This window comes from Elaeis guineensis, chromosome 11 (assembly GCF_000442705.2).
Source record: "Elaeis guineensis isolate ETL-2024a chromosome 11, EG11, whole genome shotgun sequence".
Taxonomy (NCBI): domain Eukaryota; kingdom Viridiplantae; phylum Streptophyta; class Magnoliopsida; order Arecales; family Arecaceae; genus Elaeis; species Elaeis guineensis.
Window position 1 is genome coordinate 118,090,612 of NC_026003.2, and position 69,627 is coordinate 118,160,238.

The following is a 69,627-nucleotide window of genomic DNA, read 5'->3' on the forward strand; positions in this document are numbered from 1 at the left end:
TTGCCTCTCTGCCGAAAAATTGTATCACAGAGGCAGAAAAATCTAATCAGTGATATTTGATTGATATGCACATTCCATTCAGCTTCTGAGCATTGTACGAGCTAAGATCAAGGAATTAAAGGTTGGGGAGAGTACGTACACTGCAACAGTTTTGTTGGCTGGGATTCCAAATGTCGGCAAATCAGCCATCACCAATTCCATGCATCAAATTGGCAGAATAAGTGCTGCAGGTATCCACCTTGACTTTGTTAGATTGACGTAACGATGTTTGCTAAATTCAACCTACTTTTTGTTATATTTTTGATGCGTATCTCATTCTGTTATTTTTAATTTCAAGACAAGGGAAAATTGAAGCATGCTGTAGTGAGCCCACAACCTGGGGAGACAAAAGATATTAGCAGTTACAAGGTAATGGCTTCTGTTGGTCCAATCTATTTTTATTATCATATATCTTACATTAAACATCACTTGTGCACGTCAATTATTGAAGTCCATGAAGAAATGAATATAAAGCAATGTTTTAGATTTCTTCTATCAAAATGCTAATTGCTATTGAATTCTTTGTTATTGCATGTATTAATTTCTGGATTTATGTTTTTGAGATTTTCTGTTTCTAATCTTATGTCTAGAGAAATTCTGACTATAGAGGTTAGCTCAAATAAAATTTGGATCTAGCACCAAGTAGTGCTGGTAATTCATTGTATTTTGTTGGTGGGTTGCCCTCTTTTTTACTTAAAAAAGAAACTTCTTGTTTTTGGCAAAGAATAAATTCTTGAAACCCATATCTCCAAGACATTATAGTTTGTTCCTTATGAAAATGAAACATAGTATCTATCCCGTGAAGATTTTATATTTTTCTTCATTGGCTTTTAGCTAGGTGTTTTGACAACCTATTCAAAAGCTCATAGGTCATATAGAAAGGAAAGATCAATAACTTAGGTTTAGTTGATGGGTTAAAATGGTATATCCTTTTTGTTAAGGCTTTATCCAAAGTTATAATTTACTTGACATACATGCCAAATATTTTAATCTGGGTTTTAAGGTACCACGAAACACTTTATATCACCAATCTCATGGAAGATTATCTATATGAACATTTCAATGTCACCGACATCAAAGGAATGAATCATTAACCTGATATATCCTAATGTTGTCAATGATTCCTAAGTAGCTAAGTTTGAGATTATGTGGAGTTTTCCCTATGAAAATTGCATCTTCAAGTGCCCTTGACAGTGGACCGTAAGCATCTAGATCTAGCCAAATTGTGTAGCAGACAAGGATTCAGATCCCAACAGGACATTCTGTGGGATACTGGGATGGGGTACTATCCCATTTGTCGGGATAGGGCTGTCTTGCTAGCGTCCCAGTATTTTGATCGGGACATCTTGGGACATTCCCTGTCCAAAGTGTCGGGACGAGGCGGAATAGTGGCACATCCCATTCCATGAAAAAATCAGGATAGCCCCATCTCACAAGATTCAAAACCCCTAAAATTAGTGTTTTTTTTCTCTTTCTATAACTTCTAACAACAACTGGTTTGATTTGAAGCTAATGAATTTGACCTTGAGAAGTAATTATGAATATCCAGAATTGGAGTTCTTCACTCAACAGTCACAGGCGTTTTAGCAAGTATATTCGTACCATCTTTTACAATTCTATTTCACATTGGTGCAATGCAATAAGAGAACCTACTGATTGACAATTTGTTTATGCAGCCTGTGCTGAATATACCATTCAAGTTTAATTTCTAATGGACTTAAAAAACCGAGCCCTGCCTTTCGGATCTAAATGATGAACTTTTCATTCCTTAGGAAAGGTTTCTTCAGAATTTTTTTTGCATGAGGCTTGTTGACAATATTTTATTTAGATGTTCTAATCAAAATGATTGATCACTTTGTCACCTGATGATATGTTAAATGGAGATTAAATCTCCTTGACGATTCAAACAAGAACTAGAGCTAGGTGCACCCGTTTTGTGTACATGAAAAAGTTCTACTGCCACGTGGTGTGAGAAAATTAGGGTAACTTGTGGAAAGTGGTGCTTTAAACAATGGGTAGTTGAACAGGGAATTGTCAAGCCAGCATTACATGGGACCAAGAAATTTTTTGTTGCACTAATGGTGCCTCTAGAGCATTTTTCTTTTAAAACAATCAACTTCTAATTTTTTGTGCAATATGCAAACAAAACTACTTGTTTTTCAACCCCAGAAACTTTCAAAACATGGACTATCCAACCTAAAGTACACTACTTAGTTCCTATCTCAACTGAAATAAATTCTGAAGAATATTTCTTTTATACTTTTAGCACAAACTACATTACTTAACTTCCTAGCTTTGTCGAAATAAACTTAATGGATAATTTTTTGATATTTCTGTAATGATCATTTATTGAATAAAAGATGAATATGATGAGGTCATAATATTTGATTCCAATCCCCCCACGGCCATGCACATAAAAATCCTAGTACCTTCCCCTGCACCATGGCCCATGGGGGCAAGCTAGGGTGTGGCCATTGCTGTGCAGCAGGTGTGGTGGTGGGTTTTCAGGTGCTAGGGATAGGAGCAAGCAAGAGAAAGCTGAAGAGAGAAAAGAGTATGAGAGAGAAGGGAGGCGGTTGCATTATAATTTATAATGGTGTCATGTGGGGGTACAGGCCCATTAGTACAAGTCTATTGGAAAGGCTAGGGTTGTATTACACTGTATAATGACCATAAATGAATTATTTATGTTATTTTATATGATATTGTATTATATTAAATGTTTAGTGTTTGGGTATAGCTGACATGATCTTATACTAATCTCGTATCTTATTTGAGCCTGAAAATTCAACCCTTGCTGACCTGAAGTCCAACTTTCTTATAACACCAAGAATAGGCCGATAAGGCCTCTGTTGGGCTCCATCATCGGTCCTATTTATCTTGCACTCTTATCCATCCAATTATTACTTTTCTGTAACCACTTGTTCGAGCTGAGATAGTATATAAGCAAACTTCATGGTTGCATCAAAATTCATGCATCATTTACAGCAAACATTCCCTGTCAGCATAGATTCCTGAAAATAGCTTGCATAAGCATCAGATCAATTGTTGGTTCCTTGTGCACCAAAATGAAAAGGCAGATCTTGCTGAATTAGTCCAGCAATTGATATAAATGGAGGGTGAGCCTTAGTGCAATGATAAAGTTGCTCTATTGTGACTTCGGTGTTCGGGGTTCAAAACACGCAAAGAGCCTCTCTACATGGGGGTTAGGCTGCATAGGTTTGATCCTCCTTAAACCCTATAGTTGCAGGAGCCTCATGCACTAGGCCGCCCTTTCTTTTATTAATGTAATTACATAAAGGAAAAAATACAGTGAAAATAAGTATTCTAAAGTTAAAACTGCTATGCTATTTATGCCATCGCATGACCGACATTTTTCTCTGCCCTTTCAAATATATCATGTTTCAGATTGCCAGCCATCCCAACATATATATATTGGACACTCCAGGTGTTCTATCCCCAAAAATTTCTGATGATGACTCAGCTTCCAAACTAGCTTTGACAGGTAACAAGCTGCCTATACATTCTATATGGCTTGCCATGTGTTATTTGACCGATGCATATTTGTCCCTTTCCTGTACCTTGCAGGAACTATTAAGGACTCGTTGGTAGAAGAATGCAAGCTTGCTCGATATTTTCTTGCTGTCCTTAACTCGTCAGAAGAATACAAACATTGGGAAAACCTTAAAGATGCAGTAGATGACACATTATCCTTAAATAGTAGAGAAAAACTCATGGCAGATTGTCATACCAACCAGAAAAGGAGAAGGCAATACTCTTCAGATCACACCCAGGTGAGAGGATTCCAAGGATACTTGGACCACATCTTTGAAAGAGGAAAAAATAGAGAGATTAATTAGTGCAGACTATCACAACAAATTCTTAATGAATGCTGATGGCTATTGCCACATCTTTTACCTCAATAAAAGAATATCACAATAAATTAGTAAACATTGGTCTTCTTATGTTTCATGAGTAAGTTGGTATGTACTTTTGTTTCATAAAATAGAATAAGAATCAATAAGTGAGAAGATTCCATTAAATTCAAAGAATATGCATATAAAATAAACAAGTGAGTATTATTATGCGATGATTTTGCCACGTTTTTCCCCATACATGGATAAGTTACAGTTGCTTAAAGCCATGCGCAGGACTTCATTGTAAAGGATGTTCGTGTGACCCTATTCAAGACTATGTCATCATTTAGTAACTACATGGAAAAAGAAAATGAAATGGAAAGGCTGATTGAATCTCAGTTTATGGCCTTACAAGAAGTTTTCCGAGTGTCACTGGAATCAAGTGAGGATAGATATAAAGCAGTTGCTGCAAAGTTACTCAACCTATTCCGGACTGGAAGACTTGGCCGATACACCTTGGATCTTGTTCCAAGTAATATGCAGGAACTTATTTAGTGAAAATATACCTGCGTGCTTCAGAGGAAAGGTGGTGTCGTTTTAGATTGAGCTAGCAGGATAGACATCTAACTTTCAAGGGCAGCAGTTGCTGGGTCAGGAGCGGACATGCAGGCTTGTTGTAGAGATCCTTGCAATCCTGAAATAAGCCGGAGAAGTAAGATGCGACTCTTATAATTATTGCTTTGTGTCACATCTATTTGCAAATTTACCCATTATATAATTGCTTAACTTTAAATACAATAAAATATTTATGCAGGCTATCATACTATGTATATTTAGGTATCTTTCTGGTATTTTAATGACATTTCCTTAGGTTATTGCACAGGTGAGAATTCTTAATTGGATTTCTGTTATTTTTGTTTTATATTGATTTCTATTGCACCATATTTTTAGTGAGTCATTTCCAAGGAAGGTGATACCGTCTTGAACTGTCTGGTTTGGGGCATACCAAACTGTACTGGGGGCAGACCTATACGGTTTTGCCCCTCAGTTTGAAAAATCCGGCAATGGAGGGGGAGAGGGAGAACAAGAGAGGGGAAGAGAGAGAGAGAGAGGATAGGAGGAAGGGAGAGGGAGGAAAGCAGGGAGACAGCTCAGATTGATAGATGACATACCCTATTGTTCAGATAACATAATACTAAAGCCTTCTTCAAGCTAGCTGGAGAGCTTCAAAGAGCATCAGTGTGAAATTGAGCAAACAATTGCTCTATTCACCGTTAGATTAAGTTTTGTTGCATTGCCTCCTCTTTGCACATTTCAACTGTTACAGACAGGGCTGCTTACATTACCAAAAATGGGGGTTGCTGAGTTTCATGGACTCACAGCCTAGAAATGCTTAAGCTATTGGGTGGAGAAGAGGCCAAGCTTATAACCTCATGTGGTGCCCCCTTAGCCAATATGGGACTACAATGTTCTCCCCTACCCAACCTTTGGCAACCTCGTCACAGGTTGGGTCTTACTCGAGAGAAGGGCTGCCCATGGCCTGGGTCCTATGCCACACTTGTATCCCTGGTGAGGGACCAACATGATTGATAAGGGCTATGGCACACAGTGGGCCTGCTTCCTATACCATCTATCACAAACTCACAGCACAAAAAGCTTAAGCTATTGAGTGGAGGACTGTCGCCAAGCTTATCAACCCATGTGAGACTATAACGTTAGGCTTATGCAGTTCACTGGCCAACCTACTCAGGGCCAATCTCCTTAGCTGTCTTCTTAGTGTTGGCTACCTAGTGGGCAACCAAGTGACTAAGGTTGAATAGGTTTCTACCTTTTTCTGTTATGGTTTGGATATCAGACTTGGACTGGATACATGATGTGTCAGGTGGCCACCTCATATACCATCTGTCTCATCTGGTGCGCAAATAAAGTTACAACTTTGCTGGTCCATCTAACTAAAACAATTCACAAATTGTTCACAATAAGGTCTGATTCAGAAATCTAGCAAGAAAAGTGTATCTACCTTCACCTGCAAGCCAATTGATTGGATTTCATGATTTGGTAGTCTGCAGCTTCAAGCCTAGCTCTTACGAGAGTCTTGCTGAAACAACCAGGGGTGAAAGTGGATGGGATAATATCTGTCCGGATCCATTTTCATATCCAAATATTTATAGATGTGGATACAAATCTGAGCATTGGACTAATATATGTATCCGTGGCTATATCTGTCAAAGAAAAACGGATAGGATACAGATAGATAATTGTCCAATCTTTATCCACATCCTATTTAATCTTACATACTACTCATGAACTTTATTAATGTGGTATGTATTTAGTTTATCTTCCACTTAGTGATATCTTTGATTTGGCGGTCACAAAGTTTAACTATCTGACTTGTATCTGTATTTTCAATATCCAATTTGTGTCTTTGTTAATACATGAATTGTATCTACTTAAACAAATATTGAGATCTTGTAGGCTGGGTCTAATGAGATAAATCTTGACTTGTGATTTTTGTCCAAAAAGTGATACCAATTAGCTGCTATGTAATGCTGTCTTGACATTATGTGGTAAGAAATGGTAATAGACCCTTTTGTTTAACTAAACTTGTCCACACAGATTTCAAAACAAGTTCCCCAAACAGTGTAGCAATGGTACTAAAATGGATGTCACTGTTTACTGGAATGGAAAATTTGGCATCTGAGGTAGGTGGTTTGAAGCTTAACTTCATGAATGTTACCACAGAATATACATATCTGAGGAAAGATTAGCAATTATTGAATTGAGTAAGACCATGAGAGAAGTTTTGGAATTGAGTCAGCTAATGACTAAATTAAATGATTAATATTTAAGAAGAAACTAACCTCTACTAATTACACTGTTAATACCCACGCATTTTTTGTAAATCCAAAGAAGTGCAGTAAGTACTTTCTGTAGCTGAGTGACAACATAACCCAATCTGACTGATGTAATTAATTGTGGACAAGGTGACATAGACTGAAAAATACAATATGCAACAATATAACCATAATGAGATCAATGCTGATATTCTCATTCTCCACTGTGCAGGACATCACATGGCTCAGAAAATCTCAGGCTTCCCCTGGTTAGGGTTTGGTTGTTTGCAGCTCATCTGAATTATAGCATCTTCTTTTCCAGCATAAGACATTAACTACAATGCAATCAAGACTAGTCTTCCTATGACTCTGCTGATTGGGATGCTACATGCATCTGCATATCTCTATCGCTCTCATTACACTTATCTTTGCAGCTCAGCTCAATTGCAATGTCATCTTCCCCAGAGAACTCCTTGAAATTTGCAGCCCTTCCCAATTCTTCCACCTCCTCAATAACAAGCTCTAGCCTTGCTACCATCTCCACTAGCAATGAAGCAAATGCTGCAAATGGGAGCGCCTCTGAGAACTCAAGGCTGGTGATCATTATCTGACTCAATGTTGGCCTCAAGACCTTCCTCTCAGCTGACTCTGTTGACTTGTCTGCTACCCTTTTGCTCCGCCTTTCTAATATTGATGAGATATCAGTTTTGACTGATGGTAAGGCAACCTCAGATGATGCAAACTTATCAGGTCTGCAGTCCACTAGCATGTTGGTGTTTGCAGAGGCATTATTGGAGCCTAGGAACAGGCGTGGTTGGGATTTAATGGCAGAATTAAGGTCTTGCAAAGCCTCATGAAGATGTTTGGAGAGCACATCAGGAGAGCAATGTCTGCGGTTCCTTATGCTGCTAGCAAGTTCTGCAAGAACCTTGGACACTTCACCAGCTACTTGCATGCATGGGTGTCGAAATAGAGATCTTACTGATCGTGGAGTCTACAGCACACAGGCAACCATCTGATTAGTAAGTCTATGATGAGTGCTTCTTTCTAGAGCTTTAACTGGAGAAGATGGGGACTAAAAAAGTGTCAAATGATGAGGAGCGCAAATGTTGTTCATTGAGAAAATAAAACGTCAAGTAGGCGTACCTGAATTTCAGATTCCAAACATCCATGAAGAGCTACAGCTGTATACCCGAAATGTCTAAGAACAGCACCAAGCTTCACATATTGTTGCCATGGGTACCTGTAACAGTGCCTTGAGTGCCTCCTAGGCTCCCAGCTTGCAAATGTTGCCTGACCAATGCTCATCATTGTCCCCAACATTATCATACAATTGATCCCTCAGAAACTAAAGGCTTCATACTATTTTAAAGATTTCTTTGAAGAATCATGGAATGCATTCAAATACTCTATAACTTACAAGGGTCTCATCAGTAGATTTGGAGTCCAGGACTGCTCTGTAGCCCTTGAACGAGTTTTCCTCGATAATTTTGTTGTCCTTGGCTTCTTCTTGGAAATACTCGCTCACACAAGCTGCAAGACTTAACTGGTAAATTTTGGTTGAATATTTGTAATACCAAGGCACCTTGGACTTAAAGTAGATCCACAAATGTTATTTAAATTGATGAGAGGTGTACCTTCAATTGATCTTGCCAACCCTTCAAGCTTATACACTGTAAAGCGGTGGAGATCTTCACCGGACCAATTTGGCAAAATCAAGAGGCTCATGAGAAGGCAGAGGCCACAGCCGATGGCAATGGTGTATAGACGGTCTCGTGCCAAATGTAATACATTGTGTATACGGAAACTTGACACCGTTATCAGATTGAAGGTTAGCAGGAAAATTACCACTCCATAGTCATAGTTCTTCTTTATGTATGGGATAAATCTCAAGTATGTGGCCAGAAATCCTAAAAAGTAAAAGAGATACTATTTTGTAAGGATATTGAAAACCTATATAACTCCAGGTAAGAAACAAGAAGAAAATCATTTCCCAATTTTTTCAGTAAGATATCTTAATTCTCTAGAGTGAAACCTAGTCATTGTATACCAACTTTAAATAAAATAGAATAAAATAAAATGCCACCTACCTATTAAAAAGACTGATATTCCTATAAAAACTGCACGAAAAATTCTGCCTGATTTTTCTGCCATAAATTCAATCAAGAATGCCAGTGATGCAGCACACAATGTCCCAAATCCTCTATTCAATCCCTTGCACAGTGTTGCACCTAATATAAGCAACATCAAAAAAAAAAAAAAAAAGGCCCTTAAAGTTTCGACACATGAAAGAAGTAAACATATATTTAAAGCCTTAGGTGTATTGCTTGTTAATCAGAAGGTTACAAACTCACCAGCAGTAAATTCGAGCACCACAACAACAGTTATGACAGCCCACATTGCATTCTCTCCAACTCCTTCAAATAATGGCTCCAAGAGATATAAGAAGGAAACCGATGTTAAAGCTACTCCTACCTTTACAGCATGAACAACTCGTCTGGTATCTTCTCTTCCCACCTTCAATGCATTTTGCCACAAGGAAATAGACAGGGTTGTGAATTTCTTCGTAAAATACACTATAAGGATCAAATGCTTGTCGCCTTTGCCTTCGTGAGAAATCTGGTTTGTTTCCATTGGAGGTCTGGATGGTGAAGGCGTCAATAGCAGCCCAAACCAAGCATTCTTAGTGCAAGATCTTGTGTTCCATATATATAGCAACTTCAAGACAATACGCTATAGGCTGCTCCTCTTGTAGTTGAGATTCTTGTGGAGGCCGGTGGGTACTTCACTCTCGGAGAAAGCTTAGTCATATGAGGATGAGTCTGACAGCCACAGCGATCCGGAAGTCTCCGGACTTCTCACGTATGAGGATGAACCAACTTTGGATGAGAAGTTACAACTCGCGTTCACATGCATCCTGCTGAATATAGTGAGAATCAGCATCAACATGCACATCCCTCTTCGGGGAGAGAACCAAGGTTAATTTTTCGGAGAAAAGAATAGTGTTTTGATAAAATAAAGGATAAAGAAATGAAAGTTCATATGGGATCTGGGATAAAGTGAAGCATCTGAAAGTTCATCCACTTTTGTGTGACATCTGAAGGTTTCCTCATCGTTCCACCACGACTTATACTCGGCATGTCTTTCGAAAAATGAATAGCGCTGTGGATTGAGTTGCATCCATTATTGTCGAACACGTCGAAGGTTGGATGAAGTATCAACATGACGGTTGCCCATGAATTTTATAAAATATTTTATATTCTGACTTTTTAAGTTGACTCATATTAGAATGGTGTGATTACTTCGTTTCTATCAAAAATAAATAAATAAATAAATAAATGGAACAACAAAAATAAGCTTTATATTGATAAAGTTGTTACCATCCATTAAACCATTTTAGGCAAATAATAAGATGTCGCAAGAAATTATGATGAGTCAGATCATGTGATAGAAATTATGATTTTCTTAGAGTATTTTAGAGAAATCTTATTAATTAACTTTTTGTAGAAAAAAAATAACAAAAATACTGGATTTTGGGCTCAGCTGAAGGCCGAGTATCGGCAAACTAGAAGAGAAGAACCTAAACTTTCCTTCGGCTTGGATGTATCTGGACAGCTAAAATTGGCCATGACTCACTCCTTGAGCGATCGTTGTGCGTGCTATGACTCCTGAGGTTGAGGATTTACAAGCCTTTTTAGTTTCAACTCTCGACAACTTGCATCTTTTTCTTTTGACTGCGCCGCCGAGGCGAAGCTTCACATGCATTGTACCAAAAAAAAAAAGGATTCACATGCGGGAGAAAGTGGTAGGCGGTCCTTCGCCTTCACCCGTGCTGGTCTCCAACGGCTTGGGTAGTTGGTTGAATCGTTCTGAGGCTCAGGGCTTGGCCACATAGCCTCGCTAGGTTTTCAAAAATTCATGGCATTGGTTAAATTGCTAGCTTTTTTTTTTTTTTTTTGCCTTAAAAAAACTGATCTAAAAAAGTGATATTGCCGATTTTCTTTTTTCTTTTTTTCTTTTTTTCTTTGCCGCTTCCTACTGTTCGTAATGATTAAAAATCTTCACAGTAGGAACACAAACACATCTAGGCTGCTTGTCCATCGTTTTGTTGGATTCGTCATCTCCACCGTAATAATTTAAAAATCCTAAGTTGCTCATCTGTGAGTTTGATTATAGACAAATTACATTCTTTAACAAATATATACTTCACTTCTTCCTCTTTGCATGGCAAATTGTGTTATATATTCATATATACGTACATGGATGCGTACATACAAATGTACATTGTATGTATATAGACACACTCCTTATTTTTGAACAATTGCCCATTTATTTTCTAAAGCACATTTCTGCAAAATAAATTCTTGTTTAAAATCTTGCCATCAAGGCAGACAAAGATGATGCTTATGCGCTTTTAAAATTCAGAAACCATGCCTTTTTTTCTTTAATTTGTTAGAAATATTCTTAGATCCTTTTGTAATCTTGCTTGGGCCAGCCCAAAATAGCCAGACGCCACATCAACCAACTCACTAGAGTATGTCTGCAAGATTGAAACCAGGGACCCACCAACGTGCAGGTTTTCTTTTGTGTAGTTCAACTCGATGGTTCCTAACCATTTGTGAAGCCAAGGAAAACGAACACCCACAATTACAGTTAGTCTGCTCGCGCTGTTGAGGATTTTGTTCATGGGCCCATCAACCTGACTGCTGACGTGGCTTGGTTAGATCCATGCAAAGATGCTTCGCGGTGACGATATGGCCCGTTAGTTTAATATCCACGCCCCGTCCATCTAATTATTGGATTGGTTATCCGTTGAACAAGTGGGTTAGGCTATTCCAACCAGTCTGTACACTTTCTTTTTCTTATTTCTTTAATTTTTTTTTCTTCCTTCTCCGATATTATGGGAGGGATACCAATCAATCCTTCATCTCATTGAGTGAAAGGAACAAAAGTAGTTATTATCAAAAAAAAAAAAAAAAAAGGAACAAAAGTAGTTGGCCGAACAGGCCAGAGAACAAGCATTCGTCTTATAAATTCTGAAAGAAGAAGCTCGCAAGATATGTAAGCTAACAATACGTGGCCAGAGTTTTCTTTTAAATTGAATTTGATTTAATAATAAGAAAGACTGGGATAAGGATAGTTATTCCTTCTGCAAATCTCAACTATCTATCTGGCTGATAATAATGCGTTGTTGCTTTAAATATCAAGTCAATTTACCAGTACTAGTGATATTGCGTCATTGTAGCATTAGCTTTGAAGCAAAATTGGACGAAACAGTAGACATGAAGTTCTAGCAAGTTCCGCAAGGGCCATTCTGGAGAGCTCTGGGAGGCCTCTTTGGGTAACAAAAGAGCTTTAGAAGGTTGAACCATCTCTTCTGTCCATTTTTGAGCAATTTGGGGCCCCCTTTTTTTTTTTTTTTTTTTTTTTTTGTCGGAAAGGACAAAATTAATTTTTAGCTTTGATAGTTGGAGACAATTTGGCTTGTCATTTATTTGTGACCATGCTAGAACTTGGAAGACAAATGAATATCGTATAACAAATGGAATGGATACATGGGCAAGTCCCTGGATTCTCCTCCCATCCCTCCTCTCATCTGTCTCTTGAGCCAAACTAATTCCTTAATGCTGCATGGGTATCAATAAATTAAAGCTTGTCTAGTATCAATTAATTTACCATCTTAAAAAAATGCTACGTGACATTTGCATATTAAAGCTTATCTAGTATGGGCTAAGAAAAGGATGGAAATGACTTTTTTTTTTTTTTGGATAGCTAAGGATACGCCATGGTTCAAGGGACAAAGGTCCTAGGCGCGTAATATCACACGCTCAACCCAATGGATATGCACCAAAACCGTGGGCCCCATGAGTTGGAGACCTTCAACCACAGGTTCGGTTATATCTTTTGCGCGAAAGAATGATTGATCTTCGCAATGTTGACCGTTGGATGCATCCCGCACAGATCTGAAAGCATCGGGTACACCCCAAGTCAAGCGGCTGCACAGATGGCGGAGCGACCATTGCGCTATCTAACGGTAGATTCGCTCGAAGGAAGGTGAATCCTCCTTTCGAGCCAAAGATACAACCCGTCTTTTAACCACATCCTCATCATCGCCGCCGTCGCTGGTGCCATCCCTTCAACTCAGCCCCACAAAACGCCCATTTCTCTCCTTGTTAACATCCATCGCTCTCTCTCTCTCTCTCTCTCTGACAAGTAGTAGCCATGGGAAATCTACACAAGCGAATACCACCAGCCGTTGTGGAGGCCATGGAGGAGATTGTGAGGGTGTACAGGTCCCTGCCTCCGAGGCCTTCCGTAGAAGAGGTGGAGGCGGCCGTGGCCGTGATCAAGAGCTCAATCGCCGAGGAGGAGCTCAGAATCGAGGAGGTGGGCAGGATGGAAAGGGCCCACGACCTCCCCGAAGTGCTCTTCTTGGTGTTGCAGGAGGTGAAGAAGAGCCTGGTCCAGCTCCAGAGCCATGAGCAGAGGAGGGAGTCCTTGTACGTGTTGGAGCTCGACAAGAGGTTCCAGGTGTTCGACGAGCTCATCCAGAGAGCATCCAAGCTGGTCTCCTCTGAGGAGAGTGATGGTGGCGCTGAGGACGAGCGGAAAAGGGCCAGTTTTGGTGTAGTCGTTCCTAAGATTGATAAGGCTTTGATCAAGGAGGACGAGGATGAGAAGAAGGGGGAGTTGGATGGTCCTAAAGGATTGGTTAATGTTCCCAGTGTTTCCCCTTTGAAATCTGAGGTCCCTTTTTCAGGTCAGATTGTAATTCCATTTAATTCTTGTTTTTACAAGGAAGGTTTGTTCTTTTCCTCTTGAGTCATGTTATTGATCTTGACGAACGATTGTTCCTCCCCTTCAATCAAAAAAATAAAGTAAGATTATTGGTTGTTAAAAGTTTGGTTTTTAAAGGGATTTCGGATGATCTCAATTTGGATTAAGGCATAGAGAAAAAAGGCCCAGGTGCAATCTTGAAGGTTTTCTGCTGGGTTTTTATCTTTATTTCTTTTTTACTTATCAAATTATTGCACCCGATTCTCTTCATGGTTTCATTGAATGTTTCTTTGTTTCTGACGTTTCTTGCAGCAAATGTTATGGAATCTTTGGGTAGGGTGGTAGATTGGGTGGTGCACCAAATGGCATATCTTGTTTACTATAGTTCTTCTGTATTCCAATAGGTTGGCTGTGTGTGTGTGTTTTAACTAAATATTTCATTGCCTAGTAGGTTGAGCATCTGAAAGATCGGATAGAGTAGTGGCCTTGCCGATACATTAGAACAAGCAAAAAAGAGATTTTTCTTTGCATAGGTTAGTTTTCATGTAGTACTACCTAATTAAACATTTCTTTCCTAAATTATTTTTCATGTGCCATTAAGACCCTTTTTGGCACAATCCGTTTTTAGAAGAACTCGAAGGTCAATGTGATGTGGACATGTCACTTCTTATGTTTATTGTATATTTTTATATAATGCTTATGGTCTCTTTGTCGCTGGGTAGGCATTAACGGTTATTAGATGTTATTCATTGGTGGTTTCATTGGATATGGTGAAGACTTGATACATATAATTGCTGATAATGATAACAGAAATAGTTAATGGGGTCAGTCCTGGAACAAAGAACATGTCCTGTTTGGAAAATTCAGTTCTTGTTCCATAGTATTCTATGAAACTATCAATTAACTATTTCATTGCTCAATGGTTTAACAATTCAAAGATTTTAGGTATATAGAAAAAAGAAATTTTCTTTTCATTCCTAAACATTCATGAACTAGTACCTCAGCAAACACAGATTATCAGCAATTTCATGTTTTACAAAAGCTATAATGAACACCTCTTCTTGGAAAATCCATCATCAGAAGAACTTATATGACAACAAAAATGCTCTCTTAGGTCTCTTTTGTATATGCATATAAAGTTTACGGCATGTTTTTTGCAGGGTAGGTGTCTACCGTTAGTGATTGCTGACGTTATCTTTTGTTTTTGGTTAGGCCAAGTTTTGATCAGTATGGTTTACTAATCTTGAGTATAAAAATAGTTAATGGAGTGTTCTTTCTCTCATTATTCACATTTGGCTTCAAACAGAGTTTGAGTCTGGGGTAGGTTTTAATGAAAACAAACATTATTTTCTTCTGTCATTCATCTAATGTTGGTGTATCATATTGGAATTTGGAAATCTCTGTAGTGTTCTTACAGTAGTCCTTTTTATGAATGCTAGCAGGTGGTGATGCAGATAAATTAACTCTTATCCAGGTGGCAAGCTTGATTGAGTTTACAGCGAAACATGGAACTGAAGTACTCAACCTTCGGGATAAGTTAATGGACCGAGTTGAGTGGCTTCCACTGTCACTGGGGAAGTTAAAGGACATCACTGAGCTGGATTTATCAGAGAACCGAATCATGGCACTCCCATCAACAATTGGTAGTCTAAGGTTCTTAACAAAGCTTGACATCCACTCGAACCAGGTGATAAATTTACCTGACTCATTTGGAGAACTATCCAGTCTAGTTGATCTCGACCTGCATGCAAACCAGTTGAAATCTCTGCCTGCTTTGTTTGGGAACCTTACAAGTCTAGCCAACTTAGACTTGAGTTCCAATCGGTTGTCTGTATTGCCTGAGACGTTTGGGAATCTAACAAAATTGAGAAGATTGAATGTTGAAACAAATGAGCTTGAAGAGCTTCCTTACACTATCGGATCGTGCACTTCTCTAGTTGAGCTAAGATTAGATTTCAATCAACTAAAAGCACTTCCTGAAGCGATTGGGAAGCTGGAATGCTTAGAAGTTCTGACATTGCACTACAACAGAATCAAAGGTTTGCCTACTACAATGGCTTCACTTTGCAGGTTGAAAGAACTTGCTGTTAGCTTCAATGAGCTTGAATCAATCCCTGAGAGCTTGTGCTTTCTCGCTGGTCTTGTAAAGTTGGATGTGGGAAGAAACTTCGCAGACTTGAGAACATTGCCAAGATCCATTGGAAATCTTCAGATGCTGCAAGAACTGGACATAGGCAACAACCAGATAAGAATATTACCTGAATCCTTTCAATTTCTGTCAAAGCTAAGAGTGTTCCATGCAGATGAGACTCCATTGGAAGTACCACCAAGAGAAGTGGTCAAGTTGGGAGCTCAGGTTCGTGAAATTGATCTCCATAATTTTGTTACCAATCAATGCTTTAGTAGCTGAAATATTCCTTATTTCTTTTTCCTGACATATCTATTTGTTTAACAGGCAGTTGTTAAGTACATGGCTGATTTAGTTGCATCAAACGACCCTAGTTCTCACCTAGCTGAAAGGAAGGGGTTTTGGTTTTGCTTGTTGTGCTGCCCTTGCAGCAAGAAGCACAATAAAGACAGAGACTTTGCAATAGCTTGAATCATTCATTCCATGCAAAATTTGTGCAGCATGCTTCCACAAGGTTCCTTTAATCTTTGTTTGTTTTGATGATCATCTGTAATCATTTGATATGACTTAAACAATTCCATGTTTTAAGCTTTGTAATTAACAGTTATTCATCGGAATGCCATCTTGCCTTTATCCAATCTTGTCGCACAAGCTTGTTTATATACTGTTAATTGGGATGTAATTTAGCAGCTGATTTTCTCTTTTTTAAGTCAATATTTCCTATCTATTATTTGGTCACTTTGGTGTATTTTGTGCTTCTCTTCTGTTGGTAGCTTATGAGTACTTTCTTGATAGGCATGCTCTTTAATTTTCCAGGGACCCCAGCTGATGAAGCTTCCAGCCAAATATGGTTTGGTTGCCTACCCACACTTGGTATGGGCATAGATGGTGATGTTTTGGCTTTCACTGGGATACCACTGAAGTAATCCATTTGGCCAGCTCAACTGGAGCAGGCTCCTTTCATGAATCAGGATAAGGTCTTTCTTTTTCAACATTTGGTAGGTTGGAGGTTACACAGAGACAAGGACACTGATTGAGCTGAAAGCTTGGCAAATGCAGGTAGCTAACTTGATGAAACCTTCTTTGCGTGTCTGGATGGCTGGTGGCTTTGCCTCTTATGTATGCTATAAAATACGGAAAATGCTCGGGTAATGTAGAAAAATTTTACGTGAGAAAAGTTGCATAACCGGAGCCTGAAGGGTAACTCTCCCGTTGTACCATTGCGTGGCAGCCTGTTGCTGAAATGCTATGAAATGCCGGTGAAATGGCCACTAAAAGAGTTATAGAAGAGCTGTGTAGCATTGCATTGTGAGATTGGAGTTACCCTAGCCATGTTCATGAGATACAGTTCACTGGTTAAGAATCAAGCCAAGAGAGAGCGGGTATGGAGAACGTCTTATGTCTATTGGACCATGGAGCATCACTCGAGAGTCAATATGTAGAGCCCGACTAACCCGAATGAAGGCTTTCATTTTTAATGTACATATAGTTTTGTCTAGCTTCTGCTGTCTCCACCGGTGGTTTCAAAATTTCCAATAACTAGATGGCAATGTTACACCAGAATAAATTCACTCGACTTTGTACTGCTGCGTCCTCGTTCTCTGGGGGAAGAAGCAGCCAAGACTTTGTCTGGATCTTTAATTGCTAAGAAAATGAGAGAAGGAAAAACAGGAATTTCCTGTCCAAGAAGGCATTGTGTTCTTCCGCAGCAAACATCCTTGAATTGTTCTTCATAACTTATCTGCCTCTCTAGATGTCCAGTTAAAATTACCGACTCTTTGGACCACTGGTGCTTCCACCCTACAACCACCCTCACATCTCATGGCATCACATATGGATGAACCATCTTTATTATGTTTATAGAAAAAGTTAGAATGCATTTGGCAGCATCAATTTCTTATAATTATAAATCGTTGCTTAAAAAAAATCGGTAGCTCACAAGGATCGGCCGCTGATATTTCCATCTGAAAGAGAGTTGAAATCCTGTCGGTCATACAGCACAATTCAAGAAGGCTACTCTGATCATAATGGGCGTCAAAAGACAACTTTCCCTATGAAAAACCAAGGAAAAGAAGCACCGGTTAATAAATTGGCCTGCCACTCTGGATGGTGAATGGAATTAGCAACTCGGACCACCTCACCTAGCATAAGTCGATGCATAAAACAAAATCCTTCAGCAAGACGTCTGTTCAATACTGTTGCCTGAATAAAACTCCCTGATGGACCACTACTGGTAGGCATAATAGATGTATGTTCATCATGGTCACATTATACAAGCCAGCCAGAGCAATACATTCTTAAGTGCTCGTGTACAAATATGATCAAGCACCAACGGTTCTCCAGCCTGATTATTTGAATTGTAATGAGCGATACAAGACTGATTCCTTATCTAGCTCCCCCTACATGCAGTCAAGGAGAAGGGTGAATACAACAACGGGACACGATAATATTTGAACTTTGGTTCTCCCCGACCAAAAATGCTATGCTAACATGGGTAAAGAAGCCAGAGGGCACATATTTGCCAGCATTGAAACTGATTTAATAAAACCCAGGTGTAATATAATCAACAACACCCATCAAAGGACTGCTACGACCAACAGTATTTGTGACTGAAGAGCCTAGGAATACCCACATGCTAGAATGTCGGTCGCTGAATGAATGATGGACACTGTTGGGTGTCCTTCCACATCTCCAGGTGTACCTCCATTAGTGATGCAGGAGTGCCGCAAGCAACATCCAAGACATGGGTTGTCAATGGAGGGTGAGTGCATTGACCGTTACCTGAAATTTCTTGGGGATTTATTGGCAGATGCCTTAGCAACAGCTGCAAGATGTGCTCCAATTATGCCAATACGATCTTTTCAGTCAAAAAATGAGATGTCGGGATGAAAATTAGAGCAGGTCAGTAACAATGTAAACGAATAAACTAAGCTATAAATTCTTGCTGAAGAAATTAGTTTGTTGGTCCAAACCAAATAGAACAGATCGAATATTGGTTATGCTCAGATGATTTGGTATTGCTGACACGTCATCAGCACAAACAAAAGGAAGCAACTAAACCTGCATAAATTATTTATGAATGCAGGCTTGCTTAAAAAATGGAATGCAGTGCAATTATCAAAGTAACAAAGAGATTAAAATGATCCAACTCATTTAAACAAAGCTTAGTTTAACTAACACAAAACAGTCTGAGTTTGAGGAACGATGAATTTGGAACTTGTTACCAAAATAGAACATTTTTACTTTTCCAGGACTAAACGTGGACTCTGCAAAAGCTTGAACTAAAAAAGACCCAAAAACCAAACAGAACATCAAAAGAAAGAAAGATCATAATTTACCTTAGAAGGATCAGCATATTGTAAAACAAAAACCAGAATTATGATAGCATACAGAATAATGCTAAAATTAACAACAAACTAGAATGCTGGCACAACCCTAAAAGGTCGGTACAAAGCGTTTCGGGAGATCCACAAATCCTAGCCGATTACATCTAACTAGACAAAATGGAATGCAGAAGGATTAGTAGAATTTTCAATTATAACTTTCAATCGATTCAAGGATTATTAGAATTCCTTGGAGTGCAATGATGTTTTGATTTATGAAAAGTGAAACCTACCTGTTTGGAAGCAATGCCTGCTCTTGTATTTAAAAGTCACCTAAACCACATATAGACGTAAAACTACATGTAACGCACAAAAGAATGACTGAAGAACGTTTAAACACAGTAGGAAAAACAACCTGACACTAAGATACAAAGTGTACATGCAGAAAAAGAATGTGAACAAAATAAGGTGTGTCATCATTACGGGCATGAACCATGCCACAATTCTTGTCTTCCTCCTTTCCACCATTCCTTCTATCTTCCCTTTCTCTCTAGTCACTGCAATACTATGTGACATAACAACAATAAGCAATCCCTTCCTTGTCCTTCTCAAGAGAGATGCCAATTAGCCAACCAACAGGCACAAAAGAGTAAGTGATGATGCATATCTTGGTTATAGGCACTATAAAGACTTCTCAATTGAACCCATGAGAAGGGCACCTCATTCGTAAGTGGATATCCCACCCAAAGGATGCCACATATAGTGATTCTCACCAAACTTCAGCATAAAACATGTTTATCCTTATCATCAAAATGGATCACATGAATTGATTCTTGAAAACATTGGAAGTCAATCATAGATATGTTTGATTCTAGTATCACAGGATGCAAGTTCATGGCCCTTCAAATATCATAATTAAAAACATAATGTCTTACTTCAAACTCAATTTCCTTTTTCTTTTTTTCCATCCACAACAATTATTTGCTTGCTTCTATAAATAATATACATTACAACTCTGCTATTTACAGACCCATTTACAAAGGTAATGATTCCTCAGAAACAATTTTCCTTGCACCAGTCAACCAGCCATGCTTCGGTTGCTTACCCTATTAATAAAGATTTAACACCTCCAAAACATAAGCACTGTTTGAATCTCCCTCAGATAATCCTAGAATTCATTATCCATGTTGACTCTCCTTCTCAACTCTCTATTTTTTCTTTAGTTGTTGTTGGGTATAAAATACCCACAGCCGAAACCCTCAACGGAATCGACATCAACTGCAGCTCCGCCCGGACTCCTACGGGAGCCGGGCTCCACCGCCGACAGCAAGTGCAGCTTCGCCCGGACTCCTACGGGAGCCGGGCTCCACCGCCGACAGCAAGTGCAGCTCCGCCCGGACTCCTACGAGAACCGGGCTCCCCCACCGACAGCAAGAGCAGCTCCGCCCGGACTCCTACGGGAGCCGGGCTCCGCCTCCGACATCAATTGCTGGTAAGCTCCGACCGGACTCCTACGGGAGCCGGACTTCACCTCTAACTTTGGTTGCAGCACAGCTCCGCCCGGACTCCTACGGGAGCCGGGCTCCGCCTCCAGCACCGACATCAGCACAGCTCCGACCGGGCTCTTAAGGGAGCCGGGCTACGTCCTCGACGCCAACGACTGCAGCCGCAAGCAGACTTCGCCCGAACTCCTACGAGAGCCGAGCTCCGCCCCCAACGTCAGCCCCGAGGGGGTTCCGCCCGGACTCCCCCAGAAGTCGGGCTCCACCCACGACCCTGCTCCACTTCTTGTGGCGGACTCCGCGCAGTTCCATCGTTCCCTGACAGGCCGCAGTAGCCATCGCCGCCCTGCTCCACTTCTTGTGGCAGATTCCACACAGCTCCACTATCCTCTGGCAGGCCACAGTGGCGGTCACGAACCTGCTCCACCTCCTGCGATGGATACCATGCGATTCTCCTATCCGCTGACAACGGACGCTGCTCCACCCCTCATAACAGATTCCACGTGGCGGGCCGAGGTGATGGCCACGTGTCCACTCCACTATCTTCCGCAATCAATTTTCCTGACCATGGGCGGCCCACTGCCAGACGGTTACAAACATCGCCATCAATCCGTTGCCTCCTCCGTCTATAAAAGGGGGATCCAGATACGTTATTCTCTAAGCTCCTTTTCCCTATCTCAAAACTCTGCTAAATTCTCCGTTCGAGCACTCCATTCTTGTTGAGGCAGAGAACTGACTTGAGCGTCGGAGGGTCTTGTCGGAGCAACCCTACCTCCGGTTTAGACTTCCCTTGCAAGTCCCGGCGGCGACCGCGGCTTCCCCGACTCCAGCTTCTCCGGCGCTAGCGGATTTTTGCACCAACAGGATTGGCGCTAGAAGGAGGGGCGTGTGTCTTCGCAGCACCCTTGTTCTTGAAGGAGTGTTCAACGGAGCTGCCTCCGACCGTCTCTCCGTCATCCACTCCTAATCCTCCCCCGCGAGATCGACACTCGATGCCTCCGCGCAGGGCGTCCACCCGGCGGTCCACGACCTCCGCGGCCAGATCTCAGGCTCCGGCCTCCCCTCCCGTCTCTCAGCCAGCTCCTCCTCCCCCTCCGGCGACGGCGGTCGGCGCGGAGCAGTTTGACTTGCTGGCGCAGCAGGTCAAAGGCCTCGTCGAGGCCGTACAGGCAATGCAGCAGCAGCCACCGCAGGCGTCGGCGCATCCGGAGGGGGCATCTCCGGAATGCCAGAGCCCGGCGGTGGGGCGGGCCACCTGGGCTAGCCGCCCCGTCCTTCCCGGGAAGGCGAATCCGAGGGTAGAGAGCCCTCAATCGGACCACGACTCCACTCCTGGGAGATCCCTGCCCCCGTTCTGCCAAAGGACCCTCGAGACGCGAAGTCGAAAGGACCTCCTGGACCGGAGGCTCCAGGAGATGAACCGGCGGATCGAAGAACTCCGCCACGCGCCTCCCGCTTACGGTGAGGATATCTGCACCGACCCTCCCTTCTCCCAAATGATTATGCAGGAACCGATCCCGCCGAATTTCAAGCTCCCCCAGTTTGAAAGCTACGACGGGACGTCGGACCCGGTGGATCATCTGGAGGCCTTCCGAACGATGATGCTGCTTCACGGTGCTCCCGACGCCATCTTGTGCCGGGCTTTCCCGTCTACTTTGAAGGGAGCAGCAAGGAACTGGTACTCGGCCCTGAAGCCGGGTACCATATTCTCCTTCGATCAAATGAGCCACCAATTCGTGGCCCATTTTGTCAGCAGCTGGCGCCCCCGGAAAGGTTCGGAGTCCCTCATCAACATCAAGCAGAGGGAAGGGGAGTCCATCCGGGCCTACGTCAACCGCTTCAACATCGCGGCGTTGGAGGTCCGGAACCTGGACCAGTCGGTTGCCATGGCCGCCCTGAAGGGTGGCCTTCAGAAGAATGACCTCTTGTACTCCCTGGAGAAGAAGTACCCCAGGGATTTTGCTGATTTACTGGCTCGGGCTGAAGGATACGCCCGAGCGGAAGAGGCCTTCAAAATGAAGGACGAGGAGACTGCGAGGGAGCGTCAGGCGGGAGATCCTAGTAAGCCCGCAGTCGAGAAGAGGCCAAAGGAAGCCCGGTCTCGCTCCCGATCCCCTCCTGGACATAGGCGCGCCCATACTCCCCCCAGGGCGCGCAGGTAGAGAAGCCCGGACAACAGGTTTCGGCGGGGTTCCCCGCCAGGGAAGTTCCGCAACTACGCCCCCCTCAACGCCTCGAAGGCCCAGGTACTGATGGAGGTCAGGGAGCTGCTCCCTAGGCTGGAGAGGATGCGCACGCACCCCGGGAAGCGCAACCCCAACAAGTTCTGCCTCTACCACCGCGACCACGGCCACGACACCGAAGAATGCATCCAGCTCCAGGACGAGATCGAGGAGCTCATCCGGCGAGGTCGACTCGACAGATTCATCCGCCGCAAGCCTGAGGGTAGAGGAGACCGGCCAAGAGCCCTCCCGCCGCCCGAACTGCAGAAAAGGGAGGAGCAGCCCGGGGACCGGCCTCCTATCGGGACCATCGACTCCATCGCTGGAGGGCCTCAAGAAGGAGCGGGAATACTGTAACTGTATCGCTTACTATTTCGCTTTGAATCTACCTTTCTTTTTAGCTAACATGCTCCTCCCACCTAGCGTGGATGTGTGACCGGATATGATTCCTCCAAAAACACGACCATGTCAGGAACAGGAGGAGAACCTCGTCCTGACATGAGCAAGGTCAAAGGCCCGGTTCTTTTAGACCGGATGGGGGGAGAGGCCTCACAACGCCCTAATATGCCCCCACAGCCTTGTTAGGGACAGGAGGAAAACCTCGCCCTAACATGAGCAAAGTCAAAGGCCCGGTTCTTTTAGACCGGATGGGGGGAGAGGCCTTACAACGCCCTAATGTGCCCCCACAGCCCTGTTAGGGACAGGAGGAGGACCTCGCCCTAACTTGAGCAAAGTCAAAGGCCCGGTTCTTTTAGACCGGATGGGGGGAGAGGCCTTGCAACGCCCTAATGTGCCCCCACAGCCATGTCAGGAACAGGAGGAGAACCTCGTCCTGACATGAGCAAAGTTGAAGGCCCAGTTCTTTTAGACTGGAGGGGGGAGAGGCCTTACAGCGCCCTAACGCGCCCCCACAGGCCAGGCTGATAACGAGAACCTCGCGCCGGCTCAAGCAAAATGGAAGACCCGGACTCCTACGGGAGCCGGGTTCCGTCGCCAAGGAAAGCTTCACCCGGACTCCTACGGGAGCCGGGTTCCGCCGCCAAGGTAAGCTTCACCCGGACTCCTACGGGAGCCGGGTTCTGCCGCCCAGGAAAGCTTCGCCCGGACTCCTACGGGAGCCGGGTTCCGCCGCCAAAGAAAGCTTCACCCGGACTCCTACGGGAGCCGGGTTCCGCCGCCAAGGTAAGCTTCGCCCGGACTCCTACGGGAGCCGGGTTCCGCCGCCAAAGAAAGCTTCACCCGGACTCCTATGGGAGCCGGGTTCCGCCGCCAAGGTAAGCTTCACCCGGACTCCTACGGGAACCGGGTTCCGCCGCCAGGGAAGCTTCGCCCGGACTCCTACGGGAGCCGGATTCCGCCGCCAGGGAAGCTTCGCCCGGACTCCTACGGGAGCCGGGCTCCGCCGCCAGGAAAGACTTCGCCCGGGCTCCTAAGAAAGCCGGGCTCCATCCGCTACTTCGCCAGCAAGGGTTAAAAATGGTGGCGAGGCTTGGCCGCATGACGAGATCAGATGGAAGGGAAGAGCCCCTTCCCACGACGACCTCTAAGCCAAACAGGCCAAACGACGAGAAAGGGTCAACGAACGACAATATCGGTGCTACGCGCGGACAAGGTAACACAAAGTGCTTTTTCTCCATTTCCGATATATGTACTACAGGGCCAGGACGGCCAGAGAAAGAGGGACAAAACGACAAGAAGAAAAAAGGGGCAGCTACAAAAAGGGGGTGACTACAAAAGAACTCTAAGGAGGTCCTGCTCCCTCTAACCTAGGGTGATCACCTCCATCCCTCAACCAGGACTGCCTCAGGCTCTCCACCGTTTCCTCTAGTCCTTCCTTCTTTTGCAGCATATCCTGGAGCGCCTGGCGAAGTCGCCGGCTCTCAGCCTCCGCTTCCCGATGCCACTTCCGCAAAACTTCGGACTCCGCCTCTGCGTCCGCGACGGCCTTCCGCTCAAACCCCAGTTGGATTTTTACTTGTTGAAGCTCGGCTGTCTTCTCCCCAAGGGAGACAGAAATCCCTTCGACAGTGCCTCTTAGGGCTTGGAGCTCTTCGGTATCTTGGGCGTTAGCGAGCTGCGCCCTAGTAACCAATTGCCTCTGGAGACGAACAACTTCGTCCGCCGCCCGACGGAATCTCCCTTTGTACTCTTCTACCTGCCGGCGCCAGCTGGCCCGCTGCACATCGTGGCTCATCTCAGCATCTTGAAGCTGCTTCTGGAGGTCGGAGACCTTTTGTGACCATATCTGCTCATCCTGCGCTGTGAGCCGGGATGAGTTCCCTTCCAACTGGCCGATCCTCCTCTTCGCAGCTGACAGCTCCACCTTAAGGGCGCTGATCCTGGCTTCTTGAGCCCAAGTTCGGTCGCTGGCGCTCTTCGTGCATTCCTCGAGCTCCTTTACGAAGTTCGCCTTCCTCCGGCTGTAGTCCATGATTGCCTTCACCTGAAGACTCCTGAAGTGGGCGGCCTCAGCGGCGGCCTCGGAATAGCATTTCTTCGCCTGGCGGAGCTCGCCCTCCGACTTCTTCAACTTCTTCGTCAGGTGGAGGACCTCCTTTTTTAGCCGTTGGATAGTTGACTTCAGCGGGACCCCCAGGGGCAAGGGGAGCGCTTCGGCAGGACACTGCCATCGGAAGAAGCAAACGTCAAAGACCAACTCATTACAAGGAGAAAGGCAGAAAAGAAGGAGCAGGGGGAAGGAAAGACCATCCACAATAAGAAGTTCGACTTTATTGATTAATTTTGAAGACAAGCGGAAAGGAAATATGACGACAAAAGAAAGATACAAGATCGGAGGTCTCAGACCTCGGGGGCAGGGGGTGGAGAGCTCGGCGCGGGGGGTGCGACTGCGGTAGCGGCGGACGAAGGGGCGGCCTCGTCGTCAGACTCCTCCAAAAAGCCGAGATCAAGGTCGGGGTATCTACTGGCCACCCTCTCTCGGCAGAGCTCGAACCCCTTGGTAAACGCCTCCAGGCCGAACTGGACGTTCAGCTCCCTCATCTCCGCAGAGGCCTTGAACTCCTCCACCGCAAGGATCCTGGCCTCCGAGACCAGAACCGGAGTTTGCTCGGCCAGATGGGCGACCTCGGCCTCCGCCTTCCTTGCCGACTCCTCCAAGCTTCGCCTCTCCTCCTCCCGGGCTCGTCTTTCCTCTTCCCGGTCTTGTCTCTCTCTCTCCAGGGCCTCCCGGAGGGCGGCCACCTCGGCCGTCTTCGCTTGAAGACGAACAACCTCGTCTTGGCAGCGCTCCTCCGCCCGAAGAAGGTCCCCTCTCATGCGGCCCGACGCCTCGACATAGGCGAAGAGCTGGTGCCCGATCTGCAAGGACAGATAGAGAATTACAACAAAGACCGAGCAACTGTGCAAATAAAAACCCGCTTACCTCAAGAAAGGACCCCAAAGTGTCCCAGGCCCGCTGCTCGGGATCGACGCGGTCGATCCTCTCCACGACGTCGGACAGAATGCAACCATCGAGCAGCCGCTGGATCAGAGCCTTGTCGTTGAAGGGGTTCTCCGATCCCCCCTCGGAGCAGACGGACTCGTCTACAGCGGCTCGGTGGCTGCTCACCCTGCGGGCCATCGATTTCCTCCTCCCCGCGGCGGGCGCCTCCGTGGGGCGGACCTCCGGAACGGGGGCTCCAGTCGGCGGGCTCCTTGGGGAAGCCCGGGGGGCCGCTGGCTCGGCATCCGAGGGAATGTCGATGGCCGGGGTCGCCTGGACAGGCGCGGCCAGGCTCGTCTCTTCTACCCTGGCCCTCTTCGCCGAACCGGAGGTCGTCGCGCCCTTCCTCTTCTGGGCTCTCATAGCCTTGGCGAGCATCCGCGTGGCTTCGGCGTCCATTGCTAAAAAAAAAAAAAAAAAAAAAAAAACAAACAACAACACAAAACAGGAGAAGAAAAGAAGAAAGAAGAAGCAGCACCGATCAGTCCAGAGTCAAAAAAAAAAAAAAAAAAAAAAGAAAGAGAGAGAAAGAGAAAAGAAAAGAAAGAGAGAGAAGAAGAAGGCAAGAAAAGAAAGATAAATACTTGTTGGATCCTGAGGGCTCAGGCCGATGTTGAAGAGAAGCTGCTCCCTCAGAAGGTTAGGAAGGGAAGGAGCGGGATAACTCAGAAGCTTCTGGGCAGCCTGGAGGTCGTCCTCTCCCAGGCTGGGAGCCCGGCGGACGGAATCCCTCAGGGACCCCCAAGGGGGCAGACCTAGTTCCAGGGTCGGGCAGTAGACGAAGAGAAATTTCTCCTTCCAGTTGTGAATCGAAGAAGGGGCGCCCTTCAGCAACCCCTTCTTACCGAACTGGGGGGAGAAGTACCACCAGTCCTTCGCTGAAGGATGGCGTTTGAAGGTATAGAAATGTCTGAACAAGGAGAGGGATGGCTGGACCTCGGCTATATGGCAGAGAGAGAGAAACCCTATCAAAAATCTAAAGGAATTCGGGACGACAGAGGCGAGAGAAATGTCTAAGAAACGAAAGAAGGCGGCAACAAAGACAGGAAGCGGAAGCCGGAGTCCGGCACGGAATGCCTCCTGGTACAAACAAAAGCGACCAGGAGGGGGAGCGCTGGCCCGGTCAGAGGGGCCAGGAAGCTCCAGGTCGTACTCGGAAGGAACCCCATACCGAGCCCTTATCAGGAGGAGTTCGTCCGGAGTCGACGAACACGGAATGGCGCCCGGTGCGAAAACCGGGCAAGGCCCTGCCCCGGACGCGGGTTCGTCCGCAGAAACGGGGGCCTGGGGGTTCGAAGCAGAAGAACTCCCAGAACTTACGGGGGCAGAAGAGTCGGAAGATATTTTTTTTGGGGGAAGAACCTAAAGGACCCTAGAAAGGCAAACCGAGAGGGGAACGAGACGCCGAAGGTCAACTCAGAAGAAGACACGAAAGAAATGAAAAGAGGAGAAGCCCCTAGGCGGTAAGAAGAAGGTTGGCACTAACCTATCTTGCTCTGGGGACCCGGGAGCGAGAAACGGAAGGCGCCTACGGCTCGAGAGGGCGTTCGCTAGAGCAGACTCTCGGGGAGATGACAGACGCCAGCAAAAAATCAGAAATGGAGTGGGACGCCTGAAGGGGGGAGGACAGGTTTAAATAGACCCTGGGATCCGGCGCCATAATGATCTCGAATCCCCCCAGGCCAGTCCGCATCCGACGCGTGTCCCACTCCCCGTGGCAGGCGGCTAAAGGCGGCTGGCGGTTGGCAGGGTCATAATTGCACCGTACCTGGGCCAGCGTACCTGCGGGATCTTCGAAGCGTCCCCTCGTACCGCTCCAATTCGAAAAGACTCCGGCACGCGCTCATTTAATGCCAAAATTTCTGGGAGCGGCAGGGCGCAGGGTTCGAAGGGACGGTTCCGGCTGTACCTCTGTGTACTTCCTTCGTTTGAATTTCAAACTCGGATGTAGGGGGACTGGTGTTGGGTATAAAATACCCACAGCCGAAACCCTCAACGGAATCGACATCAATTGCAGCTCCGCCCGGACTCCTACGGGAGCCGGGCTCCACCGCCGACAGCAAGTGCAGCTCCGCCCAGACTCCTACGGGAGCCGGGCTCCACCGCCGACAGCAAGTGCAGCTCCGCCCGGACTCCTACGGGAGCCGGGCTCCGCCTCCGACATCAATTGCTGGTAAGCTCCGACCGGACTCCTACGGGAGCCGGACTTCACCTCTAACTTTGGTTGCAGCACTGCTCCGCCCGGACTCCTACGGGAGCCGGGCTCCGCCTCCAGCACCGACATCAGCACAGCTCCGACCGGGCTCTTAAGGGAGCCGGGCTACGTCCTCGACGCCAACGACTGCAGCCGCAAGCAGACTTCGCCCGAACTCCTACGAGAGCCGAGCTCCGCCCCCAACGTCAGCCCCGAGGGGGTTCCGCCCGGACTCCCCCAGAAGTCGGGCTCCACCCACGACCCTGCTCCACTTCCTGTGGCGGACTCCGCGCAGTTCCATCGTTCCCTGACAGGCCGCAGTAGCCATCGCCACCCTGCTCCACTTCTTGTGGCAGATTCCGCACAGCTCCACTATCCTCTGGCAGGCCACAGTGGCGGCCACGAACCTGCTCCACCTCCTGCGACGGATACCATGCGATTCTCCTATCCGCTGACAACGGACGCTGCTCCACCCCTCATAACAGATTCCACGTGGCGGGCCGAGGTGATGGCCATGTGTCCACTCCACTATCTTCCGCAATCAATTCCCCTGACCATGGGCGGCCCACTGCCAGACGGTTACAAACATCGCCATCAATCCGTTGCCTCCTCCGTTTATAAAAGGAGGATCCAGATACGTTATTCTCTAAGCTCCTTTTCCCTATCTCAAAACTCTGCTAAATTCTCCGTTCGAGCACTCCATTCTTGTTGAGGCAGAGAACTGACTTGAGCGTCGGAGGGTCTTGCCGGAGCAACCCCACCTCCGGTTTAGACTTCCCTTGCAGGTCCCGGCGGCGACCGCGGCTTCCCCGACTCCAGCTTCTCCGGCGCTAGCGGATTTTTGCACCAACAGTTGTCAAACACATTTTAAATGTCCTCAACTGTGTCTTCTACACTTGAAATTCCTGTTGATAAATGAAACGGATATGATTTTATGTCTGAAAACCTTGCACCCTTAGCTTGTTGTATCACACGTGTAGCATGAGAAAAATCTACCAGTTTGTAAAATAGTAAAAATCTACCAAGCGATCCATGCATATCACACACTAGCAGAGTAGCAGGCGTTCCATACCTAAGAGATAAGAAATTTGGCATAGAGCTGCAGTGGGTAGGATGATCATAAAGAAACTACCAAATCATGGTATGGATCCCATGCATTTCATTCCAAACATGCCATACAAATAAACAAATATGTAACGAGTGCTAAAATAAAGCAAGGTAGTTAATATGATTTAATGAATATCTAATATCATGTTTAGTACCACTGAAATAAAAACACAGACAGCTTTAGAAGAAGACTAGACAAAGTAGCTGGAGTCAGTTGCTAGCAAGTTTCTGTTGTCGAGATAACCATGCAAGTCGCATTTTAGGAAAACCCAATGCAATAAAGAGCTCCCTGTATTCTTTCTTCAAGAAGACATCAAGAGCAAACATGTACAACTCGCTTCCTTGCTGTATTTCTGGCATCTCATTCAACAAGTGTATGCACTCTCTAATGCTGTATTCTTCTCTAAGAGCAGATGTTGCTGTGCTCCTTGACTCAATCACCTCATAACGATGATACTGTTGTCTGTCAAATTTTAAGGATCCTGAATCTCTCTTACATTGACAAAGTGAGATTGGTGGATCTTGATTCATCCTCCTACGCTGCAATAAAGGTTCATTTTCGAACTCACCCTGAGAGAAAGTTGGTGATTCTTGACTCCTCACCTGACTTTTAGGAATGGCCTCATGGAGTACAGAGTTATTATCTGGACTTGACGTTGCTTGAGATGGTCCCTCTGCATCAACATTTGACATGATACCCTGAGAGTGTTCCAATGTGATGGCCCCACCCACAACACCTCCTGAAAATAATGTGTTCAATAAGTCCACTAAGGGGAGCCCCTTGTAACGAAATTGAGCAGCCTCTGGATGCATCTGCAGCAAAAAATGTAATATGTCATGAATCCAACAAGGAAAAGCTACTAACAAGATCAAGTTGAAATCATTTACGAGAATACCTGTAAGTAATTAGACCACCACTCATCACTCATGTTAATTGTTTGAGTATCTGGGTCCCATCCACCTTCAGGAATATTACCTCTTAACTTGCTCCAAATTTTCCACTGGTCTTTCATGCTATCCCAATGGTTCTTAAATTGCTTTTTGTCATACCTTATCCCAGTTCTCTCATAGAACTTGTCCATAACACACTTCCAACCCTTCTTGTTTAGATGTGTCCCAGGTTTATTTCCAGCTACAACCTGGTCTAGGCACAAAGTAACAAATAACTTGTGGAACTCAGGCTTCCAGTGGGCTTTGATTTTAGGAATCAATGCATGGGTCTCCCTTTGTTGGTTTGCCACATATAACTTGATCTCTGACAAATCATTCACAAGTAAAAACAGTTATACTCAAGTATTGGACTAGGTATATATATCTTTTGGAAAAACGACATTTCAAACTATGCATCTAAAGTGGATGCTTTTCAATTAGCACGGCATGCCAAGTAAGAAGATGTAAGATTACAGAGGCTTCCATTGATTGTTCTGACCAAAAAGATGTGTCCACCATAAAAATCCTGGAGATCTCAAGATATAGTGTAGCAAGCATACTATGCCACACTGATTATAGGTTCATAGAAAAGCTCATCTTCACTCAACTAGTGATGGTTGGAAACTAACGACATCACATGTCTCCCTCTACAGACTACAAATTATGGAATACATGATGCAATGACAATTTAACAGAATAGTAACTATAACTAATGTAGGTTCTTTTCAACAATGTCCACATTTATAGATTATAATGTATCATGTCTTGACTCATATACCTCCAGGTCTATTTGACTGACTGACAGGAAGCTGTGCAGTCACGGATGGGGTCGTTCCGGCCTGGGTCTCGAAAAGCTTTGCAAGACGCAATTCAATTATTTTCATCTCCTCCTTTGCTGCTATCTCAAATTCAATGATGGGCCTATTCAGGTAACGTTTCTACAACAAGACACATTCAGTACATTAATGATAATTAAGTAAATCAAATGCAAGAGAGCTGCCCCAATACAGTTTGCAGTGCATGATAAAATCATGAATCAGATATCATATGATTATGCAGGCATTGTTATCAATCCAGTAAAATTAGATAAAAGCATGATAAGTTTGGAAAAACAAAGATTGAAGTGCGCTAAAGGAAAGAAAGAGAAGAATATTTTCAAACCTTATGAAATCAATGAGGCAAAAGATTGTATGTGTTACTCTGTTAAGTTTCATATGCTTTTATTGCTGGACCTGTTTGTAGAATATACAAGAAGATTGGCAACCGATATCATATAATGATCTCATATAACAGAGAATGACAAATTGGAGGAAGAATCTCTAAAAGGAAAAAAAGGACTGAATCAACAAGACTTTGCCTGGTAATTCTGCAATGATTGTGGTATAAATAATTAACAATTTGCTTCAAGCTGTTAATTAAGTAAAATAATGCCACGTACTTATACTTGTGGGTTGAGAAAAAGAAAGATGCCTTTTTGAGAAGCAATATTAGACAGAAATCTTTTGTTAAAATTTTAGTCTCTGATGAGTTTCTACCATATTTCAGATGTCTGGTTTAGTACCCTACTGGTACAAATTGTCATCTACTAGCTAATTGTTCTACAGAAAGAACAATAAAGATATTCGGGTGGGTTTCTAAAGCAATTGCATAAAACGTATACTGAAACATATCCAGCATAAAAGAGAACAAACCTGACCTTCAACTCAGCTAAGATTTCTGGTGTGCCCCTCCCAGACGCACATATCACAAACACAAACCCGAACTTCTCCCTGTATCGAGCATTCCACAAGACCAACTCCTAACCCAAAAAAGAAACGTCACTTCACATTCGCAAAATCCCATAACGATCTCCCGCACCAGAAATTAAGAAAGAAAAACACCAGCAAGAATCAACTTAAAGAGGACCTCCATAGTGGAATCGGTGGCAGTAGCTAGCGCAGTGGACTGCTCTTCCTTGCTCCACCTAATCCACCAAAACATTAAGAACACACAACAGTGGAGTATAATAGATCATCGACGAAGAGAGAAAGAAGGGAAGGGGCTAACTGGGAGATGGAGGGGGATGCAGCGCCGATCGCCGGATGAGCGGCAAAGGCCTCGAGCCATCCATTTACATCAATCTGAGAAAAAGAAAAAGAACAGATGAATAAATAGTGGAGGCGAGAAGGAGCAGATTATATGGGATTTTGTAGGGGGAAGGGGATTGAGGACCTTGTTGAACCAAATCTCTCTGGCGGATTGGAGAGCGTGATCGAGATCGGCGAAAGGGGAGGCGGCCGCCATCTCTCTCGCGAATCTTTTGCTACCACAGCAGCTGAGGAAGTCCTGCTCCTTCCACAAAGGTCCCATTTTTCATTCCTCGCTCGCCTCCCCTTTCCGGTTCTAAAGCACGGGGAGGACTGAGGGGATTTGATGGGCTTTCATGCGGGATTTTATACCTAGGTCCCTGTCTTACCCTAAAATATTTATTAGATCCTAGTGTTTATGACTAATGAAATGGCGGCAATTCTGCCGATTGCGCTTTATAGAATGTGGCCCCCACCCCCAAACAACATTTTTTTTTTTTTTTTTGATAGTACGTGCCCTTTTTGTTGAACCATAAATTACTCTTGATTTTTTCTGCTACCCCTGTCATCTTCATGTAAATTCGACGACTCCATCTCAACTAGCATATATTGATGAATGTTTATTTCTAGATCCGTTGTGAATGTTGAATTATTTATTAATTTCTCTGATGTACACTGTCCATAAAGTCGGTGAATCATTGCCGACTTCACTTTGTGACTTGATTTTCAATATAATATATCTGAAAAATTGATTTTGGAATTCATTTTGAATGATAAATTACTTAAGATCATCGATTTGGAATTGAACTCCAAATCGATCAATCGACGATATAAGTCAATACACTCTCATATTGGATCATACCAAATTCGAATTGATACAGAAATGAGGGATGAAACGAGGAGAAGAAGAGAGAGCGAGAGGAAAAAAAAAGAAGGAGAGAAAAGAGAGGTCGGTAGAAATACCGATGCTAGTCACCAGAGGATTGTGGAGGCCATCGGAGAGCTATCGAAGCCTCCTGGCCTCCACAGAGGTATCTCGCAAAGGATTGGAAGCCTTGGAGACCCTGACGGCTCTCTGATGGCCTTGGCAGGCCACTGCTAGCCATCACCAGTTTTTTCCTTTCCATTCCTTCTCTCTTTTCTCTCTTCCTCTCTTTCCTTCTTTGTCGCTCTGTCTTCATTGGCATTCCTAATCAAATGTCTCAACCATACTAATTAGCTGTCAATAAATTTGATGTATTTCGAATCGTTCGATCCAAAGTGGTTCAACGAATCATGCTTATGAGTCTCTTAGTTGATAAAATTGAGACCAATGTGCTTAACTTATTTATAACAGAATATTTGATAGATGTTGTATTTTATCAACTATGATGGGCAAGAGCATGCAATTGAGTTATTCGAGTAGAATGCTTCTTGAAAGATTATGATCTGTTAAATGCAATCCCTTCCCATGCATAATTTATGAGAAATTCATTCTTGTAGGTCAAAGTTTGAAAATATAAATAGAACAAGTACCATTAAAGCATAAAAATGAAAAAGAGAAGGGGGAGCGAGGGAGGTAGGAAATCCAAACCCTCCCTCCTTCCCTCCCTAATTACAAATCTGCTTCTAAATAGAAAAATTAAGCAAACAAGTCCAATTTAAAGAGGAGAACCACAGGGGGGATCACACCCAACTCTCTTCTCTCTCTTTTACGAGGGATAGAGGACATCACCTAATCAGGAGCAGGATTGGCTGAATCCTTATATTTATACTTATCACACATTCACCTAATCATGTTGCTTCATGCGCCCTTCACATGTAATAGTTTGTGGAAACTATGCTACATCTCGGATTACATAATACTAACTTAACTCCATTACAGTGAAGCAACCATCACTGATCATTGTCCATGACTGCTACAACATAAATTGTAATTTAAATGAGAGGTATTGCCAGTGCTTTCACACAGCAACCCAAACCATGTAATTTTCTAAGATGACCCAACGAATAAGGCCTACAATTTGAATAAGAAATAAAATCATGAACAGAAAATACTATCCTTTGATGGCAATTCATAAGGTGAGGCATGGGCGACATAAAATGTGTCCACTTGAAATGCATTCTTTATGTACATGTTCTCAAATAAAAAAATTACTTCAATTAGGTCATATATCGCCCAAGAGATGGAAAAAGTGCTTAAGATAAATTGAATTGTCACAAGGTACTTGGTCACCAAATGCTACATCCATAAATATTGCGGAAGTAAAAACAAGCAAATATTTTTGAACTACAATGATAGCCATGATTTCAGCTTTCAACAGAAAATTTCTATTAAAAAGTTGCCAACAGCAGCGGCATAAAGTTAGAGAACAGGAAAAGGTCTGTTTCCTAAACTGCTCTCTGAAGGAAGCAACTTCCGAAGGCTACTAAGAAATACACTGATCCAACTCCCGAGACTATCTTCCTTCAAGCAAGAAAGACTTCCAAACTGAAGTTTGTTAGTTAAGCATCATTTTCATGTCAGAATCATGCCTGTTCTGATTTGCAGAGTGCGGCCAACCAACGGATGCATATGCAGACTGAATGTGCTGGCTGGAATTGTTGTAGCCACCATTCCGGTCTATGGGGCTGCCCGGGTCATCAGACGATTCACTCGATGTCCCTTCAGAAAGTGGGCTTGCTGCCAAAGAAGGCCCAAAGCCTGCCATTTGAGGTGGGGCTGATGAGGGTTCACGTTTCAAAGGCTCCGGCTTTGGTTTTTTCCCTTCCGCAATGAAGCTGCCCATGACAACCTGAGCATGCATGGAAAATTGGAATGCATCAAATTGTGCATCAATGGAGATGATGTAAATACAAGAATGGTAATTAGATATGGACCTGCACAGGTGTAGCTGCCATCAACATTCCAGCCACACCACCCCCAAGGACACGGCCATCAGAACCTGCTAATGCCACACTCAACCCACCAGTTCTGCTACGAGTGCCACCATCCTCTGTGAGAAGAAACGAACCTGAGAGAGAGATGATCTCAAAGCGGCCCTGCATCAACATCGGATCAATTGCTATAATAGACATGATGCAAACTTAGATTAAGAGCAATATACACGCAAAAAAAAAAGTATACAAACAGTTTCTGTATTAAACCGTCCAATATTACTGACCCCTCCACTGGACCACAATCCACACTACAGAGCATTTAGTGTGCCCAGAAATTAATTATATTGTAATTTATGAACAAAGAAATTCTAGTGAAACCACTCACGCAAATCTGATGACACCTTCTGCTACTATCGGTGGCATATGCCCAACGTTCATGGTCTAAGAGATGGGAAAAAACAAGCTGGTCTACAGGTGAAAGGGCAAAATGGTCTTTTCGGATAATTAGTCTTTGCTGCCTATGGGAAGAGGATAGAAATGCCTTTAGAATAGACCATTCAGCACCAACTTGGCATCTTTCCTCAGTCCTTTCTTCAGCCCATTAGAATATTGTTGATCTAGCACTACTTCCCTGATTTTTCCTTCTCTACTTCATGCAGTTGCTTTTTTCATAGATTTCTGTAAGACAAGTTGAAGTTGCAATCTCTACCTTGAAGGGACCATATGGCTATGTATATTTTGCCAAGAGAGATGTTCAATAACAGGATAGTACTGGAGTTTACCAGATAGTAGCAGAGTTTACCACATTTCTAGCCACATGTTGGAGCACTTTAGTCTTTTACTTGTAAACATGTTTAGCGGTTGCTCTAAATCACATAGAAGTCAATCAATCATAATCTGTATAAATCTTAAATGGAATTTACAGCAAGTATCTTCCTCAAACGTGCAATACTTGCTCATTTTAGCAGTATATTAGAGTTGACATCAAATAGCTTATGAAACAATTCAGAATTCATTCAATAGTTGAACTCCAGAACACAGCTCCCCATGACAACTTTATCCCCTTCACCCAATAGATTTAGTTTACCATCCAAATCTGATCATCTTCCCACAATTGTTATGACACTTCTCGGGTTTAAGTATCGAAATTTTTCAATGTTAAAACCAGATAATCTGTAACTGAGAGTTGTCAGAGTCTTTAGCATGAGGTACCATCATTTTATGAGCATTCAGAAATTACTTGTCCAAACTAACCTAGAAAAACCCATACATTCTTTATAGTCAACTATTACTGTTCAGGCAAAGCAACAAAAAAGAAATCACCTTTCCTCATCATCCAGAGTCCAGATGAAATAAAAGGTTCACAAAGATTAATTGCATCCGGAACAGAAAATAGTTTTCAGGTTAAATTACTAGGCTTATATTTCTCAATGCATTAATATATTGGTGGAAAAATTAGCTAGGCCAGGTTAGAAGAAGGATGCATGAATAGCTGCAACCTTAAGTTTGAATGCTAATAGTTTTCAATTGGCATCATCAAATAACAAAAGAGTTTACGAGATTTGTTGCAGCACTGAATATTGTTCCACAAGTAACATATGTATGGACATGAAAAACTTTCATATTTCTCCATTTCTGTACAATTAATATTTCAAACTGATTTAGACCTGCAAATCAGTAGCAGTGCTCTCTCAAATAAAAAAAAACTAAGAGATTCGTATGTGAAGATATCACCATTGATTCACAAGATTAAATCTAGATAAGGCATATAAGTATCTCTGCATGGGAATAGGCAGAGAATGGTTATTTTATGTGTTGCTGCTAATCTATGATTGTAATGAAATTAATCAAAGCTTATTCCCGTGTTCAAACCTCATATGTCACTGTTCCACCAGAGGTTGCTGGCTGACGAAGCGTGACATTACAGATGGCACCATTTGCTGAAAGTATACAGACTGTTCGAGGACCTTGTTGTGAGAATGCCATGATTTTTGAAGCCACATCCTGCTAAAACAAAGCAAAGACATCTCTATGAATGCATACTTATCTTTAAGCTTATTCCTGTGTATATTAAAGAATTCAGAGAAGACTCTTACAGAGGGGGCAGATTTTATATTAGAGAAAATTGAAGGTACAGTACGATAAAACAGTGTTTCAGACACCTCACATAGTCCAGGAAAATGGTATCGTTTCTTTTGAGTATCAAGAAATGTTTATTGAAACCCATAACATATCTATGGAGTTCTGACAACTAGAGAAACCAAAAAAAGACCTATGATATATAAAAGGATAATTAAATAGTGACTGGCAAGATTTCCAGTATATGTTCTGACTTCTATGCAGGCTGAGTAAAGAATTTTGGATAGGAACAGCCTCATGCTTCACAAGATGTGGAAAGTTATATTCTATGAAAGTGATCTAAACAAGTTGCATCATGGTGAAGGAAATTATGGTGAGGCTAACACCGTGCAAAGCAAGTAATTTTGTGGCACAAGCTATTAGTGGTGAACTGAGATCGACAAGATAGCAGGTTAGTCTAAGTTTTATTGCGTAGTGTGGCTGAATTACACTAATCATATTTACCAAAACAGTAAGATGGCAAAGTTGGGACGAGCTGATAACACCAGCATGGAAACATGTACAACAACAGATGAAATTTCAAAGCTAGCAAAATAGATATATGGTTGAGTGATCTACAAAACAGATCTTGCTAATCTTCTATTACCTGAGTTAAAGGCACAGGTTGGTCACTGGGCCATTAACTTCACTTACTATGACCACTTAAGTAGGTTGATTTATGAGATTGATCAAACTGCATCAGCCTCGGAATTTGCCAAGCAAGAAGTACTATAGATCACTTCAACAAGTAAGATTCGAGATGGTTCAAATTCCTATGCTGGTGCGTACAACTTTAATCAGAAAATGACTCAACCTGCCGGTGGGTGAACTCCTATGACCTGACTAGCTTAATTCACAAACACATTTAACCCACCCTGTCAAGCCCACCAGAACATAACCCAATGCATGGATATAATTCAGCTTCTTGAATTTTTCCTGCAAATGGAGGAACTATGAGCATGATGATTTCGCAGTCTAGTTTGATGGATGGTTGAAGCAAGAACCTTATGATAGGTAGTGAGCGGTTGGCACTCATTTACATCACAGATCATCATTGCTCAAGAGTCATAGTTCATGGTAAACAGTAAAGAGCCCCCAACACACACGCACACGCACACGCACGCGCACACACAGAGAGAGAGAGAGAGAGAGAATCACTAGAAGCTAGCATTATATGCTGTCATAGGTCATTACAGGTTAAGATCTTGGATTAACAACTTGTATTAGATAGAAGCGTGATATTTTCACGAATAAGAGAGTAAAAAACAAGGAAACAAGGATAAAGGTTGGACATTTTAAAAGGGTTGGACAATTTAAACATTACAATCATTAAATACCATTACCCTTGTTAAGACCTCACCTTGGCTATCAGGTAAACATACCATAGATGGAAGAAATTCATCACTTTGTTGCATAGACCTTGAGACCTAGGCTTGCAGCAATAACTAGGACAATTTAGACCAAATTATTAGCATGACGGATTCATAGTCTTGCTTTAATACACCATGAGGTAACTAGAATAGAAACAAACTATGGCTTTTAAGCTTGACAGTTCAATATTCATGTTAAAAAGCTTTACAAAAGCCATCATGGAACTAAAATTTAGCCCGCTGAGAACTAGAAAAGATCAGTTCTGGTCATTCCTATGTTGAAGTTTAGTGAACGGATACAAACAGAACATAATTTTCAGGTCCTCAAAGGAGCCTTTTGTCAAGAGTAGCATCAATTCCTCCTCATTTGAAAACCTCCCCCCTCGCCCTAAATCAAAAACCAATGTACAGTTTCTTCTTACAAATTACAAAATAATTATCTTTAAGATTCTGATAGACTACACTTGGCTTCACTTTTTAGTGGTAGGCCAACAGCAGCATCTAAAACACATACAGGTCATAGCATACATACGCATTTCCATGCTTGATGGTAAACAAATAGGTGCAATCTACCAACATGTAAACCAAAGACTTTTAGCAATTCAAAGTACATCCTCGAAACATTGAATTTATCCACTAGAAACAAGGCAAAAAAGCTCAGTTTCAATTATGATCTCAGCCGGACAAACGACTTTTAATTTCAGCTTTTTTGGCAGTTTTGGCCTTTTAAATGGAAAATTGTAAAGAAATTCAAATGCTATAAACTAAAACGACATAAAAACAAAGAAAAATAAAATAAATCAAGAAATAAAAATTGGACATCTTCTTATTTCTTAAAATGTTTACATGATTTAGGAAAATCATGAAAATAAAATGTTTAAGGAATTTAATTTAGAGTGTAATATATCATTGGGTTATATGATCGCAATCTATATATGAAAATAAAATGCTTATGAGTTTTGAGCTCTAGGATAGTCAAAATATGTCAAAACAATACTTTGCATCTAAATTTTTCTTAAACTTAATATCCGAATGCTTCCAAATCTTCATGAACTCACATATCTAAATTTATTCTAGAGAAATCATTTCACCACATTTAAGGAAATGTAGAAGCAGCAAAAAGTTTACATAGACAAGTTCTATATGGAATAAATTTGGCATTTCATATAAGACTCTGCAGCTGAGCCCACTCTTCAGATAAGCTGGTTCAGAGATTGGGACAAAGTTTAGAAACCATCTATCAAACAGCGTACTATATATTTCCTTTTCATTTAAAAAATAGAGGATATGAAACATCAACATGATGAGCATGAAACAAACATGTAACAAAATCAATAGAATATACTGAAATTGATGGGAACATGATATAGGAAAAGACATATATGCAAACTCTCTCTCTCTCTCTCTCTCTCTCTCTCTCTCTCTCTGATCAGCTTGATCCTGCAATAAGAGCTAAATTGTGTAAAGAGATAAATTGGCACCAGTTTTTATCTACTTGCCTCTCCAGCTTTAACAGTAATAACATGTGGAGTAAAAGCAATCCCTGAAGATCCTGAAATTACAAAGAATAGTAATATTAATTTAGACCAACATTTAGAAAATTTACTTTTAGACAAAAGAATTAGAAGCATCAAGACATTAGTGGCTGAAAACTAGACACCAAACGATGTAAACGAAAAGAAGAGTAAGGATATATATTGCTTGCCTTTTATCTCTAGCCATATCCCAGAAATAGAATTTTGAGTATTTTGAGAAAGAATTATGCAGACTATAAGAAAGGACGATAGGTATGCCATTGATTACAAAAGATCACCAAGAAAAAGTAAAATAGAAAAGAAAAGGAGATATGATAGATATAACATATTTGCTAGACCTCTTAGCACAAAAAAGTTTGAGTAAGTTTGTAGATAAGATAAACTCACAGCAACAATCTTGAATTACATATGCAGGAATTAACAGTGCAAGAATGCGTCCAGACAGATATGACAAAGATACTCATAATAGCTAATGACTTCAACACTCAAATAGTTATGCACAACACCACAAGCAAAAATGGAACTTTCATGAGAACCAATGTAAGGTATGGTGTAAAATCAGCCACTTAGAATTTAAGCAACACATCTTATTGTAGCAGTTATTTTCACATATGAATAGCATATCCTGTATACAATACATATACTTTTTACAAGGGCAAAAAGAAGTAGCATAATAATTACCCAAGGCATCAAGTTGTTGCTTCTTTCCCGATCCTGGAGGGCGGCCTCGCCGTTTAATTGCTGGCTCTGACATTGGACTATTAGAATAACCCGAAGCACAAGGTCCAGGAATTAAAGCCAAAGCCATGCCACCATCAGGTCCATATTTTCTTGGCCTTCCTCTCTTCTTCTTCATCAACTCACCCATGTTAAGTACACCACTTGGTCTAACGCCAGACATACCATCACCATGATACAAAGAGCCAGGTGAATCCGCAAGTTTCGATACAGAAGAAGTCATAGGATTGAAGGATAACCGCATTCCGTGCATCATTCCTGCTGAATTTGGAACTACCATAGAATTATTTGGTGCTCCAGCTACATAGGAATTGCTATCCACCATTATGCTCGGAGGTGGGGACGAGTCCAGTCTCGGAGAATCTCTATCATCCATTCTTCAAAACCCCAAATACCTATTCTACACTTCTTTTCGTCGGACTTCCACTAAGTCTTTCCTCTCCACAGCACCGACTAAAATTATACTACACACCGAAACAAACCCCCCTTTAAATCACTCCTGCAGCTCCGAAAAGACGCCTTAAATGACAAGAAAAAAAATTACATACAATTTCCAAAATTTCCAAAAAATAAGGTAAATTCCATGCAGAAAAAGAAATTTTTGGAAAAACGTATCAGCATTACATCTCCGCTAGATCTTCTCCATTTCCCACTGCATATATAATACTTGCGTAAACCCAAATTTAAAAGGAAAAAAACTCCTTTCCATGAAATCCAAAAAAGGAATGATAACAAATGGCGGAATGGAAAACTGAGAATAGGATACTACCTCGAAATGGATCAATAGACTGAGCCACGAAGGGGACGACGCGCTGGGGTTTTCACAGATTTAGGGTCAAATCGGCCTCTGATCCAAGGAAAATGGAAAACCCTAAGTCCTCCATCTCTTCTTTGCCACCAAACCCTCGCCGCCCCGCCCAGAAGAAGGGGGCAAAATGACGGGCAATGGAAATAAATATCCTCAGTTGGGAAGGAAAATAAAAAATTATCGAGGCCGAGAGCTCGATCTCCTTGGCATGGATTTATAATTTAATTTGGTATTGTTTTCAGTTAATCACAGTATATTTACGCTTTTTTTTTATTGTCGCATATTATTTTATCAGAACTTTGCCAGCTTTCCAAAGTCCAAAAAAACTTTATGTATATTATTATAATTATGTGCTAGTAATTTACTTATCTGGGCAGGCACCTTTTCTTTTTTCCGCCCGATTGGGTGCACCGAAGGGGGAAACGTATTTCGTGTCGCGCTTTCCCTCCTATTTCAAGTTCAAATTGATGGACAGAGATTCTCAAACTTTTTCCGAGTCACGTGATACGTAGAGTGAGTGTGTGGTCCCGTCTCTCTTCTCCTCTCTGTGTAACACCGCCATAGCTTGACTAATATGTGGTTGCCGACGCTGATACAATTTTTTATTTGTAATGATATGAGGATTGAAATTGAGTCGAATATAAATCGAATAGCATATCCATATTTTATATTCATCAAATATAAATATAAATATTTTTTAAATATAAAATTTATAATTATATTTATTTTAAATAAATACGGATAAAATTCAGATATCAAAAATATGGATATAATTTAAATAGCCAAAGTTTCTAACCATATAATCAAAGATATTACTAAATAGATGTTAAATCAAACTAATAATATATTTATATGATTATATATTTTTAAAAAAAATTAATAGATACTATATAAATTTTTATAAGATTACATGCAAATTCGAATATTTGGATACGAATAGGATAGTTATCTATCCATATCAATTTTTCTTTAACAGATATGGATATGGATACGGATATTAGATGGATCTTCAAATTTCTATCCATATTCAAATTGATTTGAATATAAAAATAATCTAGATGGATAATATCTATACTACTTTCATATCTAAATAACATCTTATTGATTTTGTATATTATTCTAAACAAAATGAAATGCTATTTCCTTCTTAGTAGAAAGAAACAAAAATTAGAGAAGAAAGAAAAAAAAAGAAGAATTAGGTAAATTAGATGCCTTGACTTATATTTTTATGTACAATTTTTTGTACTATTATTTTCTCAAATATCTTTATCCAACAACAATACGATTATCTTGAGTTTTTTTAATAAAAATTTAAAAAACAACCTAATAGACATGCTTTTAAAAGTATCTAATTAAATTATACCTACAGAAAATGACATTAAGTTATAGCGAGTTGCTTCGCTTATCTTAAATTTTCATATTTAGTAGTAACTGAAAGATATAACAATGGCAAAAAGTTGAATTCAAAAAATTATAGATATTGCTTGGATATTAATTATATTTATTTAAAAAAAAATAAAAAATAACTAGAGATAATAACTAAATAGACTAGAGATTTTTTTTCATTATATACTTCAAAATTATTGATTATATTGCACAAAAACACCCATATATGATTGACTATTTTGCCTAATATTTTTTTATTAAGTTACAAGGAATATAAAAAAAAAAAAATCAATGCGATGAATAAGAGCCCATTTGTCTACATTACATAAATAGAAAATTACATATGAAAGCTTAGAATACTCAAAGCAAGTAAACTTTTCAATGCCAAATAAGACATATCAATAATTAAATGATATGGTACATATTGTGTGTTCTTACCACCTCAATCAATATTCTCGAAACTCATGCTCAGCAGTTATCAAGTTAATAAAAATACTGATGTGAGCCTTGAAGGCCGACCTCATCAGAAAATCAGAGTCAGCAGAAAGCCGACCTCATCAGAAGACTGAAATCATCATCATCTGGATATGTGGCAGTCGATCATTATCTAATTAATGATACTCTCAGATTACATCGGCCTCTAGCCGACTTGACTCTTCAGTATAATCTTCTAAGTCGGCTTGGTCCAAAACTGCTATTAAATAGGACACTCTCCTCGGTTATCTTCCGATCTTTATTACCTTATGTCCGTTTATGACCGACCTGATTGTTGACACTCAAGGCATGACATTCAGTTTAGATATTTACTAATATCAGTCATTTCATATCGATCTATTATCGACATACCATCAAAAGTACGTATGGTTATCTAACAGCTATCATCCAGTTCAGCCGTAACTATCTTTCAGTTGTATTCTAGCTCATTTGTCCATCCCATGATCTCTTCACAGATAGCCATTCTATTACAACAACTAAATGGTCCAGCAAATTTCAAATGGCCTAACAGTTCTCAAACGATCTAACAGCCTAACAAATCTCTAACAGCCGAACAAACTTGTTTTAAGGCCTAAGCAAACTCCCTCTCTAAAATGGGACAAGGTGCTCTTTAGAAAATAAGTCAAGTCAAGTCCAAACTAAATTTGAACTTATAGAGACAAAGTTCTGCTAAAATTTTTACTGAAGAATAAGAATTCTCTCCACTTAGAGTTCATTCTACTTCTCTCTACTCATATTCTCATTTTTTGCTTTCTACTTCTCTATTTTCGCTACTTGTTCTTAAGGCTCCAACTGACTTAAACATCGAAAAGTCCTTAAATGAAGGACACCACATAGTTTTGGGACTTCTTTTGCAGATTTTGCTCGCAGTTTACATCAACTCAACTCTTAGGTCTTCAGCAACGACCTCATCTCTGGAGCCTTGCAGCAACAGTACTTTTTTATAGAATGCCTAAAAAATGAACAAAAAATTTTAACAATGTTAGCTCAATTATTAAAGCTCAAATTATGAAGGCTCATATTGCATTTTCAAGGTAGAAGCCTCCTCTCTTCACTGTTTCTGCAGCAGCAAAACGCCAGACTTTTTTTTTTTTCTTTTTGGTGGTGCTTCAGTATTGGATAACAACTGAGATGGTGAGACTGATTTGTTCTTGGTGGCCATTGACTTTACAATCTTTTCATGACCATGTTGAATTGCCCCTTGGAAGGGCATTCTTTCCCTGTGAAGGTATTTCATGGATCTGAACATATTATTAAAATTTGTGTGACATACTCTTAGAGGCCCATTTTTGCACCAAGAGTTGAGGGAGAGTCATTCCATGTAGTTTGCTCGGAATCCTTAGTGCCACCTCTATGAGGTGTTTCATTTCCCAGTTGTGGTGGATTTTTATTCTGTAGGGGTCTGTTCCTTGTCAATAGAATCCTAGTGATTAGGATCACTAGCAAAATAAGTAATAAGTTTCGTGCCTTGTGTATGGTTTTAATGCTAGCGTTCAACGTATTGATTTATGGTAGATACTGTCTAACAAAAAATATATATATAATGTAAGTTTTTTCTTGAATGAATAATACAGTAACCAAGCTAGAAATGGATTGCCGTTACTTCTTATAAACAAAACATCATAGACAGAAAGTGCTATGAATACTTAATATGCTAATGCAGTGGATTTTATAGAAAAGTTTGAGGTTAAATCTTATCATCTATATCTGAGGTGAAGGCCCATAAATAGGTAATATGGTGTGCATCTTTTCATAATTTTGGCAAACAAAAATGTATTTTTCTTTTTTTAAAAATATCAATTCACTGCTTTTAACCATGGAACACCAATCCAATCCTCTTCCACCCACCAGGCCACCACCCCCAACAAAGAAAAAATACTCATTGCAACGATGATATCATGTCAAATTTGTAACAAATCAATGAGAACCTTTATATTTCATTGATTGCCGTATATTTCATCAATTTTCGTAAATAATACCCCACACTACCTTTCTATATTTTACCATTTTCCGACTGTTGATTGATTTATTACGACAGTGATGTTGCATCACCGTTGCAATGAAAATTTACTCATCCAACCAAAAAAAAAAAAAAGGAAAACAAAAACCCACTAATCCAGTCATCTTAGCCAAGTCATTGGTAGACCGAGAAGCAAGTCTGGCTCATTATGCCGGGCTCAGGATTGCAACATATACCTAGCTTGACTCGGTCCTGCATAATCTAATCATACAATATGATGAAAATATTCTATCTGAAACATTGTCCCCCTTCATGGAGGAGCTTGCCGACAACCTCTTAATTTTGGCTTAACACAGCATTATATAAACACGAGATAAATCTGGATTGGATGCCTTCTTGCTCGGCATTGCTACATTCCTTGCAGCTGGAAGATTGCGAGTAAATGCTGTCGAACTTCGAGAACGCTTGCCGTTTCTTTTGGAAATATATCTTCATAAATAAATGCTACCATGCCACCAAGTCAAGCCAAATCTTCCATAGAGACCTGCATATTCAAATTAATAATTGAAGAAATAAATTCTTTCTTCCCTATTTAGGTAACTCGGATAATCTCAATCCAACATAGATCATCTGATTAGGTAATGTTTAAATACCAAACAGCACAAGGATAATAACCAGACGGACTCAAACAGCAAAGCTCCAACAAGCTCAAAAAAATAAAAATAAAAATAAAAAGCCTCAAAGAAGTTGCTGATCATGCCTTGAGCACACCACACTATTTTTTATCGAACGGCAAGATCCAAGCATGCTTCTCAACGCCAAACACGTGGAAGGGAGGTACTTCGAAATCTGTATCCGCGGAACAACAGCACAAGGAAGCAAATTACTGGAACACCAATCAGCTCACCGGCAAGAATCACAAGTCTGCCCTTCCCACCATATATACTGAGGTAGATGTTGCAAAAGAAAGCCACGAGCAGAGCCACCAATGCCATGAAGAAGGTCATCATAGCTAAAAAATACATGGTGGGGAGGGAGCGGCGGAACTCTTGCTCCTTATAACGTGCGGTCAGGAGAGAGATGAACAAAACTAGAGAAGTTGTGGCACATGACAGTCCAATTTCATATGCATGAGGGAATATCTTGCATGCAGTCATTTTGCGAAATTCTTCTTTATTACAAGTCTCTGGGATGGAGAAGCTAGTGGCGAAAACTACAGCAGCCAGGAGACCAGAGCATGTACCTGCTAGTCCTTTCAGTTGGTTCCCAGATTCCGAAACCATTGGCTCATGATTCTTGGTGAAGAGCTCTTGAGCTGTCATCTCTTCCTTGTTTCGGCTATTCTGTAGATCTCTGGGAAGCAGCTTCTTCACTCTCTGCATTGATTGTGAGGAAAAAGCTCAGAATATACACAGCTTCATGATGACCGAGACAAAAGGTCAGAAAATATGTCCCATCGTATGCATAATTAGTCAATTCATATCATGCATGGTGACATCATATCATGTTCTTCTTAGGCAAGCTGGCTTAAATCTTTTAAATGGTAGAAAGAAAATGAAGTGTAACTGCATTGTCACCTCCTGTAATGGACTGCAAATTTGGGCTTTTGATGTGCATAATTAATCACTTATAAATTCGTTCAAGACAAGCCACCACTCAAGTATCCTCTGGAGAACATCATTAAACAAAATAAGGAATTAGGTAGTTCCTTGTTTGAAATTTGGGGAAAATAAGGTCTTCAGGTTTGAAGCATTTTCTTCTGACTTCATGCAACAGGAATATCAAAGGCCAATCTTAGACATAGTGTTGACCAAACATACCAAATAAATATAGAAGAGAATTTTTGCTCTAGTTTTCTTATCTCGGCATGTTATTCTAGCGTCCATGTTATCTGCCCTGCACATCTTTCTCTTTTACACTATCACGCATTTTATGAAATTTCATATGTCAAGCATTTTACAAAATTCAGCAGAGCCACCAAGGTTTGTCCCTGACCTTTTTTCACTCTTTCAAATGTAGATCAACTTAACATCTAAAGCAAAAAAAAACGAGGGTTCCAGAAAATAACTGTATCAAAAGCAAGACCGTCTAATAGACATTGCCCTCAACTCATGGATCTCCTAGACAAAGCATTTGAAGTAGGATGAATAAGAACAAGGGATATTTCTATATAAAATAGCAGAGACTTTACATGACCATCATTATTTGTTACTAGTTGATACCCCCAACTTTCATTACCCACTTGATTTTGGATGGTCAGGATTTTTCTTACCCATGCTTCCCCCTGTGCAGGTTAAGAACCAAAGACAATAGTGAATGATACTAGCATCTTCTAATAGTGTGGATCATGAGTAGAGTTTGAGGAATCTTTGCAATGCAAAGATGGGCCCATTTCTTGATACTTGATTAAACACAAAAGAATAAGAGTTGTGCTTGAAAAATGACAGAACATGATATTGCAATTCAGATTATTCTAAGTCAATATATATGAATATATGTATATGTATACAAATATAAAGACATTATTCCAGTGAGAAATCACACTATCTTTGCCATAATAAAAAGAGAATAACGAACATAATGAGCAGTTTCTGCAATCTTACCTCAAACCACTGGAGTTCATACTGCACTTGCAGAGCAGAAGCCCCTCCTTTAATGGTTGTCTCAGCAGCAAAATGCAGGATAGTGTTGTTGGTATTATCTTCACGCTTGGACAACAACCAAGATGGCAGGACTGGGTTTCCATGACAAGTCAATGACTCCACAATATCTACAATCTTTTCATGACCATTCTGAATTGCCACTTGGAGAACATTTTGCCCCTCAGGATTAGTGTAATTTGCTGATTCCGGGCAATCATTCAAGATTTGACTTACAAACTCATGAAGGCCCATTTTTGCACCAAGTGTCAAGGGTGAATCACTCCATCGCAATCCGCCAGAATCCTTTGAGTCACCATTCTTTTGGGTTTTTTCTCCCTTTTGATTTGGAGGCAAAGAAAGCGAAGCATCAGCCAGGGGAGAATCAGTCTTCCCTTGGCTTTTATTTTCCTCTACTTTTGGAACGCCACTAAATTGCTGGGAATATTCTCCTTGTTTAGATGGTTTTCCCATTTCAAGGAAATCCCAATAACCTTCATATTTAGCTAAATGAGAAATAAGCTCCATGGCCTGTTTGTGGTCCCTTTTTCGTGCTTCAAGGGACTTAACTCTGCCGAACACTGTCCAGAAGCAAACAAGATCAGCTAATGAGAATGAAATAGCTCAGAACAATCGAGTCACCATTCCTTCGTTATGTTCTGCAATCAAAAAATTGGCAATGTGAAGTTCAAGGATTCCAAATTAGTGTACCTGATGTAGAAATTTGAGATTTCATTTTAATGTCGAATGTTTGTGAGCTTCCCTAACTGTGCCATGCACTGGTGTTACATATTTACGATTAAACAGCAAGTAGGCAGTGTCTAAAGAAGTCTGCTTCTTATGCTCTGAATGAGGACAAACTACGTCAATTCTTAAAGTTGGGCAAGGTGAAAAAGTGGATAGAAAGCCTCATGATTGAGATGTTGACAGAGGATTTTGTAATCTAATTAATCCTGATTTGCATTGGCTGAGTATAGTCACTGCTAGTATTACATTCATAGAACAGTTGAGTACATGCACCAGCTCTGGACAGCTGAGAAGCCTTCTATGGTAAGTATATGAGTACTTGGTTTCCCATTTATTGAACAACCCCCTGTAGCTAAACTTTGTTATGCTTGAAAGTGTGAACTCCAATTTGTGAGCTATTGAATTGGGTGATCAAAAATTAATCCCTCTCATTGCCCTCTATCTGAAAAGGAGGCATCCATTCTAAATGGTGGTAAAGCAAGATGTTTGTTACATTTCACTGTTGTTTTCGTGCTTCTCTTCCCAAAATTTGCCAGACTAAGAACATAATAGTGATAGATGAATGTGGAATTGAGCCTCAAGAGTAGCATCATAATATAAGGTAAATTTGTCCTTTTAAGGAATCTAAAATATGGTTGATTCCACCAGCTCTCTCCTATCTATCTACATACCTGTAAGTCCATTCATGCCATGTGCACATGCGAACAAACTTCTTTGTGTGTGTCAATCATTTCTACCTTCTAAAGTTTGTGAAAGACCATTATATTCCTTTCGGCGAGGGGAATACAGACCCTAGTGACCATTGCCAAGTTCATAATATGAAGTATCATATGAATAACATTGTAATCATGCTAAGCATTTTTATTGTGATCATTAGGTTCAAGGCATGCAGGTAGCATAAGTTTTATCACAAAAAAACAAAATAAATAGCATATAACTGGAATTAAAATAAACAAGAAAAATATTGGGGTGCTCATTTTTAGACAATGATCTTTTTGGTCGACATACTCAACCAGTAGGCCCGGTAACCAGAAACTTTAGCCAATGAAGCAATAAGTTTCATGGTTTGTTTATGATTTTTCTTTGGGCACACAAGGTATTAAATTGTTATCAATACTGTCCAATAACAAACAAGGCCGATAACAAAATTTTTTTATTACCAATTCATTAGAATCTTATACTGCTATGCATAGGCTATTATTTAACCTGGTGGAATTCGTATAAAAGCTTGAGGCTATGTGAGGTAACAAAACCATAAATGGGTAATGTAGTAGCGACCTTTAAAGTTTTGGTGAGTACAAATATATATTTTGGAAGACGTTGACACACTAACAATGACTAATTAGCTCTGGCCCTTACATTGGATGGGTCAGCCAAGGCAATTCTAGTCCATCGGGCCAGGCCCAGGCTCACTTAAAGATTCCTAGCTTGACCCACCTACCAGATAGATCTTTCATAATTATATCAAATTATATTACATAGAATAATAATAATATTATACATAGTATTAGAAAAAAATAATAGCCCTGAACTTCCCTTTTTATAAGGCATATGATGGAGAACATAACAAAAGCTCCTAACCAAGCAAGTTTTATGACAAAACATGATTGTCAGAGCAAAACTCACATTGCTTTAAGATGTTGAAAACGAGTAGCCGAACCCATTTAGCTACAAAAACATACACACAAACCATTAAAACCAGCACAATATAATAACATCTTCAACTTTTTGTAACTTATAAAAGGGATTTAGTACCTGGAATGTAGGTCGATTTCAGTAGGTCAATGAAGGTGGCATAATTGGATGGAATTTTCCTTGGACAAGTTAACACAAATTGCTGACCTTCAACTACCTGTACAGCTCCAACAGGCTTCATATACTTGATATATATATATATATATATATATATATATATATATATATATATATATATATGCAACATATACTTGATAGTTGATACAAAATAATAAGTAAATCATAGTGTAAGAAGCAACAAATCCCAAGTGAAGGTCTTATTACGTTAGAGGAGGGGGGGGGTGTGTGCGGCGGGGTTAAGGCCACTTGATTAGTTGTATATATGTGTTTTAATGAACATTTTCTATGATTGCCTTGCATGTTCCACTATGCATTTTGGCATAGAGAAAGCTTTTTAAAAATTTAGTTTGACTTGAATTACACCTTAAGTAACTTAAAACTCTACCGATGCAAGACCAGTTGGGATAACATATGAGCAAGTAGGCGGACCTAAAGGTTTTAGGAAAATCATGGACTTGGTTGAGAAATTTCATCACTGTCCCTCACAGAAAATGGATTAGAAAAGTGGTTACTTTTATGAAAATTATCAAAAATTCTATTTTAATCTTTTTGAGTGGATCCTAAGGATATGTTTCTTTAGGTAATTTGCCAACTTCTAGTCATCCACAGTTGTCTTACAGCAGAAGTTCACATTGCTAAAATTATCTTATTCAGAAAATAAGAGAGAAACCAAGGTTTAAAAGAATAGAAAAATGGATGGTATAAATAAAGGCAAGAATCTTTTCAAAAAATAAAAAGTAGGAAAGAAATAATCAAGAAATCGGGGTGAGAGATGGAGGGGACAGGAAGGGCCATACCTGAATTGCGGCAAACTTTTATTTGTTCCAATAATTCACAGACAATGCCTTCTAGTGGCCAGCCATAAGGACTTTTTGTAATACCGCGAACACCGCTCTCTCCTTCCCCAACCCACTCTTTAGCAGTGTGCACCCAGCAACACTATCAACGCCCCGCCCCTCTCCCCCCCCTCTTTTTTGTCGCAAAATGCACACACCATCCCATCACCCTGCATTCCCCTTCACTTCCCTCCTCGTAAGGTGTGCCCTAAACCCCTGGGCTCTCTGTCTTTCTCTCCACCCCCTCCCTCCCTTGGTGCAATGAAATCCCTAGCCTCTTGCATGCCCCCTCATGGTATGTGGCCCTCATAGTGACACCCTCCACTTTCTTGTCATGGCTTATGCAACTCCCTCATGTATCCCCACATTCCCCTCTCTCTCCCCTCATAGGTGTAACACACCTCTCTCTTGCTTGCCCACTCACTTGCTCTATTTAACTCCCACCTTCCCCCTCCCCCCCCCAACCCAACCTTCTTTTCGCTCTTACTCTTTGCCGCCTCCTCGGTCACCTACTTTCTTCACTCTCTTAGCTAGATCTAACAAATTGTGTTTTTGAAGTGGGTAGAGGCCCACCATCTATTAAGCACAAGAGCAGACTATAATATCCAAGCAAAAATAGGCCCACATAAAAATATGGATAGAAAAAAAATTCCTAACATAGAATTCAAAACAACAGTTTTGAAAATAAGCAAATACATTGTGATGGCAAAGCACTTACCATATTAATATTTTGTGTTTCATGAAATTCAGATTATTGTTGTTGAATTTGAATTTTTAGCCATCATATATTTAGTGATAGCAAGTCTAAGTATTAAAAATTATAAAACCAGGTGATCCTAGATTTTTGTGGTTTTCAACCTCTTCCACTTCCTATAGGTCCAAGCTATTTAGGTCTGACAGGATTTAGAAAAACTGGGAAGAAATAAAGGTTAATTCAAATTGACAAAATAGGCAACAAAGCAAACATCAAGCAAGAAAGAAGGACGGAAATATTAGGTTTTACTCCCACATAAGATAACAATGAAAAACAATAACATGATTAAATGAAAAAGACCAAATAGTTCACGACAAGGATTTTAAGTGATTGTCGAAATAGGGTGGCACTATTAGTTCTGTACTGGAAGATCCAACCTACCCTCACAACAACCAAGCCTCCTCAATGCCAAAATCCTCCTAAAAAACATATCAATATTTACTCAAATACTCATTTAGGACAACAAAGTTAAAACAATGAACAAACAAAAAAAAATGCATATCGATAAAGTGCATGGATGTCGGACCATATATTAGCATCCTGGCACCATCCCAACCTGGGACAGCCAATATGGGGTTTGGTACTGGCATTTTAAATCTTGGTTTAGTTAACTCATCCTTATAAAAGTCTAATATAAGCCTATTATACACCCCCAATTTACACTTGAAAATTTTTAAGGAATTCAACTCAAGATATTACAAGGTTAGAAATTAAAAGTTCTAATCTCTTTTTTTTTTTTGACCTAAAGTAAAGCATAAAAAATCTAAGCTTTACACACACACACACACACACACACATATATATTTAAAAAAAAAACTTTCCTAAATATCGAAAACTTTTTGACTTAAGTCCTAGGTTACATTATTGGACCCTTATGGAGATAAACTAAAAATTGCATAGAAAGAAATAACAAGTGCACAAGGTTTGCTTCACTGGTTTCATTTTTTTTGAATTTTCTTCTGTTTGTTTCTCCTTTCACATCTCTATTGATTTTCAAAATCAAACAAATTATCACACTTCCAAGTTCCAACAATATGCATGTTTGGATTCATGATCATTATTCTTCTTACCCATGTATAAAACTCCTACCGCTAAGTAATCAGTCAAATTATCAAAAAAAGTTGAAGATAGGAACATGAATCATGCATCTAGTAATCTATAGATCCAGTGTCGCATCACTATTACCTATCAAACTGGACTCAAAAATTAGGAAAAGATTCGGTATCCAAGAATAAGCACACAAATGGGTTGTCATGACCCACCAATAAAGAGGCACAACCAGCAAAAGAGCTTCCACACTAAGATGAAATAGAAAGAAAAGTCTCCAAAAGAATGTATGGTTCAGTATGAGCCATCATATATGTGTACCTTGTTGCCTGATTTAGGAGTTGGTTGAGAATTGTTATTACTTATGCATGTATGTTAGGCAAAAAATACAAGCTGATTGAGAAAAGAGAAAGACTTTACCAGATGTGACAATGGCCTCTCTGAAGCCTCTTCGTCACTTTTATGTTGAGCAGGCCTTGTCTCTTCCAAAGGAATCACTAGAAACAAGAAACAACAAAGAAATTAAAAGTCGTCCATATTTATTTCAAATAGAATAGTGCATTATAACTTCACCTCTCTTTTCCCTTAGTTTTTCTTTTTGGTAATAGGTCATTATAATGCATCCAAAAGCCTAACTAGTACTTGAGGTTATTTTGTGCTATTCTACCTTAGCTGTGTGATACTCGGTTGGTCTTTCAGAAGGTTGGAACTTGTCATGTTAGGGGGACATGAAGCTCAGTAAAGCACACAAATCTTGCATATCTGTGCTAAAGTTTCTTGAGGTATGATGTTATGCATGATAATCTTCTAAAGAAGAAAAAGAAAACCCAGTAATTGGGCCTTCTCTACTTGTATAGGACAGGAAAAGTAATATATATATATATATATATATATATATATATATATATATATTGTTGGGGTGGGGGATGCGAGTTTAGGAAAAGATAAAGATTCCAAAGAGAAATTTTTGCCAGCAAGGTAGCAAAATTCTGTTACCACCATTTTTTGACACTTTTCTTTTGTCAATTTATTTGCATATTCAATTTATAAACATATAAATATGTAAGGATAAATATATCTACCTTTTTTTGAATATAAGGAAAGTTATTATATGGGTATCCATGGTCACCTATTTTCCTAGGATCTGTCTTCCTTCATATCAAAGAAAAACAAAATAAGAGGGAATGCATCATAAAAAATGGGTATAGTTATAATCTCTCTATCTATCAGAGAGAGATTTCTACCTTTTTAAAGCAAAGTTTCAAATCTCAAGCTTACCATATCGCATCGACCCCATATCACATGCTGTATCAATCCATATCTATGTAGGGGTATCCTGGTTTGACAAACCATGAGTAGCTATGAGATATCTATCATGGTTCATACCATACCAGTATGTGAATGATAAAGGGACATACCACGAGATTTAAAATCATGCTTTAGAAAGAATAAAGAAAGATTTGATCATAAGGATCAATTTTTTCAACCACTAGCTCAAGATTTTGACATAACAATGCAACAAAAAGAAATCAAATCATTCTATTCTATCATTCATACCTATAAGTAGAATGTCAAATACCAAACCATGAAATAAATAGGCATCAAAGCCAGGATTTATAAAACTCCATTTACTAATTTCTAAAACTTTAGACTCTCATGTAAAAGTAGATCACATTTTTTTTCTTTCAATTTGTTTTCCAGTTAAAGTAGCACGTTGAACACGTATTTGTTTAGTTTTCTGAAATTAAACATTTAAAAGCCATCATCCTCTAATATTAGAAATTTCAGAGCTTAAAATGTTGTAGAATTCAGACCTTGGTAGTATAGTGTTTGTTCAAATTAGTTACGCTTCTACCAAGTCAAATTTAATTTATCAGTATGTTTTATTCTTTTGCTATATCTTGGTTCATGAATATGATACATAAGGCTTGTATTTTTTAGGGATCGATATTTTTTCTTTAAAATTATATCTATATATTTTTTTTAATGACTTTTCATAATTTTTCTATTTCATTTTTCATAGATTATTCAAATAAAAGATATAACCCGATACTCCCTAATGGAGAAATTATGGTTCTATTACTACTATGCCTAATTCCAATTCGTGTTCAACATGGATTGTGTTTGTTGATGCATGACCAAGGATCAAAGTATGTCAACTTCGTATATCCCCAATTGAGATCCTACCATTTTGACTTCGAGTCAATGATTCCTAGACACATGACAAGGGGGTCAGGTTTCCAATTATCTGGAAGATTCAGAATTCGGACATGTACTCTTTCAAAAAAAAAAAAAAGATGGACAAGAGAAGATAGATATGTTTCTAGATTTTTATATTATATATATGTAATCAATATTTTGTTGGAGCAATTGCTTCATAATGCAATGGACTTTGTTAAATGATATGTTACATTAAAATTTCTAGGTAGAACTGCCAAAAATTGATGCATAACGATGATGGTGTCATTGCTTTCTGGTTTTGATGTGTCAAGGAGTGTCATGAAGCTGATCTCTTGGGCTGCTCTTGCACCAAAGTGGTGTGACCGCCCATTTGTACCAAAAAAAAAAAAAAAGGAGTGTCATGAAGCAGCTAGGTGTCCAAGTGTCTACCAAGGTTCCGAAAACCAAGTGAATTAGACTAGATTGCCTGATTCATATTGAACCAAGGCAGCTTGGTCCAGGCCTGCTCATTTTGAGTGTGAATGTAGCTGAACCGCAGGAGAATCACCTGATTCGCCTGATTCAAGAGCCTACTGCTCGACATCAAGGTGAAGAGCCTCCCCCTTACGAAAAGGGCTTTCTCACCTCTCCCCTTAGTGCAAAAAGGGGGTTTCTCTTGGATCAATTGCTGCAGCTCCTCCATCTCTGGCTACTTTGCCTCTGGCTCCTCCAAGCAAGGCCCCTCCCTTTCCAAGTTCGGTATTGCTCAGCTCCTCCATTGCCACCCCCATCCAATGGCAAAGGTGACAAAGGACCAGCACATTGGTTGTCAGGATCTCGCTGCAGGCAGATGGTTCCGGTCATATTTTGAAGTTGACGAGAAAGCTCGAGGTGAGTTTAACAATTTTGATTGTTTTTTTTTTCCTCTCTTTCCTTGCTTCTTTGTTTTCTACTTTAGCTTATGGCTCATCTGTTAGATGGCCTCAAAGAACCTCAAGGTTTCCAATGATGAAGGTGGTAATGTGGGCTTAGAACTAGCTTGAGGGTCCAGTCTAACCACCACTGAGGTTATTTGGATGCCTGATTTTATTTCATAATTGTTGATATCAACAAAAGGAGGGAAAACATAGTGTTGTGAATATATGATGGGGACTAAATATGAAAGCACCGGTATTCTGCTTTGGGATCCGATTGGGACTAAAAAAAATTGGATTAGAAGAAGAATTGTGATTCCTATGAAGTGGATTACTTGTGAATTGTAAATCGTGGCTTGGAGGAAAAAATTGAGTAGAATGAGAGAGAGATAAAGGCACATGCTAGTATGTTATCGTACCACAAGATTGTAGTCTAATTCCAACTCAGGAACTAATAGATTTCAGACCTTCATTGAATGATAATGCTGCCTTCTTACTTCTCTCAATACAATCAGATGCACTGACATTGTAGACCTTGTTCTAAAGTTTATTTTCTTCTACATAAAGTGCTGCCTTCTCACTTACTGTAGGATATGTTTTTTGGTTTCAGATTATGTGATGATTGAAAAGGAGTGCTGCCTTCTTCCCATGTAATCAACCTAACAACCTAACATTTTGTTTTACTACCACCTACGCCTCTCACCTAACATCTTCCCATGTAATCAACCAACATATACCGAATAGAATGCAATAGAATACAGAACAATGATAGCGCACAGATTAACCAACACTTGGATGAATAGAATGAGATGAAGAAGGCAACAAAGAAGATACAGTCAGATGTAGATGGCAGCCCAATGCCCGATGGATCCATGTCAGCAGCAATGACACAAGTAACAAGAGTATTAGCAGCATTACAAGGTAGTGTAGGACCGGGGGTCAGGATGATGAGGAGAGTAATTCTGATAACATGGATGTGGCTGAGATGCGGAAGGCTCGAGAAATCTCTAGAGTAGCTCAGTGGGAGTAGGATCAGATGCAGAGACATGGGGCTTAGTTTGGCCATCATAGCTCAAGCACAGAGCTATATCTGGATCTAGGGCAACCAGGGGTTTTGGCATAGGCATGCCAGGCTTGTCTAGGAGTAAGTCTACAAGAGTTGGAGAAGGTATCAAAATTATTTTCACTTCCAGTCATGGGAAGGAAAAGGGAAGACCACCAGGCCATTGATTTCATATATGCATTCACATGCATTCCGCTATCCAGCATTAAAACAACCAAAGGTCGTTGATATGTGAATCAAGATAAAGAAGGAAGAGATCGGGGTGCCATATCTACAGAGTTCCATTTCAGCCATTCAGTCTAGATCACAGTTTTCTAATGTTTTTTAAAGAACATTTTTCATATGGTCTAATCCATAACACATTTGTACCAGGCAATGCAAAAGGTGGGCCTCGTAATTGGAAAATCAACAAAGGTCAAGCAAGTATTACATCCTAACAAGGTCAGGCTCAACATGGAGAAAAATATTTCGAAGTCGGCTGGGCTTGTTTTCGATCAGAATTTCTACGAGCATTATCCTTCATCAAAAATCAACTTCAGACAGATCCATGAAAAATTATCCCAGGGGTTGGCCTGGAGGATCAGTAGACGCTCATGTTGCCAGTGGATTGGACCATGATAAGAAAGAACAGCCGGGAATGATCCCAGAATTAATCCACAAAATCGTTATCTCGTAGCTAGTCGTGGTTCATTTCATAATTTAGTATGCAGTAACCTACAGGCCAAGTAAAAATAATTTTATTCAGGAAGGAAATTCATCCCTTTCAAATTCCCCTTCTACGATTGCGAACAACTAACAAGTAGTTCTTCACAAATAACAAGTGAAAAAGGTAAGAGAAAATTAGAAATTTGTCACAAGTGATCAAAATCCAATTCGTTCAAAGGAAACAATGACAACGATTAAAAAAAAAAAACCGCTATGAGGAGAAGAATTATTGCCTAAAAAAGCAAGATACTTAGATTCAAAAATTCTAAAATTTTTGTGGAACCAATACGAGCAATCGAGAAACCCTTCCCTTCTTGGAGCCTAAGTTGTTGTTTTGCCCGTGGAAACCGGCAGCTGGTTGAAATTAAGAGAGGGCGCGCTTTTCTTTCTTTACTCACCGAACGGCGAGAAATAGGTAGGTCGGTTGGAGAGAAAGAGAAGAAGGAGGGAAGGAGAGCGAGAGACGGCCAGTTGGAACGCTGGAGATCCGCCACAGCCGGTGATCCCATCGCTTGCCGTCCGACGCCGGAGTGGAAAAAGAGGAACAAACACGGATATGGCCGTGGTTGATTTGGGACTTGGGATATGAGAAATACGAACTAGTCCTCTCGACATTCTAGACGGGGTTATATATAAAAGACGTACAGGGCGGGTTTTATATGTAAAATATGCATAAATATGATTACAGATAACAATTTCTGAAAATAATGCGTACAGGACACAAATATTGTGTGTGGATTTTTTTTTTTTTTCTTGTTTAAAAAATCTTAAATTTCTTGCTCTCCTTGAGAGTCCGGAGAGAACTAACAGACGCGCGCTAGCTGGAAATGTTAATGTATTTATTGACTTGCGTCAAATATAAATCACGGCCATTGTCATGAAGCTATTTTTTAGAAGATTGATAACAGATGGACAAAATTGGTAGAATATAGTCTCCAAATGCTTCAAATATTTCCTAGATAATAATATGGATTTGTCATTTATTGTAATAATTTTTATTCTACAATACAAACTGTAACAAATATTAATATGGCATACTGAGTTCTTTTCTTGAATCAGCAGGTTCGATGGAAATGCATATCGAAACAACTCATTGGCTTAGGCCCCATTTGGTGTCTTTTTTTTTTTCTTTTTTTTAAAAAAAACACAAAATCCAATGTAGAAAATATATTTGATTACTATATTATGTTTTTGTTTTTTTTAAAATAACATATATTATTTTTAAAATATGAAAATAAAAAATTTTTACTTCTATTTTCTAATAATAGGCTTTTATCCTCCTTCATCCACTCTGCCCGGCCTCCCAATCTCGACAAAGTCCTCCACCTTATATAATTATATATGATATAATATATCAATAATATATATTATATAATTATTAATAATATATATTATATAATATCACAAATATTATATAATAGATATTTCAAAAGTCGATTATTTAATATATACTAAAACATCTGATAATATATAATATTATATAGCATACTAAGGATATATAATAAAAATATAATTATAATAACGATACAATATTATATATAATATTAATTATAATTATATATTTATATAATAATATATAATAAGAGTGTATACTATAATGTAATTATAATAGATGTAAATTATATTATATATAATACAGTTATATTTTATATTATATTGTAATTTTATAATTATTATACTATAATAATTTAAAAATATATGTATTAGTGATAATACAATAACATAATATGTTATTATAATCATTATTATAATATTAAATAATTAATAAGATATATAATATTACAATTATAATATAATAATGGTATATAATATTATTGTAATTGAAATAATATTCAAAAAATAATAATAAAATATTTCTTCATTATCCTAACAATAATATATAATTATTATAATAATTTCAGATAGATTTTTTTCTAGTTATATAATATATTATATAATACTATAATTATAATAATATTTATCTATGAAAGAATGAGCTTTGATTATTAAAAAAATACAGAGAGGGAATCAAACATTTTTTCTGCTATAAGAAATTTATCAAAAAATAAAATCAGATTTTATGTTCCCAATGTTTTAAATAAAAATAGAAACAATACCAAATGCAGTATTACTCTTGCAGATTTTGCTACGGTGCTCTTTTATTATATTTTGTTATGAAGGATTTAAGATATTACTGCACCACTATATTTTTTAATATTTTATTATTTTTAATTTTTTCTCTATAAATTTTTCTCACCATCTACCTCCCCACTATTGCATGCCACCCCCCTTCCTCCTCTTCCTCCGTATGCCTATCTGCCGCTCATCTTCCTGCCCTGCATACTATCTCCTCCTTCTCTTCCATCCTTAGTAAAGACCCAAGCTTCTCCTCCTCCTCTTTTCCCTCTGTGGTGGTGAGAACACCTAACCCCACCCCCCTTCTTAAAATCCCTCTTTTTTTCTTCTCTTCCTCCACCTTTGATGATGACCCTACTGCCTCTCTCCTCCTACACCACCCTCAATGCATCCCTCCCCCCCCAACCCTCAATGAAAACTCTCCCTCCAACTCCTCCTTAAGCCTCCCCCAACTCCACCACCCATCCTTGCTAACAAATTATGATTTGGAAGAGGGGTGAGATGAAAGTTTTTGACAAAAAAATAAAAAACTTGGCATTCAATCTAATTATAGAACTTGCTATCCATTTCAATGTTCAAATCATTTTGATCTTTGAGATATTTACTGTACCAATCACGCATATGATGCTTCAACGAGTTGCCGATGGGAGAAATTCAAATTGTCCATCTTTAATCCAATAGCCAGAAATAGATCAACTATAAAAAAACTAAACTATCCTTTGGAGCATTGCAGTAAAACCCTAATCTTGCCATGGTGATAAAGGGCAGATGAAGAAGAGTTTGGGAGGTTTACCGCACACAAAAACACCCACACACGCACACACCAACACACCTACACGCGTGCATACAGAGAGAGAGAGTACTGACAATCGTAGATGAGAGACTCGAGAGACCCAAGGTGTTGCGTTTTTCGGAATGCTCGCGGAGTGGTCACCATTAGCTGTAAAGGTGTGACTGCTGCTGTGTTTCGACGAACTGCCAAATCTTTGTGGGCTTTTGCTATCTCTAATGCAAGATCTGAACATATATAGGAGCAAGTAATGCGTGTAAGCATAAGTCTGGAACTCTTTAAAGCAATACAGCATGATGCATGATGAAGTTCACATGTGTAAGATTTTACATTAAGATTTAAGGCTTGTTTGAGTCTCCTAAAAATGAAGGATGTTGGGGAATACCCACCGACCGACCGATGGCCGGAGGGACCGACCGGCCGACTTACGGTCGAAGGGACCGACCGACCGACCGACGGTCGGAGGGGACCGACCGACCGACTGACGGTCGGAGCGACCGACTGACGGGCGCCATCACCGGCCAATTGACGGCCCATCACCGGTTCAGTCGGTCGGGCAAACCTTTCCCGACCGACTGAATCCGGAGGTCTGATGGCCGACTCGCGTAAGACTCGCCGACCAACGGAGGGGCCCGACGCCACTCAGCTGGCCACCGACCTAGGGTCGGTCGACTCCTCCGATCGCCGTACAGCCGCCAAAGCTTGTCAGTCCTGACAGCTGTGCGCGGTGCGGTCATCTAGGGACATTGTCCCGCCGAGGGCATTGTCAACCCTGGCGATTTGACAGCCCCACGGCGACATGACACTTTCACGGCGACTCTGACAGTCTACAGTGAGTTGACAGTTCCTCACTTGTCTGCGCCATTAATGACGGCGCCATACCGTGCTCCACTATATAAATCGGGAAAGGCAACAGTGCAAGGGATCCGCTCCCCCCACTTCTCAACTCCAAAAACACAGGCTCGCTCCTCTCTCTCTCTCTCTCGATCGAGCTCTCTGTCTTCATTTCACTATTGCCCAGTCACCTCTCTGACTTGACCGTCGGAGGGTCCCCGTCGGAGCCGCCTCCGGTCAGTGTGGACTTCTCGTTTTTGCAGGCGCACGTTCCCCGACGATCAGACGACGAGGCGATTGACGGCAACAGATTGGCGCGCCAGGTAGGGGAGCAGCATGACAAAGACAAGAGCCCAACGATCGAGGGTCACCGGGTCGGCGAGGCGCTCTTCCCGCCGGGAAGAGGCCTCCCCGCCACCGTCGGCGGCGGAGCCCAGCTCTCCACGCCCCGCAGTGACCACGGAGGCGCAGATCGCGGCCATCGTACGGCAGATGACCATACTGACGGACGCAGTCAAAAGCCTCCAGCAACAACCGACGGCCCGTCCGATGCCTTCCAGGAGCAGCCGCCGACGACCGTGCCGATCCCCGTCACCTCCGCGCGAGCGCCCCCAACAACGCTCCCACGGAGAGGAGGAGGGACGGCCAAGGCGCGATGACCGACGGTCTCCGCAGTCTTCTCCTTCCCTGCTGGAACGGGCAAGGAAGGAGAAGCGACCGCGCACGCCGTCCGCCTCCCCTTCGGAATCTTCTGGAGACTCCACTCCTGGGGTCTCCCAGCACCGACGGGCGGACGACTACGAGCGCCGATTTGAGGAGATCGACCGTCGGCTCGCGCAGTTGCAGGTGGACGGCCAGAAGTCTTCGAACGACGTCGACTTCCAGACCGCCCAACCTCTCTCCCGACTAGTTCTCGACGAACCGATTCCCAATCGGTTTAAGATGCCGCACGTGGAGCCATACGACGGCTCCACCAACCCGATCGACCACCTCGAGAGCTATAAAGCTCTCATGACGATCCAGGGGGCAACCGACGCTCTTTTTTGCATCGGCTTCCCCGCCACACTCCGCAAGACTGCCAGGACCTGGTATTCCGGTCTTCGATCGGAAAGTATCCACTCCTTCGGACAGCTCGAGCACTCGTTCGTGGCCCACTTCAGCACCAGCCGAAAGCCGCCCCGAACGTCGGACAGCCTTTTCTCCCTCAAACAGGGGAAAAATGAGACGCTCCGACACTTCATGGCGCGATTCAACACGGCCACGCTCGAGGTCCGGGACCTCAACGAGGACATGGCTATCTCAGCCATGAAGCGGGGGCTGAGGGCGTCCCAATTCACCTACTCTCTGGACAAGACCCTCCCCCGGACATACGCCGAGCTACTGGAGTGCGCATACAAGTATATGCGCGCGGATGAAGGAGCATCCGACCGATGCTTGGCCGAACCTAGAGGCCCGAAGGAGAAGCGGAGGAAAGGTCGGGAACCCGCCAAACCCAGCCGGCCCCCGACCGATAGTCGGGTCTCGCCGCCCCGACGAATACAAAAGTCACCCCGGCAACAGACCCCGAGGCCGGCACGCCCCAGGTATGACTCCTACACTCCTCTTTCCGCTCCTCGTACACAGATTCTAATGGAGATCGAGGGGGAAGAATACCTGCGATGGCCTCCGCCTCTGAAGGCAAAATGCCTCGACCGTCGGAAGTACTGCCGATTTCATCGAGGCCACGGCCACAACACCGAGCAGTGCATCCAGCTGAAGGACGAGATCGAAACTCTCATCCGTTGGGGGTATCTCGATAAATTTTGGAAGGGTCCGCCGACCCAACCAGTTGCCGATCGACGACCCCAGCCGACTGAAGAGGCGCCGACTAATCAGCTGACGGCCGGAGTCATCAACATGATCTCCGAGCGGTTGGGCCCGATGATGTCTGCGGGAGGGGAGCCGACGAAAAAGCCGCGCACGGACGACGCAATCACCTTTACGGAGGACGACGTTCGGGACATCCAAACTCCCCACGACGATGCTGTTGTTGTGTCGGCGACAATAGCAAATTATGATGTAAAATGAATTTTTGTTGATAATGGAAGTTCGACAAATATTTTATTTTACTCAACCTTCTCCCGGATGCAACTGTCAATCGACCGACTTAAGAGGGTCTTCACGCCCTTGATCGGCTTTGCCGGAGACGCTGTCACGACAGAGGGAGAAATTATCCTGCCCATGACGGCCGGCACCGAACCACGGCAAAGCACGGTCCACTTAACTTTCGCGGTCGTTCAAGTTCCTTCGGCCTACAACGCCATCCTCGGACGACCCGGACTGAACGCCCTCAAAGCGATCGTCTCGACGTACCATCTCCTCGTTCGATTTCCGATCAAAAATGGAATCGGAGAGATACGCGGGGATCAACAGCTCGCCCGACGGTGCTTCCAGATCTCCGCTCAAAATGATGAGTCGAAGGGCTCCCTGACAATCGACAAGCTGGACCAACGGGAGGAGGAAGAACGAGGTTCGCCGGCCGAGCAGCTCGAGGCGGTCCCGATAGTGAAAAATCCGGATCGGAAGGTTTGGGTCGGGTCCCGACTGCCCGACCCCGAACGACGACGATTGACGGAGCTGCTGACGGCCAACGCCGACATATTTGCTTGGTCGGCAGCAGATATGTCGGGCATCCCCCCAGAAACAATAACCCACCGACTCAACATCGACCCAACGATGAGGCCGGTGAGGCAGAAGAAAAGGTCCTTCGCTCCAGAGAGGCAGAGGGCCATCGACGAAGAAGTGGACAAGCTACTCGAAGCGGGCTTCATCCGAGAATCCACGTATCCCGATTGGCTCGCCAATGTTGTCATGGTCAAAAAAGCCAACGGAAAGTGGAGGATCTGCATCGATTACACCGACCTCAATCGAGCCTGCCCAAAAGATAGCTTCCCACTTCCCAAGATCGACCAACTGGTGGACGCGACATCCGGATTCCGACTGCTCAGCTTCATGGATGCCTTCGCCGGATACAACCAGATCCGGATGGCGCCTGAAGACGAGGAGCATACCGCGTTCGTGACTCCCAAGGGCCTCTACTGTTATCGGGTGATGCCCTTCGGACTGAAGAACGCCGGCGCCACCTACCAGCGACTTGTCAATAAGGTCTTCAAAGATCAGATCGGGCGCAACATGGAGGTGTACGTGGACGACATGCTGGTGAAGAGCGCGCAGATCCCGGATCATGTTCAGGATCTCGAGGAGACCTTCCGCACCCTTCGACGACACCGAATGAAGCTCAACCCGACCAAGTGCGCTTTTGGGGTGACCTCAGGGAAGTTCCTCGGATTCCTCGTTTCTCAGAGAGGGATTGAGGCTAACCCTGAGAAAATAAAGGCAATCCTGGACATGCGTCATCCGAACACCAAGAAAGAGGTCCAACAGCTGAACGAAAAAATCATCGCTCTCAGCCGATTCATTTCTCGATCAGCTGAAAGGTGCCTCCCATTTTTCAAAACTTTGCGCCACGCAAACGGTTTTTCTTGGTCGGATGAGTGCCAACGGGCCTTCGAAGACCTGAAGAGGTACTTGCTTCCCCGCCGCTGCTCGTAAAGCCGCAGATCGGGGAAACCTTGTACCTCTACTTGGCCACATCATCTGAGGCGATCAGTTCGGTGCTCGTCCGAAAAAATGAGAACCGAACCCATCAGCCTATCTACTACATCAGCAAGGTGCTCCACGGCGCCGAAGCAAGGTATTCGGAGACGGAAAAGATGATCTTCACCCTGACCGTCTCCGCGCAACGACTCCGTCCATACTTCCAGGCTCATGCCATAGTGGTGCTCACCAACCAGCCCCTGAGGGCGGTACTGCACCGACCGGACACATCTGGATGACTCGCGAAGTGGGCGATGAAGCTCAGTGAGTTCGACATTCAGTACCGACCAAGGCCTGCCTCGAAGGCTCAGATCTTGGCTAACTTCATCGCCGAGTGCCCGACAACCGACCAAGGGTCGGGAGCTGAAGACCCAGGATGAGACGCGATCTCCGAGCCAGACTCGATCTCCACCTGGGTACTCCACATCGATGGAGCTTCAAACGCTCAGGGAAGCGGGGCCGGGCTCCTGCTCACGAATTCGGATGGGGTGGTCACCGAGTATGCCCTCCGGTTCGACTTCAAGGCCTCCAACAACCAAGCCGAATACGAGGCACTCCTCACCAGCTTGAGGATGGCAAGGGAATTGGGCGTCGACAGCCTCCGGGCATTCTCTGACTCTCAGCTGATCGTGGGGCAGGTCAAGGGCGAATTCGAGGCGCGAGATCCGACCATGGTCAAATACCTTCAGAAAGTGAAGGACCTCGTGGCACACCTCAGGCATTTCGAAATTTTTCACATCCCTAGGTCGGAGAACGCTCGTGCCGACGCACTCTCCAGACTGGCGACATCGGCTTTCGACTCCTTGGATCGGATGTTCGTGGAGAACCTCGAGCAGCCAAGCATCGATCGGGTCGAAGAAGTACAGCAGCTAACGGCCGAACCAAGTTGGATGGACCCGATCGTTCGGTATCTGACCGACGGGATCGGTTCCGAGGATCCCGCGGAGGCCAAGCGACTCCGATGGTCGGCCTCTCAATATGTAATCATGGATGACCGACTCTACAAGAGGTCGTTCTCCCTTCCCTTGCTCAGGTGCTTGGGACCGACCGACGCCGACTATGCTCTCCGAGAGGTGCACGAAGGAATTTGCGGGAACCACTTGGGAGGCAAGTCCCTGGCCTACAAAGTCCTGCGACAGGGCTACTACTGGCCTACCATGAGGAAGGACGCGGCCGAGTTGGTCCGAAGGTGCGAACCTTGTCAAAAGTACGCCAACATTCAATACCAACCGGCCAGCCAAATTGCTCCTATTGTCGCTCCATGGCCCTTCGCCCAGTGGGGGGTCGACATTCTCGGTCCTTTTCCACCAGCGTCGGGTCAGAGGAAGTTCATAGTCGTCGCCATCGACTACTTCACCAAATGGGTAGAGGCTGAGCCCCTGGCACAGATTACTGAGCGGAAGATGGAGGACTTTATCCAGAAGTCCATCATCTTCAGGTTTGGGTTGCCGCATACGATCATCACCGACAATGGACGGCAATTCGACAACCAGGACTTCAGAGACTTCTGCGTCAGGTTCCACATCAAGCATCGACTGACTTCAGTCGGGCACCCACAGTCCAACGACGAGGTCGAGGTGACCAATCGGACCTTGCTCCACGGACTCAAGACCCGACTAAACGAAGCCAAAGGCCTCTGGGTCGACGAGCTGGGCTCCGTTCTGTGGGCTTACCGAACGACCCCCCGCATTCCGACCGGGGAGTCGCCTTTCAGCTTGGCCTATGGAACGGAGGCCATGATCCCGCTCGAGATTGGACTGCCATCTTCAAGAGTCGAGCGGTATCAAGAGCCGGACAACTCCGAGAGTCGGAGGGCCCACCTAGACCTCCTCTCCGAACTGCGAGACGAGGCTCAAATTCGCATGGCTTCATACCGACAGAGGGTCGCCCGGTATTACAACGCCAAGGTCAGACCAAAGCTTCTCAGGCCTGGTGACTTAGTCCTGAGGAAAGCAGAGGTCTCGAAGCCCCTGGACCAAGAGAAGTTGGCTCCGAATTGGGAAGGACCTTACAAGGTAGCAGACACTTATGGCCCGAGGGCCTACCGACTGGAGACCCTTGAGGGGAAACCAATTCCCCGAACTTGGAATGCCGACAACTTGAAGTTGTATTACCCGTGAACTTTGTAATTGTCCAGTCGGAATACAAATTCGGTTTGAAATCTCAGAGTTTTAACTCTTCGACTAATGATCGGTGCTCACCAAGGTCGAGCCCCGACATACCAACGTGGACTTAGTGTCCACCTGGAACCAACGACCTTATCGACGGTAACGCGTCGGACCCTTACAAGGACCGATGCACCCATGTGGACGGAAGTTACACTCCTTCGACCTTTGACGACACATCGGACTCTTGCGAGGACCGATGCATCTACATTGATGGGAGTTGACACTCCTTCTACGGTCGAACTTTCGGGCCAAACCGTCGGCTAACAAGCCGATCGGGCCCCGACCAAAGAGAGGCGAAATGCCTACGCGACCGGCGTCGCGACTCCCGACTAGGCTACGGCCGGTCGAAGGATATTCGGCTTACCACCGTCTATCGCACAACGCGACCTTTGTCGTATCCACGACTTGCCGACCGAGCCACGGCCGACCGGACGATATTCGGCTTACCACCGTATATCAAAAGGCGCAGCATGAATAACCGACGCAAGTGCATCGGGATCCGACTTGTCGTCGTTTCCCCAACTGAATGCGCCGGACGGCATTCGACTGAACGCGTCAGTGGAGACCCGACTACCGAACCTTTGCCACGTTCGGTCGGCTTCCGACTCAACAGACGCGCCCGACTGACGACCTTGACTATCAGAAGCCGATCCAAAGTCGGGACTTACCCCACCTTCATAGCGGCACGAGTTGCCGAACATCCTACCGACTTATGTGAGTTAGCGACTTACATAAGTTAGTGACTCACGAAGGCATTCGACCATACATTTGAAAGAAACTGACAAAGAAAAAAGTGGAAGAAGTTTTCATTCAAAGTTGAAAGAAAGTTTACAAAGTCGGGTCGAAGCCCGATTACAAGTATTTCAAAAATAGAAAAAACAAAAGAAAGTCGGCAAGGCCCGATCACCCTTCTGAGTCGATCTCCTCGACCGACGGAAGATCGGGGATGACCGGTGTGTCGGCCACGATCGGCGTCGGGTCGACGGCTGAAGCTGGACCTACGGTCGGCGGGGGACTGACAGTCGGTGCCACTTGCTCCGGGACAGCTTCCTCCGCAGCGACGACGCCTCCCGATGGCTGGTCGGCCATCTCCTCGGTGGCTTCTTCCTCGGCCCCCGGTGGGACGATGCTGCTGAGGTCCAGCTCTGGGTACAAGGCCCGGACCGCATCCCGACCGTCCTCGTACCCCACCCGGTACGAGGCGAAGCCCGACTCGAGCATCTCCTCCCGATACTGGTCGGAGGCCCGGAAGTCCTCAACCACCTGACTGGCCGACTCCTTCGCCGACCTTACCTCTTCTTTCGCCCGGCCGAGCGCGTCCTTCGCCGACTCCGCCTCCGCCTTCGCTATGTCGGCATCGGCCTGGGTGATCGAAAGCTCCTCCTCAGCCTTGGCAAGCTTCTCCAGGCTGACCCGAAGTTGCTCGTGCTCACCTTGGAGTTCGGCGGCAACGCCGTCCCGCTCGTGCCGCAGACGACGCACGCCCAGCCCTTGTGTCTGGCCTCCTTCTTGGCCGACCTTAGCTCGGACCCGAGCCGGGAGACCTCGTCTACCAACTTGGCCTCCCGGTCGGCCGACTGCTGTAGATGGTCGACCAACATTGCCTTCTCGGCTTCGACCGCCGCCGACCTCTCCTTCCAAGCAGCCCGGACGTTACCGAACCTCCGGTATCCGGCCTCGAGCTCCGACATTGTGTAGATTAGCTGCCGTTGCA

At 42.6% G+C, this 69,627-nt stretch overlaps 7 protein-coding genes across 22 annotated transcripts in view; 2 read left to right on the forward strand and 5 right to left on the reverse strand.

The window, feature by feature from the left end:
• LOC105053876 (DAR GTPase 2, mitochondrial) overlaps window positions 1-8,104 on the forward strand; it is a 9,918-nt gene extending 1,814 nt beyond the window's left edge. The window contains exons 4-9 of one of the 3 annotated variants that reach the window (XM_010935200.4): window positions 83-230; window positions 338-408; window positions 3,448-3,544; window positions 3,628-3,833; window positions 4,191-4,608; window positions 6,963-8,104. In XM_010935200.4, the coding sequence (XP_010933502.1) occupies window positions 83-230; window positions 338-408; window positions 3,448-3,544; window positions 3,628-3,833; window positions 4,191-4,451 (783 nt within the window). In that variant the 3' untranslated portion in view covers window positions 4,452-4,608; window positions 6,963-8,104. Of the gene's footprint in view, window positions 1-82; window positions 231-337; window positions 409-3,447; window positions 3,545-3,627; window positions 3,834-4,180; window positions 4,609-6,962 lie in introns of those variants that run through there. The other 2 variants (XM_073245558.1, XM_073245559.1) reach the window with 2 other exon arrangements.
• LOC105054317 (aluminum-activated malate transporter 12) lies at window positions 6,832-9,632 on the reverse strand. Its single transcript, XM_029267303.2, has 6 exons — window positions 9,085-9,632; window positions 8,821-8,961; window positions 8,368-8,640; window positions 8,151-8,263; window positions 7,877-8,023; window positions 6,832-7,724 (listed from the first exon to the last, which is right to left on the reverse strand). Exons 1-6 carry the CDS (start codon window positions 9,362-9,364, stop codon window positions 7,092-7,094), a joined length of 1,587 nt encoding a protein of 528 aa, XP_029123136.1. The 5' UTR covers window positions 9,365-9,632; the 3' UTR covers window positions 6,832-7,091.
• A 3,196-nt stretch (window positions 9,633-12,828) lies between these two features.
• LOC105053875 (plant intracellular Ras-group-related LRR protein 5) lies at window positions 12,829-17,324 on the forward strand. Of its 4 annotated transcripts, XR_833519.4 has the most exons (5): window positions 12,830-13,490; window positions 14,947-15,863; window positions 15,963-16,149; window positions 16,452-16,612; window positions 16,695-17,324. XR_833519.4 is itself a non-coding variant. In XM_010935197.4 (4 exons), the coding sequence occupies exons 1-3, from the start codon at window positions 12,953-12,955 to the stop codon at window positions 16,104-16,106; spliced, it is 1,599 nt and encodes a 532-aa protein (XP_010933499.1). In that variant the 5' UTR covers window positions 12,830-12,952; the 3' UTR covers window positions 16,107-16,149; window positions 16,452-17,324. The 4 variants fall into 4 exon arrangements, 3 of the variants coding, with proteins under 3 accessions (XP_073101657.1, XP_010933499.1, XP_010933500.1); XM_010935197.4 differs by having other exon boundaries at window positions 16,452-17,324; XM_010935198.4 differs by having other exon boundaries at window positions 12,834-13,490; window positions 14,950-15,863; window positions 16,452-17,324.
• Window positions 17,325-17,903: 579 nt separating this feature from the next.
• Window positions 17,904-32,768, reverse strand: LOC105053874 (L10-interacting MYB domain-containing protein). 2 transcript variants are annotated; one of them, XR_012135304.1, is made up of 8 exons: window positions 32,567-32,768; window positions 32,402-32,475; window positions 32,261-32,318; window positions 32,052-32,153; window positions 31,134-31,293; window positions 30,322-30,680; window positions 29,581-30,238; window positions 17,904-18,492 (listed from the first exon to the last, which is right to left on the reverse strand). XR_012135304.1 is itself a non-coding variant. In XM_010935196.4 (7 exons), exons 1-7 carry the CDS (start codon window positions 32,702-32,704, stop codon window positions 29,636-29,638), a joined length of 1,494 nt encoding a protein of 497 aa, XP_010933498.1. In that variant the 5' UTR covers window positions 32,705-32,768; the 3' UTR covers window positions 29,170-29,635. The 2 variants fall into 2 exon arrangements, 1 of the variants encoding a protein (XP_010933498.1); XM_010935196.4 differs by lacking the exon at window positions 17,904-18,492 and having other exon boundaries at window positions 29,170-30,238.
• A 1,819-nt stretch (window positions 32,769-34,587) lies between these two features.
• On the reverse strand, window positions 34,588-42,061 carry LOC105053872 (AT-hook motif nuclear-localized protein 10). Of its 4 annotated transcripts, none has more exons than XM_010935194.4 (6): window positions 41,811-42,061; window positions 40,985-41,505; window positions 40,268-40,320; window positions 37,153-37,287; window positions 35,281-35,442; window positions 34,588-35,195 (listed from the first exon to the last, which is right to left on the reverse strand). In XM_010935194.4, the coding sequence occupies exons 2-6, from the start codon at window positions 41,415-41,417 to the stop codon at window positions 34,902-34,904; spliced, it is 1,077 nt and encodes a 358-aa protein (XP_010933496.1). In that variant the 5' UTR covers window positions 41,418-41,505; window positions 41,811-42,061; the 3' UTR covers window positions 34,588-34,901. The 4 variants fall into 4 exon arrangements, with proteins under 4 accessions (XP_010933496.1, XP_010933495.1, XP_010933494.1 ...); XM_010935193.4 differs by having other exon boundaries at window positions 40,985-41,540; XM_010935192.4 differs by having other exon boundaries at window positions 40,985-41,560; window positions 41,811-42,058.
• Window positions 42,062-45,636: 3,575 nt separating this feature from the next.
• LOC105053871 (uncharacterized) lies at window positions 45,637-58,979 on the reverse strand. 7 transcript variants are annotated; one of them, XM_073245590.1, is made up of 7 exons: window positions 56,334-58,978; window positions 53,949-54,025; window positions 50,832-50,928; window positions 50,703-50,744; window positions 48,294-48,910; window positions 46,934-47,066; window positions 45,637-46,234 (listed from the first exon to the last, which is right to left on the reverse strand). In XM_073245590.1, the coding sequence occupies exons 1-7, from the start codon at window positions 56,389-56,391 to the stop codon at window positions 46,182-46,184; spliced, it is 1,077 nt and encodes a 358-aa protein (XP_073101691.1). In that variant the 5' UTR covers window positions 56,392-58,978; the 3' UTR covers window positions 45,637-46,181. The 7 variants fall into 7 exon arrangements, with proteins under 7 accessions (XP_073101691.1, XP_073101690.1, XP_010933492.1 ...); XM_073245589.1 differs by lacking the exon at window positions 45,637-46,234 and adding an exon at window positions 54,807-54,864 and having other exon boundaries at window positions 46,242-47,066; window positions 58,769-58,976; XM_010935190.3 differs by lacking the exon at window positions 45,637-46,234 and having other exon boundaries at window positions 46,242-47,066; window positions 56,334-56,528; window positions 58,769-58,976.
• A 2,338-nt stretch (window positions 58,980-61,317) lies between these two features.
• Window positions 61,318-69,627, reverse strand: part of LOC140852433 (uncharacterized) — a 13,079-nt gene continuing 4,769 nt past the window's right edge. The window contains exon 2 of the mRNA XM_073245365.1: window positions 61,318-61,502. Within this exon, the coding sequence (XP_073101466.1) occupies window positions 61,318-61,502 (185 nt within the window). The remainder of the gene's footprint in view (window positions 61,503-69,627) is intronic.

Bases quoted from the DNA above. Each gene is read 5' to 3' on its own strand.
- LOC105054317 (XM_029267303.2), bottom strand. From the start codon at position 9,364: ATGGAAACAAACCAGATTTCTCACGAAGGCAAAGGCGACAAGCATTTG. The intron at 8,641-8,820 runs GTAGGTGGCATT...TTTACTTTTTAG, and splicing joins AATATCAGTCTTTTTAATAG to GATTTCTGGCCACATACTTG. The intron at 8,264-8,367 runs GTACACCTCTCA...TAAGTCTTGCAG, and splicing joins GTTGGCAAGATCAATTGAAG to CTTGTGTGAGCGAGTATTTC.
- LOC105053871 (XM_010935190.3), bottom strand. From the start codon at position 56,391: ATGGAGGAGCTGCAGCAATTGATCCAAGAGAAACCCCCTTTTTGCACT. The intron at 54,026-56,333 runs GTGAGAAAGCCC...TCTTGTTTCTAG, and splicing joins TTTTTGCACTAAGGGGAGAG to TGATTCCTTTGGAAGAGACA. The intron at 50,929-53,948 runs GTAAAGTCTTTC...GGAGCTGTACAG, and splicing joins AGAGGCCATTGTCACATCTG to GTAGTTGAAGGTCAGCAATT.
- LOC105053875 (XM_073245556.1), top strand. From the start codon at position 12,953: ATGGGAAATCTACACAAGCGAATACCACCAGCCGTTGTGGAGGCCATG. The intron at 13,491-14,946 runs GTCAGATTGTAA...TATGAATGCTAG, and splicing joins ATCTGAGGTCCCTTTTTCAG to CAGGTGGTGATGCAGATAAA. The intron at 15,864-15,962 runs GTTCGTGAAATT...TTTGTTTAACAG, and splicing joins TGGTCAAGTTGGGAGCTCAG to GCAGTTGTTAAGTACATGGC.
- LOC105053872 (XM_010935194.4), bottom strand. From the start codon at position 41,417: ATGGATGATAGAGATTCTCCGAGACTGGACTCGTCCCCACCTCCGAGC. The intron at 40,321-40,984 runs GTAATTATTATG...TTGTAATTTCAG, and splicing joins GCAACAACTTGATGCCTTGG to GATCTTCAGGGATTGCTTTT. The intron at 37,288-40,267 runs GCAAGTAGATAA...GCTTTGTTTTAG, and splicing joins TTACTGTTAAAGCTGGAGAG to CAGGATGTGGCTTCAAAAAT.
- LOC105053874 (XM_010935196.4), bottom strand. From the start codon at position 32,704: ATGGGACCTTTGTGGAAGGAGCAGGACTTCCTCAGCTGCTGTGGTAGC. The intron at 32,476-32,566 runs GTCCTCAATCCC...TCTTTTTCTCAG, and splicing joins GAGAGATTTGGTTCAACAAG to ATTGATGTAAATGGATGGCT. The intron at 30,239-30,321 runs GTATTCTCGTAA...TTTTTGCTGCAG, and splicing joins GGTGGTCTAATTACTTACAG to ATGCATCCAGAGGCTGCTCA.